Consider the following 72,089-nt stretch of genomic DNA (forward strand, 5'->3'; position numbering starts at 1 on the left):
TCTTAAGTTAACACAGTGGTCAGTGGATTCTTAAAAAGTAATCCACAGTAAGAACAATAGACTGACGTCAAAGAATAGACTATAGAGCTAAACATCGGGGACTTATAAACCACCACCCGGAGTTGGACCAAGTAGTATAAAAGTGAAAATAAGACTTATCAGCGTTCGACTGGCTTTTAATTTCTAACTTTGTCAACTATTTAAAAGATGTGTAAATATTTTCATATCTAATCTATCTTTCTAACTGTCTATCTTTTTTATGTCTTACTTTGCCTTGGTAGGATAAAAAAAACACCACTACTGCCAATACAAAACCATAAATAATGAAATAAATCTTTTTGCCTGCAAGTTAAATATGTTTTATTAATCTCGATATCACTCATTGTATACGTTAGGATATGGTTTAACAAAATAGAGTAGAATTGAATCTTTAGATTTTCAGATATAGTTCTTCTCTTTAGATAATTGTTATATTGACGAATTTATGGATATATAAAGTCAAAACGTTAATTTATAGTTTTTAAATATATACATGCGATTGGCACAAACACACTGCAATAAGACTACCACAGAAATATAGAATGGTAAGAATGAGCGCAAATGACACTTTTATAATTCTTTGACCTCTCTATTTGTTCATTATACTTTTCTATATAACCCATTCTGCTGTCATAGCGCGTGTAAATCGTTTAAGGATGAATCCAACAGCAGAAATTCATTACAAATTTTGAATGGTAGGTACACAGGAATTTAAAGTTTTTATTGTGTCAACTTTTTTTGAAATATAGTACCTGTGCATTCCGTTTCGTGTAAGCCATATGAAATAGGCAAAATAAAAGTCAGCACTAAAACAACAACTAAAGCTATTAGCCTATACACTGTAAAAAATAAGTAAAACGGTTACAAGTTTTTTTTTTTTTTTTTTCTTATTTTTAAGTGTTAAGTTTGGATTAAGAGTTTAGTGCTATGTGTGTCGTGACGAATAAGGCAGCCAATATCAGATGGATATTTTAAGTCATAAACCTATTACAGACTCACAACGTTATTGCAAAATACGATAGTAAACCAACAGACAAATACAGTGTACAATTCACACAAAATAGAAAACTATATTTTATTGAGCCCAATTTTAAACCTGAGGTGATCAGATATGATTCGGAAAGGTAAACAGATCCTGCTTCTTATATGACACCCGTCGTGTTGCTCATGTCAGATCAAACACGATAAAAAAATCTAATTTTGTGTCAAATTCGACGAACAGAACATATGATTGTAGTTGCCACAAATTAAATGTATATGTTTTCGTCGTATTCTGTGAATCATATATTTCGTAACGGTCAACCAATTTGTGATGGTGTCTCTAAGATTTTCAGCGGGACGAAGGTAACACAATAGCAATTCAATTCGTGGAATTGAGTGCATACAAGTGCATGTCCTTACTTCATAATGATTGAATTGTCAAGGATACATGTACCTTCCCATATACTGTCCTTCTATAATAAACCAAAATATTCCGCATATTCGACTTGTATTTACAATTCTAAAATCATCTTCGAATTTAAAGCAGAGAACCAAATTCAGAATTGAGTTTGAAAAAAAGTGCCTGAAAACAAATTTGTGTCCTAACGGTAATATACATTGTTTGTTGCTAAGAGGAACAACATCTAACAAATACGTAACTATATACCAAAGAACGCACACAGGACATCAAATGAATATCGTATTTTAAGCAACTGCAAAAGTATAAGGCACGTAATTAATTAAAACATAACTGATAAATTTCGACATATATTCATGAATTGCTCTATTTATAAGAGAGAAGACGTTATCAAAGTCAAAATATATTTTATTGGCGAAGTGAGATCATGACTTCTGTCGGTTACCAACCCACAAACAAAGGGTCTTTGGGCAACCGTAAATTAGATGCAAATAAAATAGATATATAGAAATAAAGTTCAAAATTCAAATAAAAACTAAAATGAAATGAAATTTTGAAATAATAGGGTGCTGAATTGAACCCTGGCAACAGATGTCCAAAATCAACACGAGAAACTACGTTTGAGGTGGAAATGAAGATTACATGGATTAATGTTCTAAATTAAATAATAATACAGTGATAAATCAAGTTCATCGGTACTGGTGCAGCCTATAAAGTCCGCCACTAAACAAGTTCAAAAACATTCATTTCATAAAGAATGTTTTGGAACTTGTTACCGCCAACCAGTACCATACATTGAGAGTCGATATAACTCTGATTGTAATATTCTGTAATAACCAAAATCTGACCGCAGTAACTACTAGTTAACAGATTCCCGAAGCCAATGACCTACTTCGCCGTTTGAAGGACAATAAACGGATCGATGCAAATTGATAATAGCATAACTGGAAAATAAATAGGTGAAAATTGATAATAGAATAACTTGTTATAAGTTGTAACGTGTATAAGATAACTTTCAATATCTGACAAATAAACTATTCCTTCTCACTGTAGTTTGGTTCAATCACTTATTTGGAATTTTGTTCTTGTATTGCAATCTTGGGAACATTGGAACCAAGCAAATTTGACTAAGGTAACAAATCTTGGGGAAAATCAATATCGCGTATAAGTTAAGTCATATCGTATAGAACGCTTTGTCTGATGTCATATCCATTTTAGTAGATTACTTAACATTGCGGGGTTCTTCGAGAATGAGCATACGATTAGTTTATCTCTTTATTTAAAGTACCTCATAACACTTTGACCTTGCTAACAAATTGTGATACGAAAATGCATAAAAGAACACAACCATAAGCAACTACGAACTTCCGAAGTCATTTTGGTGATTAAAAAACCCACTATCTAAGCACGCTTTTGAAAACATGAAAGATCTTAAATTGACAATCAAACAATAATCAGCTCCAGATTGATAATTTACAATATAGAACAATAATTAAAATTGATATGATAACAGATGAAGATATTTGACTTGCCAACTGTTATGTTGGTTATCTGATATATGGTTAATACTTTTTATATTACCAATGACTGAATTCGACTTTTACCATCAGAAAATATAAAAACTAGAAGATCTGACATGAATGTCAATGAGGCAACTATTCGCATAAATCTTAATGACGTGGGCGTAAACAGCTATAGGATACTATACAGCCTTCAACATTGAACATAGTCCATACAGTATCATAGAAATAAAAGGCCCCGGCAACAATTCAAGCAAGACAAACATGATCATATTTAAGTATAAATCAATTTAAACGTAAAACAAGTATAATAGACTGCGACAAACAACAATTGTGTGAGAACTAAGCCCTCCCGTAACTGGGGACAGTGGTTAACAACACAACATAAAACAAAGTTGGGGTAGGTTTGATTCATCAGATCGACACAAAACACAATAAACAATTAACAAAAGACTAAAGACACCAAGTACCCACCTAAGAGTACTCGCAGTTACTGAAAGCTAGTTCAAAGCCAATTAAAACTAGTAAATGAATCATGTTTCTCAGACAAAAACTTTTCAAACTGAAATGCAGTTAAGACTCCCCCGAAATTTGACTCTAAAAAATAGCCGATGGAATATTTGCCGTCTTTAGGGCGCTCGTCAATACGGCATTAAAACTGGTATCGTGTAACATTTTGTTTTGTTTGTTAAATTTTGTTTTTGTTTTTTGTTTTGTTTTTGTTTTTGTTTTATTGCATATCATGCGTATGGCGTTCGACAACAATTATTATACCAAATCATTTATGACTGCTTACAAAAACGAATATTCTCTAATATACGTATATACATAAAATTCCATGTATAACTGTTCACAGTATTTAACCCAATCTCGTTGTTTCTCTTTCAGATAATAAAATCGTACTAATTAGCAGTTTTATAGTCTGAGATATACGCTACTATTAAATCTAAACCACAAAAGCAATAAAATCAATTTATCACCTAACTTATATGAACTTTTCTTGACCTCTGTAATGATATAAATAAGATTTAAGAAAACTATTAACCCAGACAACTAACTCGCTTAGGTTGTTAATTTATATCTTATAATTCTTATCTCTATATCAACAATTTTCAGACGATAATTACACATCTGGCAATAAAGTTTGTAAACGTAACTTGCAGAATAGTGTATACTTAGGCTATTTCTTCTCTATTCGTTATTAATGTTAATTAAAAGACTATAATTTTTTTTATTTTTTTTTTTAAAAACAACTAAACTAAAATTCTCTAATATAAATTTAAGGAGATGTGGTATGATTGCCAGTGAGACAACTATCCACTAAAGTTCAAATGAAGTAAATGTAAGCAATTATATGCAACCTTACGGCCTTTAACAATGAGAAAAACCCATACCGTATAGTCTGCTATTAGAGGCCCCGACATGAAAAATATAAAACAATTCAATTGAGAAAACTAACGGCCTAATTTATAACAAAACAGTTTACGAAAAACAAATATGACAGACATAAACCAACGATGCCTTTTTCCAAGTATAGAAGTAAAACTATCTTGCCTTGCTGATCAATTTTCTAAAATTTTAGACTAATGGAAACATTGTTATCTGTAAAACTAATATCAATTGAACTTTAAAGTTGATAATGCGCAAGTGGATTGGTAGCTACTAGTACCACTCATATGAAAAATCCAACAAAACTAGTCAAAACAAGCCCCGAAAAAAATACATTAAAGATTCGTTACTTGAACGGCATTCAGACGGCAATAAAATTTTTAGCTTATGTAAATATTTGATAGTTATAGCAATCTTGAAAATCAACATTTGATTGTCTTGTCCATTACATGTAGCAGTTTATTTTTCTGGGCACGATTAAAACGTGCGCAAAAATGCTGTTTGAGTAATGACGGTTTATCCTAGTGCAAGAGCCATATTATTTATACATAATACAGACAGGGAATGAATGATTTGTTGTGATCATGGTACATGTATAATAAGCATAGATCTAAATCAACTGGTCCCCAATTACAAGACTGTAAAATTGCTTTCTTTAACCGAAACAGCTCGTTTCCAACTTATGACCTGAACCCAGCTAGCTCCAAGTCTTATTGGATGAGCTCTCTTGCCTAATTCAAATTGGTTGTTAAATAAATATCTTATATAACAATGCATCAGTTTACTTACTGATATCATTGATATTTACCTCGATGAATTTTTATATAGCTGCGATATACCATTTATTTATATATATATATATATATATATACCTCGCACAAATAGTGCAGAACTAGTTTCTGAAGTTAGTGAAATGGTTCTCTCTTTTATAAAGATGACAGATGAAAATAAATCAAATTTAGGTATACTTGTGGTGAGAATGATATAATTAGAATAATTGTAAAAGTTCCTTCGTGATATGTACACATACTGAAAATGCTTTGAATATAAAATAACTTGCGGGACTATACCTCCTCAGTGTGATTATAACATAAATCAATGTGGAAATGTTTTCTGTTTGTCTTAATTAAGATGAGATATATAGATAAGAAACCGATAAATAAATCAATCTTATTCTATTCTTATTCGTTGTATGTCTTTGATAGTAAAAGCAACCCGGATCAATATAGCATTCGCCATTTAGAATCGTTTTCCTTATTATGCTCGAAATGTTACTACTCAAATCATTGTTAAAGCTAAAAATGTCATGTACTGAATTAGCTACATTAAAATTAAAGAATAAAAGATGTACCTGTTTTATTGATGTATTTATATAAGACATACTGCAATTTCTCTGACTGACATACATATAGATGGTCCTGCTGATGAATGAAATAATCTTGCATAACAAATTTTCAGTTTCTGTTTCAGATGCGTAGCTATTTTGACATTACAGGTGGCTAAAGCAGTTTTCTTTACCCCAATTATAACACCTCTTTCAGCGCCTTTTCTTCTCAGTCATCATCCTTCCAATAAATGTCATTATGAACAAATATAATTAAATAATATACATTTTATACTTCAAATAAATATTAAAATGTGTGCAATGCAATTTGGATAACCGAAAAAACAATCGGTAATAAAGACATTACAACGAAATACGAATGAATATTATTTGAAATAAATATCAATATATATCAGAGACATATTGTATTATATGTCTCTGTATTTATGCAACGCAATTTGGCAGACCGAAAAACAATCGGTTATAAAGACATCACTGTAGCTGTCATTTCAAAAAATATTATCAACTAATTCCTTTTAACGGAGGCTCAACTTTGAAATATAATTTACGGTTTACTGCTGTCAAAAACACGCTAAAGAACAATAAATGGTATCATAATTAATTGCATTTGATGGTGTTAATGTCTCACAAGGCAACCCCATTACTAAATAATAGTTAACATACCTGACAGTGGAACAGTACCATTATAATCTGCATTACAAAATGTAAATTGAATAGAAATACCTGGAATCTAGTTTTCATTATCTAATACCTCGATAAAGATACAAAAATATTAATGTAACTGGAATTAAAAACTATGTGAATCAAACATTTATTATACAATCCAACATAAATTAAAATAAATTCGCTCGTATTATAATTACTTTAGTCAAGGATTTGTATACTATCCATAAATCCTTGCTTTAGTAAATTGTCCACTAATGTATAAATTATCAAATTGAATGTGACCGATTTTAATTAATTAATTAATAATCTGTTGAAATTGAAAAATTAATAAGATAAGTATTTACATTAATTATGCGTACAATAAACTCAACAATCTGAACTTAGATATATTCAGTTACTTCCTAGCAGACCGTGCATTCAGAATAGTGTGAGGAGTGCTATAGCTGTTAAATTTGATATGCCGTGTAATCGAATTAAGACATGCGCGTTACATTGACCTGTGCAAGAACTGTCGCAAGTCTTGCCTTCGTCTGATAACGCGATTTAACGGTCAAGCCCTTCAAATCGAATTATACATGTTATATAATTTCTTTTTACTTTTTCATTCTCAGCAGTAAAATTGTATTGAAGTCATCATTTGATACTGATCGTTGCATCAGATAATTTACACTTGCAGCCATATCACTGAATGCAACTTTTCACAACTTTTCACTTGAGGATGGCTCTAGAAGAAAAGTTACTGCTTACCCTTTTAAACATTTTCGTACTTTTGTTTGGTTTTTTTGCGGAACGTATTGTTCAATCTGAGCTGTTGTGTATATGAGTAGATATAAGAAGATGTGATATGAGTGTCAATTATGAGACAAATCCCCATCCAAGTCACAATTTGTAAAAGTAAACCATTATAGGTCAAAGTACGGTCTAGTTGGTTTTTCCATTTCATTGTGATTTCTTATGATTTTATCTAATTCTTAGATCTTTTTATATAAACTCGTAATATCTTTTAAATAATTAATCACAATGAAGCAAATCATTTCAGATCCAACATTTGGGATTTATATTCAATTTTTCTAGAATGAGCATGCACTTTTTGTCAATGGACATTAAGCACACAATAATCAATCAATTCAGCACTTAAACTTACTTAAATCGAACGTTTAAATTTTTTTTTACCACCGAAACCCTTTTCTTTATAAGTGGGCAAATCTTTATATCTCAAACATAAAGTGTTGAGTGGCGTTGAAATGATTTTGTTTGATTTTTTATATTAGTATGCTATATAGTGTTTTATGTGATCGTCGGCAGTATTCGTCCGTAACACATACTGGCGATCTATTTCAGAAACTACCATAGGCAAAGTATGCAGTTTAGCATCAACACAAAATAAAAGTAGACAGTTGTAATAATAAAGTTTAGCTGTTCTACCCAGGCTTTATTATTGAGGCTATATAAGTTTACCGATGTTTCAATCGCATCAATCGATTCAGGGTACAAATTAAGGCAACAAACTGAGGGAATTCATGAAACACAATATGAGCGAAACCGGATGCGTCGACAGGTTAAATGTTTCTTCTATATAGAAATTAAAAGTTGTGGTATCAAGTACTTGGTCAGGAATATGACAGTTGTCCATTCGTTTGATGTGTTTGAGCTTTTGATTTTTTGCTATTTGATTAGGAACTTTCCGTTTTGAATTTTCTTCGGAGTTCAGTATTTTTGCGATTTTACTTTATGCATACATTATTCGCCATATGAATCCGTCACTATCGGGAAAAAGACTTAATCGGTTAAGTAATATATATGCCAACTATATTTATAGATCGTACACTGCGAAAAACACATAGTTCAGATGCATTTTATATAACCAAAAAAAGTAGGGGACATACAATTGCTAGAGGTACATAAAAGAAAATACCAAGAAATTGAGGTCAAATCAGATAAAACGGATATGTTCACCAAACAACCATATAATGCACAACAAATGGTGTACATATCGCTTATAGTATCTGACAAACGGATTTAATCAGGAAAACTAAACTTTCACCAATGAACCATTAAAATGAGTAAAACGTTAGACATATTAGATGAACCCTGCCAAAATGGATATTTTAGTTGATTTTATTCTCTGATGCATGATATGTTATTATTAATTGTGTATGGCTTTTACCTAGCTTTCAGTAACTGTGAGTACTCTCAAATCGTACTTACGTGTTACGTTGACCTGTTAACACAATTTGTAATGTTTTATTATCCAAATTTACTTATTTTGTGTTATATCTCGTCTCACTATTTTTTAATATATACCACCTTTGACACAAGTGTTTAGTATGCCGGTAAATGTTCACTTCTGTCAAATCTATTCGTTCAGTATATGTTTTCTTGTCTTTGTTCATATGTATTTCGATTAAGTTTAGCCATTCTAACTGATATTGTATAGTGTGTCTTTCTTTGTTGTAATGTTACACTATTATTTCAGATTAGAGTAAAGTTTGACGCCTGTGAAAACATTTAAACGTGCTACATTTGTATGTACCTGTACTAAGTAAAAAAAAAAGAATTTGATGTGCAACAAAAATATTTAAGGTCTTAAATAAGGTGACCCGCCTGCTGTTTTCGTCTGATATGTTTGTTGAATTATCTTTTTTAGCACGTTGGTGCATACTGTCGTTGAAGATAATAGCTTACCATCTTCTATTGTCATCATGAAGGCTCCTTTAAAAATAAAATATAACCGAAATGAGCATTCATCGCATCATTATAATCCAGTTCTCTATATTCCTTTTTTTTATTCCAGATATAAGATAAATATCTTTTTACTGAAAACTATCAAAAACATGACGCGTTTTTCTTTCTCTGAAATTTAAATAAAGATTAAAATAATTACGTTCAAAATACCTCAGACTTAGTTGACTTTTACTGTTTTGGTTTACTTTCAGGTGGTATTGGGTCATTTAGATTCCAACGTATTTAGACATGATTGGTTTAACAATAGTTAACTTTAGTGGAGTGATGATTGTTATTTTATAATTCTTTCATTATTTGTTTTCCAGTTTTTTTTTAAAAGACACTCTGTCTAAATTTGTTATTACAACATCATTTGATGTATTCCATGTACATGATGTATTCTTCCTCTAAATTTTAAAGTGATCTATTATTTATTCAATATCTATTTTTCATATAGCCAACTTTGCCGTACTCTAGTAATAATTTTGGAAAAAAATGTCATTTTAACAGTTATAAACATTAATTTTTCTTATACAATAATATCATTGTTGTGGAAAAGATAAAAATGCAATACAATTACTTATACAAAAATGTTGACAAGGATACTTCTCTTGTAATATCAATAACATTTATGTAACTCGTCGGTGTATAACGTCACCTTATCCAATGATTAATTCGCACAGCATTTTCAATGGTAATTTTAGTATGATTTTTTCTCTTTTTTCTTATTAATTAGTTTATAATATACTAATTTCGTGTTATCATCGTTTATATTTTTAACAATGTTATTTGGATTTTATGTGCAAAAATATTTATAAATAAACTGTTTTATAATAAATGTTTGCAAATATATTATTTCACTAATTAATCATCACCCTTTCAATACTACATCTTTATTGGACAAACCCGATTACCGAATCACAAAAATGTATAAAAATAGTAGCAGTTTAGAAAGTATCTTGAGAAAATTGGAGAAGGATAAAGTCATATATCAAAACCGTTGGTCTCGGAGAATATCATATATCTGGGATTGATAAATCATTGTATCAACTGAAATCAAAAGTCAACAATTGTTTTTAATTATGATATGACGTTTATCCTTCTCCAATTTTCTAGTATACTTCATATCTACAGGTTTATAAGTTATAGTACGTAGTACGTACAACACATATATTGTTCCGGTTATTATATCATAAATATCCTAAGATAACAGTGTTTTTTTCTCTCTCGCTATTCATTAAAGTACTATTTACATAAAACCAAAATTATAATCTGCTGTATTAAAAAACAATAACAGTGTTCTAAGTTGAATGACAAGAATACACCTTCGATTAATGCATGAGTACATTTTATATTAAACAAAGGCGTTGATCAATAAGAATTTAAAAACAAAATAAACATTTTAATCTACTAGCATTAATGTTTTACGCTTAAAATCAACGTGTTGTCAATTATAATAAACTTGAATAAAAAGTTATTTACCTAGGAATTATAGTTGCTTTTAATCGAAATTTTGAGAGTGAAAGCAGGATATATAGCATAACATGCATAAGGTAAGAACAAAAACGCTAATAATAAATATGTTTTAACCATGTTACATTCATATGTTTTACATGCAATGCATATCCCGATATAGAACATTGGTGTATTAAATGTGTTTCTATTATTTCAATTTTAAAGGTATGATTTTGTCTAAGTCCTTATTATTACTGTTCTATTAACGAGCGTGTTTCATATTTAAAAATTAAGTTTTTAAATTACTTCAAATATTGTTTTACTATGTCGTAACAAATAAAAGACATTTAAAATAAAATCATTTATTCTGAAATCTGACTAAACCGCCTTTTGTTTTTGTTGTATTTGATATTGAATGTCTTCTATTAAAGAGACAATATAATGATATACAAGAGATCAGTGACGAGCAACACTGGTTTTTTAAAAATAATTTATAAAAAGAACTTCATATTCAGAAATTGACATCTAAAGTAACATTTGACATAGAATGTTTATTCACTAACTACCAAACAGAAATTTAATGCAAATTATCACTACGTAAGAATCAACAAAACCTTCCAAAACAACGTATCTATGTAAATTCCTTATGTATTTTGTATACCCTCTATTGTTATAACTACCATTGTGAAAATTGTGAATACTTACATATTTCCCATAGAGTGAACAACTATTTGACATATGCACGTATTAAAAGTAACGGTTTTCAATACAGGGTTCTCTTGCAGACGCAAAACAAATTATGTAAAGTGTATTATTTTTATTTGGTGAACATGGTGGCGACCTCACTATTTGATCGCTAATCTGATTCACGCAAAGAATACGAAATATTGCTACTTTTGTTCAGGTTTTGTGTTTATAAAGTATTTTTGCTTTTAAGTGATTTCTTTCACTTAATTAAAACTGCATCCGAAGCAAGTGACAACTGCCAGGGATTTTGTTTATCAAAGAATAGGAACAAGTCGTTCGGATTTTTTTCTTCTTAATATTTCATCAGAGGTTACATATTATGTACAATAATAATGTTTTTTTATTATTTCAGACTAGAATGTGTAGCTATCAAAATGTATTAAGTATAAGTATAATGATAATGGGCTTAATAACCCACAAAGGTCAGTTTAATTCTATTTGTCAATATTAATTCAAGTTTTTTTTCTTTTTGCTTAGAGCAGGGAGCTAACCCGCTAACCTAAATCAATACTATAAACAAAAACAAAAAAAAATCACTGTAAATGTAATATTTAATGTTTACACTTTCATCCTTAAAACCGTTCAATGTAACAGCACATTTGAATTTGAACATTTTTCCTTTGATCTAACTGCCTAATATTTTTAAGAACATGGATATGACTTGATACACGAATATATTAGGCAATGAGGTCATATATAAGTGTCATGTGTTCAAGTCCATCCGCATCAGTTTATCAATGAAATGCAAGCGACTTCATTCATACAACCGAACAACTATCTCAACGTTTTGTACACGTAGAAGTAGTTTTACTAACTATTTCATATAACTTCATATTCTCAACCAAAAAAACATACAGTTAAGACAAATTACCGATAAACAGAATAATGGCATTTTATCTTTTGATACAGACTTTATCAGCTCGAAAATCAGCTCGCCCTAGCGGGCTCGCTTCATATTCTTCCTGATAAAGTCAGTATCAAAAACAAAAATGCCATTTTTTTTTATATATTAGATGTGATGTACAATGTTGAAATGATATATCTTATTGAACATGTACAACACCAATGTAACATATGATTTGAAGTAAACAAAATGCTTTTTAGAAATATAAAATTCAGTGACAAATCTGTAAAACTAAGGTAAAAAATTTCGTTTTATTTCTTAGTATCTTATTCACGACCTTCTATACAAATTTAATATGTTTTTAATATCTAGGTGTCTCTTTGCCTGATATAACATTTTCAGCTGTAGAACTGACGATACAGTCCCAACCTGGGTATCATTTTATATGTGCAACAGATTTTCAATTTCATGGGTGCACAGTGGAGTTTCTTTTAAATGGAAGAACTTTTGACGATATGAGATTTGCTGATAATACGTGCTACAATAATGATGGACAATGCTTGCCTTATGTATGTTCTTGTTCAGATACTTGCAAACAGTTTGAATGGAATCTGACATCTATATCCCGTTTAGGTAATAAAACGTTTGGATGTAGCGCAAGAATTGAAGAGGACCAATTCGTTTTCAAAGCAAACATATCGTTAATGTTAACATTTGGTGGTAAGTAATAAAAAAATAAATACGACCATTTATCAAACTTGCTGCATTTCAAAATGAGAGTTTCTCAATTATAAAAAAACATAATAAAAACATAAATGGTCTAAGTAATGACATGTTGCGATTACTTTACCATATATGGTCATTTATATTATTTATTTATCACATTGAGACGCTGACTAAAGCAGATTTTTGTTGTATAAAAATAATGATTTTAACACTCAATGAGACTATATATATCATCACATATGAGGTAAATGTAAAAAACAAATTTAAATTAGTGTATTAATATATATTTTTTTTTTATTTTTAAAGACACCCGTTCATGCTCTAAAGCCAAACTATTCAAACCATCAATTGTGTACAATATTCAAATAAAACATTTGAATATTGTCTTTTAAAGTTCACAATATATGTATTCGTTTATACTTTTAAAGTTATCACAAGTACACAGAAAAATGTTGCTGTTATAAGTGGGAACATTCCAGATCATGACAGTTCAACGTCAACAGAGAGAAGATATTTAACAACTTCAAGATCGGGAGGTATTGTACAAAGTTAAATTAATAATTGGGTTAAAATTTCCGGCAAAATAAATGTCGGATTACATATACAGTTGTCCGCCATAAGTATTCGTAGAAACAAAATGGCCGCCAGTCGCTGTAAATCTATTAAACAACTAACAAAACAAAAGATTCTTACCTTAATACTTTGTAATGTTTCCTGTACTCCTCTTTACTAGTAAAATCCTCCTAGGAATGCTGTTATACAACGATTTCAGGTTATATTAGTTACAGTTTAATTGTCTAATATGTCACGAATTTCACGTTCTAAATTTTGCTATTATTTATGTTCTGAGTTCGTTTTTGCAGTTTCCTTTTTGATACCCATCAACAATTCTCAATATTATTGAGGTCAGGACTCTGTGCTGGCCAGTTCATGCTTTTTAACCTCGTTTCCATACGAACATTTTGAACTGATAGGCCTCGATGGACGGGGGCATTGCCATCTTGAAAAACGTAGTCATTATCTAGAAAATGACGAGCAACCACTGGCCACACGTTATTGTCAATAATGTCAGTGTATGTTAAGGCATTTATGTTCCCTTCAACAACAGTTATACATGTAGTTCAGACGCCATGGTAAGTAATACATCCCCTGATCATTAAATTATGCTTGTGCTGAGACGGAGGGCACATACAATCCGTCAACTACTCTTCGCCAACCTTTCTCCAGACACTGAAACGAGAATCCTACCCAATGACTACTTTGCACTCATCGCTGAAAATTACTTTATTCCAGTGTGCATTAACAGATTTGTGTAAATTTCTTCTGCAGTATGCCACTCGTTTTTTTTGTTGACCTGACGATTACGATTTTGTTCTTTACTGACTGCTTGTGGAACCCCCCATAATATAATTTACTTTCAACAGTTCTTTTGGAGAAAGGGCGATCAATGCTTTCATAAAAAATATAAGTAATTTCATTTAAAGATTTATGGAGATATGTTTGTACACAACGGGAAAGTTTTCTCATGTCCCGGTCATGAAAAGATGTTGGTCTGCCGGATCTCCGAATGTTTTCTGTATCACCGCGATGTTCATACCTCTTAAAAAAACCGTAAACGGTACTCTGTGTGATGCCCGTCATTTGACAAACAAAAAGTGAAAACACAAAAATACCGAACTCCGTTGAAAATTCAAAACGAAAAGTCCCTTATCAAATGGCCATATCAAAAGCTCAAACACATCAAACGAATGGATAACAACAGTCATATTCCTGACTAGGTAATTTCACTTTCTTATAACATTCAATGCAGCGAAACGACTTTTCTGATCAGATGTCAGTTCTTTTCCCTTGCGACCCATTTTGATTACATTAGCTATAACGTAGCTGCAAATATGACGTCATAACGCACGTGTCACATAACAAGCACATGTGTTTCTACTGAACCACCTATACATAGATTCATTGTGCCTTTTAGAATAATTGTTTTGTAAATATTACACCCCCATTGAAACTTGGTATCGTCCGGGTAGATTCTTAAAAAGAAAGACCTATCGTTCTGAAACAAATAACTCGATATAAGTTTATAAGATCGAAATAGTGCCAATTGTATACGGGATGCATTGGTAAAGAACAGAGGAAACATGTTTATCAAAATAAGGATATGTGGTATGATTGCCAATTAGAAAACTCTCCACCAGAAACGCAACGACGAAGAATTTCGAAACTAGAGGTCAACATACAGCCTTCCTCAATGAGCAAGTATGTGTATATGTGTAATGAATTAATATCCGTTTTAGTATATGTATGATCAAATTCACAATTACAGCTTGGATTTCAAATTTCTAGTACATGAATACTTTAAAATGAGTCATTGGATTATGTTATAGATAATGCACATTTTAAGGTTTCTCTTGTCGTATAACACACCTCGGGGTGTCAGGATTGTCCAAAGAAAGACCTCCCTACGCTCGGTCTTTCATTTGACCAATCCTGACACCCCTCGGTGTGTTATACTTCAAGAAAAACCTTAAAATATGCATTATCTGACTTATATACCGTCTATAGATATTATTTTCTGCACAGTTTTGCATTATTTACATCCTATTTTACCGACAACACGAAAGTGGGATATTCTTTTCTGATGTGGTCAAGTTTTAATATGCCCTAAGGCTAATTTATAATGTGTAATAAAACTCACCAATTAAACTAGATATATAAACGTTAGAAATCATTGTCCAGTTTGAATAGAAATATATCTGTAACGGCATGAAGCAAGACACAAATGAATTGTTACGGTGTATGAAAAATACAAAAGTCACTTTGTAAGTAAATTATTGTATCAACTTTATTTATACAACAGAGATTTTTTTTTTGGGTCTATTTTCATGACATTTTTATCGCGGAAAAGCAGATGTTTTTCAACAAGTTTGTAAACGAACAATTCAGAGTAATTGTTTTCTCTCTTTTGTTTGGCAATACAACTATTTTTTTTTATAAAACTCAGAATTAGGAATACATATTATATCCCCTCCCCATTTTAAAGTACATGACTGTTATTCTATAGAAAATAAGAATGTTGGATCATTTGATTAGATAGAGTAAAAGGCATATAAAGATGTAAAAAACAACTGGCATGAATAGAGCACGAAATCGTGATACATGTACATGTAACTCGAAAAACGAATATCTATAGGTCAAAGTATGATTTCCAATACAATGTGAATAAATACGATTTTCAAAAACCTACACATACTGTGTTAAATATGGCTTGATTTAAAGTGTTATGGAAATGTTTGCATTATTAAATTCATCTCACATAATGTCCATTTATTGTATAGATAAATTAACAAAACTTCACATTATTTGTTTTGGAAGTTAAAATGTGCGTCAGCGACGATTTTTGGTATTTCAGTCTAATAAACGGAATAAAGGATTGTTTCTGCCTTTAACCTAAGAAATATGGAAAATTAAAAAGTAAACCCTCAATTGGCAACACCACACGATAGCTATCAAACGATTTTAATGTTCAAGTAAATTAAAGTTTGCTTTTTAACCAGGAAAATAATGACCTTATATAGGTCATTATGTTATATCTTGAAGCAAATTTAATTGAAACTTGGTATCGTCCGGGTTGATTCTTCAAAAGAATGACCTATCGTTCTGAAAGAAAATAACTCCTTGTAGGTATATAATTACATTTAATCTTAAATTTCATGTAAACAAAAACAAAAGTGTCGGAAAGGGAAAATGTGTGGATTTTGAAAACGGTTGTTAATAGACAAAAATAGCACAACAGGATATACCAGCTGTTTCATTCACTATTTGTATTGTTTTTAACAATAATTGTGTTGAGAACAGCGTTTTTCTTCCATGGTTCTGTTTGTATGAAAGAGATGTATGAATAATCAGCATATGACTGAATAACGCTTGTGCGTGTGCGTTGATCTCGTATAAAAGGAGAGAGGAGACCGAAAATAATGATAACATAATGGCAGCATAAAAAAAACGACAACACAACAAACAGCACTACCAAACACTGGTTTAAAAACTAAAGACTTAGCAACAAGAATCCAATGTGGTTAGCTAGACAGATGAATAGATGGGTATTTTCAACATTATTGTTATCCTATATATATATATTGTGCAATATAATTTGAATCATCAAACTTTAGTGTATGTGTTGTTTGTATGTTTAAGAAGTTACTGGTGTGTCATTTTAATAATATGAAATCACAAGAATCCGTTTCATTACTCAATGTGTATATGACAATAACATTTCAGATCACGAAACTCTCCTTTTACCAACGTTTGTTGGTACGATGTTTACAGCTATTATGTTAATAGTTGTTACCATATGTTGCCTCGTTTTATACAGGAGAAAATGTAAGTATCAATACCTTTTTATTGTACTTCAGTAACATAATTATTATGACATTCTGAAAAAAAAAAGAATAAACAAATTTAAAAAAAAGAAGAGTCTGTTTCCCTGCACTAGAAGATATGTGTTTTTTTATTTGTTTATCACACTGATATAGAATAATAACTTACAAACATTATTTGCATTCAGGTTTGTTATAATTATCTGGATAGCTGAGTTCTTAGAAAAGGCATTTTAAATCTTATATCACTACACAAAAGAATAAATATAAATTATCAGTTCAGAAGTCAGTGCTTTGTTATCGACACGGTTTTTAACATATACTGATTTCAAATTCATCAATGAAGTTACTTTTAAGAAACTAAGGTTATTACTCCCTCAGGCAAATGTGACCTTAGATTAATTTTGATATTCTGTTTAGCTAGCTTTTGGTTTTATTGCTTCTAATATTGTATCCTATTTACACTTTGCTTGTGCTTTCATATTTTTCAATAGTTCAATGCCTTCTTTGAAAATGCTGTCATATGATTCATAGAGACTTTTCAATTAGTAGTGAACATTCTTATTAAAATGGTTTCTTCAAGTGAAATACTTCATGAGCTTTTAATATCAGTTAACATCTTTTCCAATACATAGGCAATCTTCATGTGAACACAGTTTGGTTTGCGTGTAACCAAAAATAAGTGATTTTTCATTTACAGCAAAATCTAATATTTCTCGAGAAGTAAAGCCAAAAACTGCAGACACAAATGTATACACAGTCCCTACAGAAAATATAGAAAAAACAAATGATACAATGGAAATTACACCGAACAATTGTGACCAAAAACTATTGTCAGGTATGTTATTTTTTGTTTGTTTAATTTTACCACTTTAGTAATATTTAGATAAATCAGACAAACTCTGTGCTCATAACACCAGTTCATCCTTTCGTATTGATTTACACATTATGCTGTGATTACAGGAACATTGAAACAGAATAGCAAGGACTCCTATGATGGCCAAAGACATAAAAATGTTTCCGCAACATCAATTTCTGGTTCACAAACTTTTCCTGGTAAGTTAGACAACATTGAGAAATAAATCGAAGGTGTTGGTATGTTTGTCGTGCAACATGTAGAATATAGCCCACTTGTAACTACAGATTAAGAATAATACGTTATGATTAAACCCAATGTGGTATGCAAAGAAGCCGGCATAGTGTTTCCAAAAACTGTGGATTCATTATTATTCGTAGAATCTCCATTTTTGTGGGTTTCGTGGGTAAATGTGAACCACAAACTCCAATGTTCCACGAATTACAAATTTTCTAAAGGCTTTGATGTGTTTGAGCTTTTGATTTTGCAATTCGATTAGGGACGTTCCGTTTTGAATTTTCCTCGAAGTTCAGTATTTTTGTGATTTTACTTTTTGCATGCACAGATTGGCAAATCCTCGAAATCAAATATCCACGAAAATGTAATTTTCCTCTATCCACGAAAACTGATACTGACGAAAATATATGAATCCACAGTAAATGGTTGTTACAAATGTAATTGATATACTATCTAAAACATAAAGTAAATATATATTACTTAACCATGATTAATTACTTGGTAAAATAAATTTGCTATTTGATAAATTAAGAAATTAACAGGACTTAATTCAAACCTCCTGAAGCAACATGAGCAAGATTGACTACCGAAGATTGAATTTGCTATTCTTTTGATGTCCCTGTCAGTCGTAAAGATTCAAATGTTTCTACGCGATTATTATACATCATTAGTTTTAAAATATTGGGTTTAAGCATTCCTGATGAAGATAAATTTCAATGACGAAGGTCAACATTAATTTGTTTTCCATTAATAGAAAGATTTAAAGAGTTGGATCAACGGCCTACTAAGAAGAAAGGGTTAGCTAAACAAGTGACTGAAACAAACGTAGGTTGGTACATTTCCCATACTTAAAATATTTACAATTTGATATATTACAGATATATACAAATAAAGGTTCACACACGTTCATTTTTATCTATAAAGAAGTCACTCCTTACTATCCTACTACCTGTCGATACATTTAATTTTGGCATTGCACAAGTCATGTCTTCTTTGACTGTTCATGACTTTGAAATACTTAATCCCTGGGATGTGTTTTAGTTGATTTTAGTCTCCGATGCACGATTTTTTTATTATTAATTGTTTTGGCTTTTAACTAGCTGTCAGTAACTGCAAGTACTCTCAAATCGTACTTTCTTGTTAATTTGACCTGTTGATACTATTTGTAATGATTTTTTGTTATTCAATGTTAACATGGATCTTGTCTATATACCAGCTTTGATTATTTTGAATTACTACAAATTTTCACTTCTTCGTACTATGAACATCAAAATTATTTCCTTTCTCCTTAAATACTGTTCTTGGACCTGTACAGGAAGTTTTATCTAGCACTAATTGTATAGTTTTATTGTTGATATTCACCCCATATGTACCAAGTGTTAGATTAGTTTTATTGATATAAAGAAATTTCTTGGTATTCCTAAACGGAAGATTTTATACACACAGAAGAAGAAGTATACCTAACAACAAAATTATTTTCATTTATCTGTGTATAATATGACGCAGGTTTTTTTTCAAAAGTGATGATTTTCTAATAATTGTTTAAAATTTCACAGTGGTATCATACTTTAACTTTTTTTAAACCTATTTATTTACTTTTGACCTTAATTATTTATCACTTATAATTTTTATTAACTATGTATTTACATTCAGGTATCACAGATCAAATTTATTCGTTCATTGTGTGTTAATTTGAGTTTTTTGATTGAGTTAAGCCTTCCAATTGATATTTTATAGTGTGTATTTCTATGTTGTGATGTTAAACTATTGTTTCAGAAAAAGGGAGAAGGTTTGGTACCATTAAAACGTTTAATCCCGCTGCAAATGTTTGCACCTGTCCTAAGTCAGGAATCTGATGTACAGTAGTTGTCGTCTGTTTATGTAGTCCATACGTGTTTCTCGTTTCTCGTTTTTATATAGATTAGACCGTTGGCTTTCCCGTTTGAATGGTTTTACACTAGCAATTTTTGGAGCCCTTTATAGCTTGCTGTTCGGTGTGAGCCAAGGTTCCTTGTTGAAGGCCGTACCTTGACCTATAATGGTTTACTTTTATAAATTGTTACTTGGATGGAGAGTTTTCTCATTGGCACTCATACCACATCTTCCTATATCTATCATATATACCAGGATTGATAATGTGTATGCCAGACGCGCGTTTCTTCAACAAAAGCATCATCAAAAATGTTCGAATAAAAAAAAGTTAAAACGGCCAAATAAAGAATAAATTTGAGGAGTTTTGAGAACCCATTTTATATCAATGGTCGTTTTAAAGGTTTTTAAACAACTACACCACTTTTTGTTATGCCTAATTAAAAGTAATATCATATCTTTCCATGAAAACATGAAGTGAATTAAATCTTTGATACCTTTTTTGTTGGAAGGTTATTCTGTAAAGTTGTGCACGGATTCCAATATCAAATAAATTGAAGGCAAAATCTTCAAAATATTTGTCATGTAGTTTAACAATTGTTTGTTGAATTGGGTGTATTGTTAAAAAAAAAACAGTTGATAGTCCAAGGGATGTTGTGAATTATAAAGATTTCACTATAATTTAATATTGAAAATTGCGATGTTAAAGGTTGTACTACAATAAAAACCAGTATTCAAATATTTTGATAGCATTTTGTATGCAATTTTTCTCATTTTGCAATATCTGATCCTATATTTTTTTCCAATGACCAGTAATCGCAATAATAAATGGGTGACAGAATGCAGTTGACATCACAAAATTTCTTGTCAAGTTGTTCATGTTGTGCAGGTTTATTTTCATATACATGTATATTGAATTGATATTATGTTACCTAATTGCCCACACGTCGGTGTTAAGTTGTCATTTCATAGGTTTGCTTCCTCAAAGTTGGTTCATATTTTTCCAATTGTCGTCTATTGGCGATTTTGAAAATCAAACTGTTAAGTAGTAACCCAGCGTGTGTTCTTTCTTGTGACATTTGCATATCTCAAGTATTACGTTATGCGTATTACATTATATGGAAACCAACTAACAGGTGTATGCTTCTGACGCCAAATATATTCTCCACCAACAATATGAATAAAAATGACTTAAATTGTCACTTCAAAAGTTTTACAGGGAACATCCCAAATACGTTGACCGATAGCGTGTGTCTCTCAAAAAACATTTGTTCAGTTTAGATCTTAAGATGTAAGATCAGTTGTCTGCTCTGTAAATGTACATAACATATTCTATTCCGTATTGCGACATTTTGACTGAGCACGGATTGACATTGTGAATCATACAAGCCTTACATGTAACGTTTAACTTTCTGACTCATCTTTTCCCGCTATTCCCATAACATACATTTCTATTAATCTTCATTTGATGATCAATAAATCACTGTTGCTTATAATATAAAGTTAAACTTGATGCTTTTTGGATTTGGTGCAATTTAAACCTTTTCTTACTTCGTCTTTTGTTTACAAAATGTTAACCTCTGTATATGACTATGGTTGTTTGTTCTATAGAATAATGACGAATACATAAAAAAAAATAATCAACTTTGAAATAGTTGTATTGCAGATTGAAGCGTTAACATAAAAATACCTGAACAACTTATGGAGTTTGGCTGATTAGCGAAGCGCAATCCCGAAATGTGCGTCGGACGCATCAAATGTATACAATTTCATTTGTATTTAGATATAAGAAGATGTGGTATGAGTGCCAATGAGACAACTCTCCACCCAAGTCAAAATTTATAAAAGTACATTATAGGTCACAGTACGGTCTTCAACACGGAGCCTTGGCTCACACCGAACAGTAAGCTATAAAGGGCCCCAAAAAATTACTGGTGTAAAACCATTCAAACGGGAAAACCAACGGTCTAATCTATATAAAAAACGAGAAACGAGAAACACTTATGAACCACATCAACAAACGACAACTACTGAACATCAGATTCCTGACTTAGGATAGGTGCAAACAAATGCAGCGGGTTTAAACGTTTTAATGGTACCAAACCTTCACCCTTTTTCTAAAACAATAGTGTAACATCACAACATAGAAAGACACACTATAAAATATCAACTGAAATAGCTTAACTCAATCAAAGGACATATTAACACCATTGAACATACACTGAACAAATAAATTTGACCTATGACACAATGTAAATACAAAATAAATAAACTAAGGGAAGAATAATAAAAGTAACATGTTATATCGATAAGAAATGTTAAACAATTAAAGAAAAACAATATGCTCGAACAAAAATACCATCCATTTGCAATAACTTTAAACACAGGAAAATGAAAATAATTTTGTTGTTAGGTATACATGTACAGTACCAATAGAGAAAGGAAATATTTTTACAAAATAAATAATTTTGATGTTCATAGTACGAAGTGAAAATTTATAGTTATACCAAACACTTATCAAAGCTGGTGTATAGACCAGATATAACCCTGAATAACATTCAATAACAAATAAGCAATACAATTAGTATCAACAGGTCAAATAAACAAGAAAATACGATTTGAGAGTACTCGCAGTTACTGACAGCTAGTTAAAAGCCAAAACAATTAATAATAAAAAATCATGCATCAGAGACTAAAATCAACTAAAACACATCCCAGGGATTTAGTATTTTAACGTCATGGACAGTCAACGAAGACATGACTAGTGCAATGCCAAAAATAAATGTATCGACAGACAGTAGGATAGTTAGGAGTTTAACCTCTTTATAGATCTAAACGAACGTGGGTGTGTCTTTATACATCCCACTTGAAAAAAAATACAAATTTAGTTATGTTTTAATTTGCTGATGACAAAATCGATATTAGTGCCAATGTAAACTATATTCAAAGATCAAATTACAACATTGGTAAGATAACCTTTACTAATAAGCCTGTTTAAAGGTTCGATGAGCTTACACGGATCACATAGTTATTTCCGCGCTTTAAGTACAATATTACCGTAAAATTTAGGATGTGAAATACCGTTTTTAATCAGTTTTCTACAAGTACAGCCAAATTTACTAATCAAATCTTTGTATCTATGAAAGAACTTAGCAAAAGTTTTACGTAATTTATGGTAACGAAATCCTTGATTTAATAATTTACCAGTGATGCATTGATTACGTTCGTTAAAATCTATGACATCACTACACACACGGGCATAACGAACGAGTTGGGATATATATAAACCGTATGATGGAACCAAAGGAACATCGCCGTCTTAAAAAGGAAAATTAACAAGAGGGAATGAAAAATCGTCTCTTTTGTCGTAAATTTTCGTTTGGAGTTTTCCTTTAGAGATTGAAATGTCCAAATCCAGAAAAGAACAACTACTGCTGTTTATGTTAGATTTAGTTAAAGTAAGTTCTATTGGGTAAATTTCGGTAGTATATTTAGAGAACTCTAGATTATTTAACGAAATATATCATCTAGATAACGGAAGGTATTGTTGAATGTATCAACCAAATGTAACAATGACGTGTCATTTGCCTTATTGACAGTTCGAAGAAAACCTCTCCTCCGGTCTTTTAAAAGAATTATTTATTTGTTGCATCCTATAGATATACATACTAACATAATGAATAATTAATAGTTGCTTTTATACACATTTGTGTATGTCGATGCAATTAAAGCCTTTAAGACTGTTGGGTTTTTTTTCAAATGACCATAACGATATTGACTATATCAACATAATTTAAACTAATGGCGTTATAAAACAGAATAAGCAACTTCAACTTATTTGCATCACCGATACTATCCTCGATTATGAATTCCTCGAGGGGAGGGTATATATTTTTAAGTGGTATCTGCTTCAGCAAGCCATAACAACTTACCATGTCATTGTTGTTATTACAGAAAAATTGAAAAATAGTAGCAAGGATAACCATAATGCATTAAGAGATAAAAACGTTTCTTCCACATCATTTTCTTTTATTCAAACATTTCCAGGAAAGGCTAAAATCCACGTTTCTTAAATATATATGGAATATTTTTGATTTTTTTCGTACATCATTTGAATATAGTACACTATGACCCATAGAAAACATTATATATAATAATACAATACAAGTTAGGTATGTAATGAAGCGAAGATGATAAATAAGATAAAGCTGTATCCAGTTAAATGATTGTTTTTATAATATCTTGTCTTAAAATAAGGGAAATTCAATTTATTATCCCGCATCAAGTTATTTAATAAGTGACTTAAATTTGCTTTGATGCATTTGGCTATTCTTTTGAATTTCTTTTTTGGTCATTAAGCTAAAAATTGTTCTACGTATACAATAGATTCTCTCATTTGTGGTTGTTACATTGACGTGTCTGTTCCTAATAGATTGAAGAGACTTGCACAACAGTAAACTACATTCGCATTAATTTGATTAAACATCCCTGTGAAAAATAGAGCTTTAGACGCACCAAATTTACAATATGTTAATTTCATTGACGATGAACAAAATAAACTTGTTTTATTTTGATAGGAAGAATGACAGAATCCAATCAACGGCCTACCAAAAAGAGTAAGTCTGCTACATTAATGATTGGAGCAAAAAGAAAGTTGGTACCTTTCACTTCATGTAAATGCTAACAATTTAACATACTAGACATATCTATTGACTTGTAATACAAAGGTCGTAGTTAAGTTTGTCGATTAACCATTCGCCATGTTGACTGAAAGTAGGACTGCATCTTTATGTAAATCAATGCCTTTTATGAAATAGAAACTTTCTAGAGAGGTTTTTTTGTTTGAGATAATTTTGTGAATAACCACACTGATTACCATACCAAATACATCGAAGACAATAACATCAAACTTAACTTTTAGATCAACAATATATGGCTGAATTGTATTGATTGATTTTTAGCAAGACGGGTATATATTCTAAAAGTGTTGCTCTTATCATTGTATAATTTCAATGGGAAAGGTTATATAAAAATAAATATTATGATGATTTTGAGATCAATTGATATGCCATTATTCTTCTTAATGCATTAGTGTTGTATATTTGTCCTGGTATGTGATTTTGACGCTAAAATATCTTCCACCAATGACATGCATGATATGAATAAACATTGATTATAATCGTCAAAACATATGTTTGACATTCAATATTACAAATAAGTTGACCAATGTTTTTCGGTCGCCTGTCTTTAGATACGAGAACAAGTGTCTGATCTGTAAGTTTACAGATTGTATTTTGGTTCCGGATTGTGACACGTTGACTTCATAAGGTTGACATCTTGAATGATGAAAACATGTTTGATTTTTCGACGCATCCGATCTCGATCCGTTTGGATATCAGGCTATTCACTCATATTTTTATATATCTTGACTAACATTTCTATAATCATTTTGCATACTCGAAATTTAATGAACGATACATCACTGTTGCTTAAAATATGAAATTTAGCTATAAGCTTTCTGGACTAAGGGCAATTTAAAGCTTCTTGCTCTGTCATCTTGTGTCTAGATTTTTTGTTGACAAATTTATGTCAGTACAATGACTATTGGTTGTTTGTTAATGGATTAATGTCTCATTGAGGAGTACCAACCATCTTCTTTAATCAATCTTAATAAAGTTAAAACTGTAGCGTAAAGAGGAAAGTGAAATCATATTGTATTTTTTCAAAGCAGAAGCATTGTTTATATTTAGTAATAGTTGATGTTTTGAAAATGAACTGAAAATTACCAAAACAACTATTTAAAGGAATAATAGCAACATACCTTTGTTATGAAACTTCGGGTTTTACAAAGTATGTGTTTGTTGCTGCTGACTTGGCATACGTTCTACTAAAATACATTTTGTTATGGCCATGTACGAAAAATTTCCTCAATCATACAAATTTCTATCAAATAACTGAAATTAATCAGCTTTGGAAATTAAACTACCCGTTGTTTTGATAGTTGTGGCTCAAATAATATATAGAGATTTCCTCCAATCTGATTATAATGCTGGATTCAGCGTCATTCATCTGCAACTTTCTTGGGGTCATTGAAGCCCTCTGTTCACCATGCGGTAAAACCTCAAGTGCATGGGCAAAGTCACTACATGGCCCTGTTTTGTTCAGTTCATACGTTTTGCGTGTATTTAATTTATTACTAGCAATTTATCATGAACACCCACTGAGCTTTCATGCAATGTCTTTACATGTAAAAATAAGAAGATGTGTTATGATTGCCAATGAGACAACATTCAACAAGAGACCAAATGATACACAAATTAACAACTATAGGTCACTGTATGGTCTTCAATCATGAGTAAACCAAAACAATTCAAACGAGAAAATTAACCTCTTGATTCATTTACAGAATAATTAACGAAAAACAAATATTATATACCGCAACATGTATATCTTAACATCTGCATTGTCTTTGATCATGTTGATAGTCTTATGAAAGTGAAAAATCCATTCAATACGGATTATTTTTATTTAATTGCATAGCTTTAAGATTTCTTTTCCAAATTAAATTAAATCTTGTTGAAAACGTAATTTTTCTAAATCTTATCTTATCATATCCTTGTATTTTCATAGTTTTTGAAAGAAAAAAAGGGAACAATACTATTATCCACCAAATTTTCAATTTATTATTTATATCAAAGACAAGGACACGGAACTGTTATTGCTTTTTTAGTTGAATGTGACGTTATTTGCATACTATCAATATAACAGCTTGTTAATTTGAAAAATGGAAGCGAACATCCTTAATTTTAAGTACTCAATGGACAATTGATTTGGAAATCTCATAAACGCACAACTTAAATATGCGATAACCGAGAACAAGCATTACTCCACATTACTAGGATCTATTCTCAGAACAATCATGTCCAGACTGCTGAGTAATTATTAATATTCTAACAGTTTGGGATATACTTACCTTATGAGGGTCAAGAGAACACAATCATTTATAAGAAAGGATGATATCTGGTTAATGCATTTTAGACTTATTTTGATCAGAACATCATCTAAAAAGTATGAAACTGAAAACAATATGTCTTGTTAAGAGTTTAAGTTATTTTTCAGATTTTTTTCTGATTGATTATTCATTATTGTGCAGATCCTTTCCTTTGCAGTCACTCAGTTTTTGTTATGTACTTTTTCAGAGAAATCAGTACAGGTATAAAATAGCTACTGAACAGTCTGAACATTGACTGTACAAATATCAATTAGCTGCAAGTACTAACATACAGTAATTCAATTAGTATTAATCATACAAAATAATCAAATAAAAGTAGCATAATAGTTTACCATATTTTTGTACAGATGTTGTTTATGAACATTGTTTTGTATTTACATAGCACAGAGACAAAGGCCGTCTTCTGAAAAGTATATTAGGACAAAAGCTGACCAAAAGTTTGGTATGTTTTTCAGTATTAATTTGTATGATATAGATTTAAAACATAGGTAAATTATTCACTGATTCATAAACACAATTTCAGAAATATTTCAGAAACATACACAAGAATTAAAAAAACAATAGTGAACCTTCAGGTTTGTTGGATCGCTATCGATCTAGAAAGAGTAACTACGTAATCGATACATTATCTTTCTTTCGGGCATGGTCATTGCCGTAAATGTTGATAAATTTATAAACCAGGAATTTATTTTTTTTCAAAGCAGTACATACTAAGTGTTCACAATAGTGACTTACAATTTATTACCATTATTCAGCATATTTCTACTATATAACCAAATGTTCGCAAATCATTACAGCAGGAGAAAAAATACCAACACTAAATATTAGGTTGAAAAAAAACGAAACTTTCTTTTTTTTTAAAAACTAAATATGTACTAACCAAAATAATGTAATTAAATATAAGACATCATTACTTTGTTGTCAAACGAATGCACTCTTTCTGATAGTTTTCATTATTGTATCTTGTACATTCAAATAATGAACGTTCAATAATGGTACCTATTATAAGATAAATAAGAAGATCTGAAGGAGAAATCAAAACCATGCTTGAATCAAGATGGACAGACTACATGATAGTAAAAACAGTTTGAGAAAAATATAAAAAAAGAAAACGACCAACTTAATACTTAAAATCGATCAAAACTGTGTAAAACTGTTTTCATATCATTTCGTTCTAAATTTCTTTATAACACCCATTTTTCATTTTCGTTTTTTATTTAAATTATACACATTAATGACTTTTTATGTTCTTAATATATCTCGTATATACTGATGCTGTCAACTCACTCGAAAACTCATATTTTATTGACTGTTCACATTTCAAATATCGTAGTAAACATAAAATAAAGAATGCAACTGAAACCAGATGATTGTCTTCATATTTCAATCTATTGTAAGAACTGACACAAATGAACAACTTTAAAATAAAATCTGTGACAACTTTGATGATTTCAAATTTCAAATTGTTAACTTCCCATAAGCAAGTATATACCCTTTGCTCCATCGTGCAGTGGTAACATATCATAAGTATTACGTTACGCTCGTGCATTGTCTCACTATACGAACTTTATTGACACAAGTCTGCTGCATAAACAAATATTGTCGAAACAGAGTTATCTGGAAGAGCGACTGAAATCGACACATCATAAGTTTTTTGGTCATTATCAAGAATTGGTTGACTGACACATGTATGATGTGTGTGTGTCTCAACTCATTAACGACATGTTTTGGCATTATAATATCTTTAGATGCAAGAATACTGACACCAGGGAAATTTATCGCGCCATTTCTATTTTCTCTTTTTGCGCGATAAGATTTGAAACAGTCGACAGATCTATATCACATATTAATCAAAAATGTTAACTCATGACAGTAAAATTAAAAAAAAAGACATCGTAAGAAATTATAATTATTGGTATTTATATCTAAACAACATTCCTGACAGTTAGGTAAATGACACCAGTCAATCGTTTTATAATGACAACCACATTGTATCTGTTACACAGATTAATATGTCCAAACAATTGATGATTTGACCGTAATCCTTGCAGCTGCTTATGTACTTGGTTATTCAACTCTCCTCTGTATATTGTGTATTGTCTTACAAGCAAACATAAATGTAGTTGTTTCATTACACTTTATACAATTGAAATAGCTTACAATCTACATGTGCATAAATGAACCAACAATAACTGTTCACTTTGGTCATTGCAAATAGGTTTTCTGATAAATTTTCGGCATTTGATTTACGATACATGTACACTTGTACCGTTAAATATCAGTTACTAGTATCATCATTTTACAGTGCTTATATAAACTGCGAATTCAAAACGACACGAATCAAAATTAAATTAATAGATTGCGAAATATAAACATTTTCAGGTTTACAGTATTCGTCTGATCTTTTATTGCGATTCTAATTCGCGAATGTTCATGCAATTGCCTCAATTTTTGTTATGAATTTGATTTGAACTTTTCAATGAATTAGTGAAATCTGACAATCTGTTACTATTGTTGCACATAACTAATCTTCGAAGTAAGAGCAAAATAATGCCATAATTTTACACTTTAAAGTTTTAAATTCATCTTGAAATTATAATGAAACAAAAAAATATTTTAAACACAATCGAATCCAGAAAATTGAACAGCCAGAATATATTATGAAAATAATAATAATTGTATTCATCATTTTCACATTGCTTGACAGTGTCATTCTATGACGGAAACACAGACGATATTAAACTAGAGTTGCCAGAACTATGTAATAACCAAGGTAGGGCTATTGTGATTTGAGCTGCTAAGGTTAAGGAATAGATACAAGAACAAACAGATATGGCATAATAGTTCTTTTAACGTATTCAATTCACCAACTTGAAAAAACTAAATCAAAGAAACAAAGTTTGTATTGCCTTTTGTTATGTTATCTTAAATGTCAACCAGGCTGTCATATACGACACACAGACGTCTGATGTACAAAATTATAAGGCTGCTTGCTATCTTTGATATTTTTTTTCTTTTCTCTAGGTTACAAAAATGTTACAGGTTATAATGTAATGCGCAGTATTGCACATGTGTTTCGTTCGTTTCTGTGTTATGTTGGCTTAACTATGAATCCTTTATACTTTGGTATTTCAAACATTTGACTTCGAAAACTAGTGAAAAGGAATAGTTATGATATCTTTAAATCTTCAATTAGACATTGAAGTAATTTACTACGCGCTAACTATGCGTTTTAAACGTCAGTATCACTGTTGTAATTGATATATTCATCCTTATTATTCTTATTATTATCATAACGGGAAAAGGAAGTTTTTAGGCAATATTTTTTAAAGAATTATATTAACAGATAATAACCAGTTAAAAAGACTATGCATGATTCCAGAGGGCTTGTCTTCTCAACTTGATTCTCGAGGTATGCATTATTTATATCAAAATAGAAGAACACATTAAGTAATTCAATTCTTTATTCAATGATGCAGCATGCAATCAAAACGGGCTAACCAATATAAACCAAAGAGATGTGGTATGATTGCCAATGAAAACATATACATTCGAACAGAGGTTCGTTCTTGGGAATGAGTAAAACTTCAAATAGCAATTACATAAAATGCAATACTTTACACTTTTGAGATATGAGCAAATGCAAACTAGAGGAAATTTAAAGTCTTGCATAGCCTTTTTTGCTTGTTTTCTTCGAGCGTCGCTTATGAGTCTTTCTTGTACCAAACGCGCGTCTGGCATTACAATTTTTAATTCTATTACGTATTTACTTACAATAAATAGTAGTCTTCTGTTACCCTTTTCTTACATCGGACTCGGACTTCTTTTAAACTGAATTGTACTGTGCGTATTGATGTTTGTTTGTTTGTTTATTCCACATTGGCTACAGGTATACGGGAGGACTAAGATCTCACAAAACATATTTAACTCGCCGCATGTTTGCGCCTGTCTTAAGTCAGGAACCTCTGGCCGCTTTGTCTTGTAAGTTTTTTTTTATATTTTGGTTGATTTATGTCTCAGATTTTAGTTGACGTCCATTTTCGCTGAACAAGTATACATTATTGTTTATGGGCCAGCTGAAGCCCGCCTCCGGGTGCAGGATTATATCGCTATGTTTAAGACCCATTGGTGGTCTTGTGCTGTTTTCTGCTATTTGGTCGGGTTGTTTTCTCTCTGACGCATTCCCCGTTTCCATTCTCAATTTTATTGTTAGAAGACATGTTCATTTGCTTAATGTAATCTTCATTCATAATATTCTTACCAATCATACTTACATTACGAATGTGCTCAAAAATTAATGAGTGTTATATTGATAATTCTCCCCTTTAGCGTTTTGCTTGATATATGTCTGATTTAGATATCTATTTTTTGATATTCATCTCCACGATGGTAAGTATGTAAAGTTAAAAAAATTAACATGAATTCGTAGTTCCTGGAAGAAATGGTGTTTGTGATTATCAGATTGTTAGTGAAGTCTTTAGTCTAAATCTGTAGAATATGTACCGACATGGTTATAAAAGATAAATAATTACACCATCAATAACACAATTCTTTATAAGTATTTGTGTAATGGTTAGAAAATACATAAAAAAAAACACCATTACAAACTTAATCCCAATTTTTTATTGTATTTTTTAGAAATTTACCTGTGACGTCACTTTTTGTGGCGTTCATACATTCGTGTAACGCACAGTTCATTATTGTATTGTGCTGTATTTGTGTTCTGTCGTAAATTAATTTTAGGTGTTCGTTGTTATTCTGTGGTTTACATATTGAAATGTACTTTTGTATTTCTCTATCCTCAGTGATCTTGCACTTATTTGTACTGTATTCATGTTACGTAATGTTGTCATTTTAGGGTATTTTTAACATTGCCATATAAGCGGGAGGTTTGGCTAGCCATAAAACCAGGTTCAACCCATCATATTTTCCTAAAATGTCCTATAACAATATTGATTTTGTATTTACATTGTGTCATAGATCAAATGTATTCGTTCAGTGTATAAAATTGAGAATGGAAATGGGGAATGTGTCAAAGAGACAACAACCCGACCATAGGACAGACAACAGCAGAAGGTCACCAATAGGTCTTCAATGCAGCGAGAAATTCCCGCACCCGCAGGCGTCATTCAGCTGGCCCCTAAACAAATATATATACTAGTTCAGTGATAATGAACGCCATACTAAACTCCAAATTGTACACAAGAAACTAAAATTAAAAATAATACAAGACTAACAAAGGCTAGAGGCTCCTGACTTGGGACAGGCGCAAAAATGCGGCGGGGTTAAACATGTTTATGAGATCTCAACCCTCCCCCTATACCTCTAGCCAATGTAGAAAATTAAACGCATAACAATACGCACATTAAAATTCAGTTCAAGAGAAGTCCGAGTCTGATGTCAGAAGATGTAACCAAAGAAAATAAACAAAATGACAATAATACATAAATAACAACAGACTACTAGCAGTTAACTGACATGCCAGCTCCAGACTTCAATTAAACTGATTGAAAGATTATGTCTTCATCATATGAATATCAGGCACAATACTGTTCACTTTTGTTAATATGTCTTTTGATTGAGTTAAGCTGTTTCAATTGATATTTTATAGTGTGTCTTTCTATGTTCTGATGTTACACTATTGTTTTAGGTAAGGGTGAAGGTTGGTACCTATTAAAACGTTTAAAGGAGACGTGACACGAATTTTTTTTTTTTTTTTTTTTTATTAAATTAATAAATATTAGTTTTAAAACATGTTTTGTACAATTTTGCTGGTCAAAACCTGATTAATCGGCATTTTTTAGATCAAAGAATCCAGCGCTTGTCATAATAAATGATTTTTAATTAGATAACGATCACGTGATCGTGCTTACGTCAGTGGTTACAAGCTGGGAAAATGTCTCTAACGGGACGATGTCGATACACTATGGACGGTATTGACAGCACTTTCCCCGATTACTGACAAACTACAAAGACAATTGACCTCATCAATTTGAGCCATTGTGTGTGGAAAATAACCAAGAAAAGGATATTTATTCTTCATGCGAAAAGTCCAACAACGACGATTTTTCAGACAATTCCGATCGGATTGTTACCATACATATGGGTTTGTCTGATGAATAAATTTAATAAATCGCTTTCCTCATTTCTTTTTATTTAAATAAAACTACTTTTAATCATGATTGAAAATATAAATTTTATAATTATTGATGATCAAATTGTTCTTTTGTTCTCTCTGTTACGGTAATGTTATAATTATGTGTGCGCCAGAATTGTTTTGGTTACGTAGAGACTTTAAATAGGTATAAACAATCACCAAAAGTTATGCTTATAATATTTTTTGTTGGAAACCATACATCACGCCAAGGATTTGTATAGTGACAAATCCTTTATCACACTTTTGCTGCATTAGGATATTCAACTAACAATTTTATTACTTTCCCCCCTTTTATGTAAACAATGCAATTCAATATTTTAATTACGTCCCACCTTATGCATAAAATTAAACAATACAAAACATTTATTGGAGGCTGTTGTTAAATAGTTAAATTTTGACACCTATAGCATACTTGACCAGGTGAAAGATAAGAAGGCACCTGTATTGGGATTTAGTCACGTTTTATGTTATTGACCTTTTAAAACCATACGCTTTAAAGAAAAAATACTATAGTCTTATGTTGAAATAATTAATATAGTTATATCACACTTCTAAAGTATTCAATTCCATCCAAACCCTTATAAATCTAAATTCAAATTTAAGGAATTACACAAAGTAAATTCAAATTCACATATAGGTCCTTTGCGGTGTTTTTAGAGACCGCTCTTCCAAATATCATTTAGCAATCAATTTGTTTATTGCGTCCAGGAAAATATTCACAACATATAATGTTCTTTTTCTAAATATTTCTTCAAAAAGGTGTCATTTGTAAAAAATGTTAAATTTTCAATCGGACTGAGCATGAAAATGTTTACATGTAACATACCTCAGTCTTCGAGAACATGAGTTATGTATTAGTTGATGTAGATCAGTGGTTTTCTGTCAAATGTTTTCTGCGGAAATTATTTTGTTATAAATAACGTAGTTTTCTCGTTAAAATTGTTTCACATTTTCATGTTGAGAACTTTTATAGCCGAATATACGATATAGGGTTTTCTCATTGTTGGAGGCCGTACGGTTATACCAAATAATTGGTTCAAATGACACTTTCTTCATTTATTTTTAAGTTTCCATTTTAAAAAGACATGTTTTTCATCATCTGAATCTGTTCGATGTTCAATATAAGAATGTAAAAGTCTTATATGATTCACATTCTCGTATCATTTTCTTGTTTGCTTTTTATGCTTTTGCCTAATAATTTCTTATGAAGTTATAGACTTGCAAGCATACAGGAATATTACTCTTCCATCTCAAGAAGTCAATTAAAAAAATGCATCTGTTATAAACCTTTTTATATCTGCATATTCTTAAAAGCAATAAAAATAAGATTTATATACAGGTTGTCTATAATTAGTTATCAACACTGGTTAGGGTAATTAATATTGGTGGTGCATAGGGTATTGTATGGTCGTACTACAGGTATTCATTAAACATCAGGTAGTTGTACCTGTATTACTGTAACATTGATATATTCCAATCTCACCTGTGCCCTCAGCAAAACCAACATCCATGATGTTCACAAAGAGCTTATGAAGTAATATTGCGTAATAACTATATCTTATCAATGCCCCATGTGGCGTGACACCTGAAGCTTGCAACTTCAAACGAGACCTAAAATTGCGAAACTCAATTACCTGTACCGTACAACTGTGACCTATGATGAACTCATGGCATGGCACCCGAGACCCCATTCCTTATGAAAGTGGGCGGAAAGAATTTTTGTTTGGGCTTGTAAAAAATGTCCCATCTTTACACCTTCTAAGTCCACGTGTCATTCGAAAAACAGAAAATATCATGTCAATATTCTTTCTAATTATATTGTTGAATCAATAGGTATCACATTTATTCATTGTTTATCACTGTCATGCGTTTTGTGTGATAATAATCGAAACTAAATTTGCGCTGTACCCATATGTCTATATGAATGAAAGGAACCACTGACGTAGTAGCCTCGTTCTGAGTGACTTCCGGGATGGAAATATGCATATTTGACAGGTCGATAAATCGTTGCATTAACACCTCATTAAAATACATATTTTTCCAAATATTTGACACTTATATTGCTATCGATGTATTTTTGGGGAAAGTTAAGTATAAATAAACATTTTGAAACACAAATTGAAAATCGTGTCATGTCTCCTTTAAACCCGCTGCATTTGTTTGCACCTGTTCTAAGTCAGGAACTTGATCTTCAGTAGTTGTCGTTTGTTGATGTGGATCATAAGTGATTATCGTTTCTCGTTTTTTATATAGATTAGACCGTTGGTTTTCCCGTTTGAATGGTTTTACACTAGTCATTTTTAGGGCCCTTTATAGCTTGCTGTTCGGTGTGAGCTAAGGCTCCGTGTTGAGGCCGTACTTTGACCTATAATGGTTTTTCTTTTACAAATTGTGACATGGATGGAGAGTTGTTTCATAGGCACTCATGCCACATCTTTTCATATCTATATAACAAGTCAGGAATAATGCAGTTGTTATCACATAGTCCGTTTCTATGTGTGTTGGCGTTTGTTTTTGTAGCAGTTCAGTGTTTCTGTTTTATTTTCCTTTTATAGTTGATATGTTCCCCTCAGTTTTGGTTTGTGGCCCGTACTTATTTCAGTTAAATCGATAGATGACTATTAAACAGCGGAATACTATTTTTACCTTTTTTAACATGATTTATTTATTAGTTGTAATTAGCTTTGAACTAGCTTTCGGTAACTATGAGTACTCGCATTTCGGTGCGTTGTGTCTATTGGTTTTATGTTTGTTGTTTTTATGCCTTGTGCCTATCTATGATTTCAGCCAATTGCAACTAATTTTTAAAGTTTGTTCTTATGTTGTGCTGTTTCAACACTTTTTCAGGTTAAGGGACGGTTGGACGCACCGACATATGTTTAATCCCGACATCACTAGTAAATGACTTTTAGTCTTAAACGCTCACAACGATTTAATATCCTCTTAAAAATGTCTGAAACAAGAAACGATCAGTCTTGTAAAGAGTTTAAATATATTTTCTTATATACTCCTGATGTAAATTTAGTACTATTCAGACGTTTTGCTTGCAATCAATATAGTACTGTTCAGTATATTTTCAATTTATTCAGTATGCTGTTGTTCTTAACCGGTTAATAAAAGCTACTGAACAATTTGAAGACCAGATCTTCGGATAAGTCAGAAAATTGACCGAAGGATTTAAAATTGCCTTATCATATATTGTTTGGTATCTAAAGAATTGTTAAGATCAAAATTACGGCGTCAAATCGTTTGTAGTTTCTGTGGTTGTCGTTTGTTAATGTTAGTCATATTTGCTTTTCTATATTTTTTTTAAACAAATTGGGTCGTAACTTTTCTCATTTGGATTGTTTCGTATTTTTCACGTCAAGGTCTTTTATAGCCGACTATACGGTATGGAGTTTTCTAATTGTTAAATGCTGTACGGTGGCAAATAATTACTTATATCCAATTTATTTTTGTTATGAATTTGATTTGAACTTTTCAATGAATTATTGAGATCTGACAATCGGTTACTATTGTTGCACAAAACTAATCTTCGAAGTGAGAGCAAAATAATGCCATAATTTTACACTATAAAGTTTTAAATTCATCTTGAAATTATAATGAAACAAACAAAGGTTTTTAACACAATCGAATCCAGAAAATTGAACAGCCAGAATATATTATGAAAAAAATAATAATTGTATTTATCATTTTCACATTGCTTGACAGTGTCATTCTATGACGGAAACACAGACGATATTAAACTAGAGTTGCCAGAACTATGTAATAACCAAGGTAGGGCTATTGTGATTTGAGCTGCTAAGGTTAAGGAATAGATACAAGAACAAAAAGATATAGCATAATAGTTCTTTTAACGTATTCAATTCACCAACTTGAAAAAACTAACGCAAAGAAACAAAGTTTGTATTGCCTTTTGTTATTTTTTCTTAAATGTCAACCAGGCTGTCATATACGACACACAGACGTCTGATGTACAAAATTATAAGGCTGCTTGCTATCTTTGATATTTTTTCTTTTCTCTAGGTTACAAAAATGTTACAGGTTATAATGTAATGCGCAGTATTGCACATGTGTTTCGTTCGTTTCTGTGTTATGTTGGCTTAACTATGAATCCTTTATACTTTGGTATTTCAAACATTTGACTTCGAAAACTAGTGAAAAGGAATAGTTATGATATCTTTAAATCTTCAATTAGACATTGAAGTAATTTACTACGCGCTAACTATGCGTTTTATATGTCAGTATCACTGTTGTATTTGATATATTCATCCTTATTATCCTTATTATTATCATAACGGGAAAGGGAAGTTTTTAGGCAATATTTTTTAAAGAATTATATTAACAGATAATAACCAGTTAAAAAGACTATGCATGATTCCAGAGGGCTTGTCTTTTCAACTTGATTCTCGAGGTATGCATTATTTATATCAAAATAGAAGAACACATTAAGTAATTCAATTCTTTATTCAATGATGCAGCATGCAATCAAAACGGGCTAACCAATATAAAACAAAGAGATGTGGTATGATTGAATGATGAAAACATATACATTCGAACAGAGGTTCGTTCTTGGGAATGAGTAAAACTTCAAATAGCAATTACATAAAATGCAATACTTTACACTTTTGGGATATGAGCAAATGCAAACTAGAGGAAATTTAAAGTCTTGCATAGCCATTTTTGCTTGCTTTCTTCGAGCGTCGCTTATGAGTCTTTCTTATACCAAACGCGCGTCTGGCATTACAATTTTTAATTCTATTACGTATTCACTTACAATAAATAGTAGTTTTCTGTTACCCATTCTTACATCGGACTCGGACTTCTTTTAAACTGAATTGTACTGTGCATATTGCTGTTTGTTTGTTTGTTTATTCCACATTGGCTACAGGTATACGGGAGGACTAAGATCTCACAAAACATATTTAACTCGCCGCATGTTTGCGCCTGTCCTAAGTCAGGAACCTCTGGCCTCTATGTCTTGTAATTTTTTTTTTATTTTGGTTGATTTATGTCTCAGATTTTAGTTGACGTCCATTTTCGCTGAACAAGTATACATTATTGTTTATGGGCCAGCTAAAGCCCGCCTCCGGGTGCAGGATTATATCGCTATGTTTAAGACCCATTGGTGGTCTTGTGCTGTTTTCTGCTATTTGGTCGGGTTGTTTTCTCTCTGACGCATTCCCCGTTTCCATTCTCAATTTTATTGTTAGAAGACATGTTCGTTTGCTTAATGTAATCTTCATTCATAATATTCTTACCAATCATACTTACATTACGAATGTGCTGAAAAATTAATGAGTATTATATTGATAATTCTCCCCTTTAGCGTTTTGCTTTATATATGTCTGATTTAGATATCTTTTTTTATTATATTCATCTCCACGATGGTAAGTATGTAAAGTTAAAAAAATAAACATGAATTCGTAGTTCCTGGAAGAAATGGTGTTTGTGATTATCAGACTGTTAGTGAAGTCTTTAATCTAAATCTGTAGAATATGTACCGACATGGTTATAAAAGATAAATAATTATACCATCAATAACACAATTCTTTATTAGTATTTGTGTAATGGTTAGAAAATACATAAAAAAACACCATTACAAACTTAATCCCAATTTTTTATTGTATTTTTTAGAAATTTACCTGTGACGTCACTTTTTGTGGCGTTCATACATTCGTGTGACTCACAGTTCATTATTCTATTGTGCTGTATTTGTGTTCTGTCGTAAATTAATTTTAGGTGTTCGTTGTTATTCTGTGGTTTACATATTGAAATGTACTATTATATTATTTATTTTTGTATTTCTCTATCCTGAGTGATCTTGCACTTATTTGTACTGTATTCCTGTCACGTAATGTTGTCATTTTAGGGTATTTTTAACATTGCCATATAAACGGGAGGTTTGGCTAGCCATAAAACCAGGTTAAACCCATCATATTTTCTTAATATGTCCTATAACAATATTGATTTTGTATTTACATTGTGTCATAGATCAAATGTATTCGTTCAGTGTATGTTCACTTTTGTTAATATGTCTTTTGATTGAGTTAAGCTGTTTCAATTGATATTTTATAGTGTGTCTTTCTATGTTGTGATGTTACACTATTGTTTCATGTAAGGGTGAAGGTTGGTACCTATTAAAACGTTTTAAGGAGACGTGACACGATTTTTTTTTTTTTTTTTTTTTTTTTATTAAATTAATAAATATTAGTTTTCAAACATGTTTTGTACAATTTTGCAGGTCAAAACCTGATTAATCGGCATTGTTTAGATCAAAGAATCCAGCGCTTGTCATAATGAATGATTTTTAATTAGATAACGATCACGTGATCGTGCTTACGTCAGTGGTTACAAGCTGGGAAAATGTCTCTCATGGGACGATGTCGATACACTATGGACGTTATTGACAGCACTTTCCCCAATTACTGACAAACTACAAAGACAATTGACCTCATCAATTTGAGCCATTGTGTGTGGAAAATAACTAAGAAAAGGATATTAAATCTTCATGCGAAAAGTACAACAACGACGATTTTTCAGACAATTCCGATCGGATTGTTACCATACATATGGGTTTGTCTGATGAATAAATTAAATAAATCGCTTTCCTCATTTCTTTTTATTTAAATAAAACTACTTTTAATCATGATTGAAAATATAAATTTTATAATTATTGATGATCAAATTGTTCTTTTGTTCTCTCTGTTACGGTAATGTTATGATTATGTGTGCGCCAGAATTGTTTTGGTTACGTAGAGACTTTAAATAGGCATAAACTATCACCAAAAGTTATGCTTATAATATTTTTTGTTGGAAACCATACATCACGCCAAGGATTTGTATAGTGACAAATCCTTTATCACACTTTTTCTGCATTAGGAGATTCAACTAACAATTTTATTACTTTCCCCCCTTTTATGTAAACAATGCAATTCAATATTTTAATTACGTTCCACCTTATGCATAAAATTAAATAATACAAAACATTTATTGGAGGCTGTTGTTTTAGTAATCTAATTTTGACACCTATAGCATACTTGACCAGGTGAAAGGTAAGAAGGCACCTGTATTGGGATTTAGTAACGAGTTATGTTATTTACCTTTTAAAACCATACATTTTAAAGAAAAAATACTTTAGTCTTATGTTGAAATAATTAATATAGTTATATTACACTTCTAAAGTATGCAATTCCATCCAAACCCTTATAAATCTAAATTCAAATTTAAGGAATTACACAAAGTAAATTCAAATTCACATATAGGTCCTTTGCGGTGTTTTTAGAGACCGCTTTCCCAAATATCATTTAGCAATCAATTTGTTTATTGCGTCCAGGAAAATATTCACAACACATAATGTTCTTTCTCAAAATATTTCTTCAAAAAGGTGTCATTTGTAAAAAAAATGTTAAATTTTCAATCGGACTGAGCATGAAAATGTTTACATGTAACATCCTTCAGTCTTCGAGAACATGAGTTATGTATTAGTTGATGTAGATCAGTGGTTTTCTGTCAAATGTTTTCTGCGGAAATTATTTTGTTATAAATAACGTAGTTTTCTCGTTAAAATTGTTTCACATTTTCATGTTGAGAACTTTTATAGCCGAATATACGATATAGGGTTTTCTCATTGTTGGAGGCCGTACGGTTATACCAAATAATTGGTTCAAATGACACTTTCTTCATTTATTTTTAAGTTTCCATTTTAAAAAGACATGTTTTTCATCATCCGAATCTGTCCGATGTTCAATATAAGAATGTAAAAGTCTTATATGATTCACATTCTCGTATCATTTTCTTGTTTGCTTTTTATGCTTTTGCCTAATAATTTCTTATGAAGTTATAGACTTGCAAGCATTCAGGAATATTACTCTTCTATCTCAAGAAGTCAATTAAAAAAATGCATCTGTTATAAACCTTTTTATATCTGCATATTCTTAAAAGCAATAAAAATAAGATCTATATACAGGTTGTCTATAATTAGTTATCAACACTGGTTAGGGTAATTAATATTGGTGGTGCATAGGGTATTGTATGGTCGTACTACAGGTATTCATTAAACATCAGGTAGTTGTACCTGTATTACTGTAACATTGATATATTCCAATCTCACCTGTGCCCTCAGCAAAACCAACATCCAGGATGTTCACAAAGAGCTTATGAAGTAATATTGCGTAATAACTATATCTTATCAATCCCCCATGTGGCGTGACACCTGAAGCTTGCAACTTCAAACGAGACCTGAAATTGCGAAACTCAATCACCTGTACCGTACAACTGTGACCTATGATGAACTCATGGCATGGCACACGAGACCCCATTCCTTATGAAAGTGGGCGGGAAGAAGTTTAGTTTGGGCTTTTAAAACATGTCCCATCTTTACACCTTCTAAGTCCACGTGTCATTCGAAAAACAGAAAATATCATGTCAATATTCTTTTTAATTATAATGTTGAATCCATAGGTATCACATATATTCATTGTTTATCACTGTCATGCGTTTTGTTTGATAATAATCGAAACTAAATTTGCGCTGTACCCATATGTCTATATGAATGAAAGGAACCACTGACGTAGTAGCCTCGTTCTGAGTGACTTCCGGGATGGAAATATGCATATTTGACAGGTCGACAAATCGTTGCATTAAAACTTCATTAAAATACATATTTTACCAAATATTTGACACTTATATTGCTATCGATGTATTTTTGGGGAAAGTTAAGTATACATAAACATTTTGAAACAAAATTGAAAATCGTGTCATGTCTCCTTTAAACCCGCTGCATTTGTTTGCAACTGTTCTAAGTCAGGAACTTAATCTTCAGTAGTTGTCGTTTGTTGATGTGGTTCATAAGTGTTTCTCGTTTCTCGTTTCTTATATAGATTAGACCGTTTATTTTTCCCGTTTGAATGGTTTTACACTAGTCATTTTTGGGGCCCTTTATAGCTTGCTGTTCGGTGTGAGCTAAGGCTCCGTGTTGAAGACCGTACTTTGACCTATAATGGTTTTTCTTTTACAAATTGTGACATGGATGGAGAGTTGTCTCATAGGCACTCATACCACATCTTTTCATATCTATATAACAAGTCAGGAATAATGCAGTTGTTATCACATAGTCCGTTTCTATGTGAGTTGGCGTTTGTTTTTGTAGCAGTTCAGTGTTTCTGTTGTTCCTTTTATTTTCCTTTTATAGTTGATATGTTCCCCTCAGTTTTGGTTTGTGGCCCGTACTTATTTCAGTTAAATCGATTGATGACTATTAAACAGCGGTATACATTTTTTGCCTTTTTTAACATGATTTATTTATTAGTTGTAATTAGCTTTGAACAACTAGCTTTCGGTAACTATGAGTACTCGCATTTCGGTGCCTTGTTTTTATTGGTTTTATGTTTGTTGTTTTTATGCCATGTACCTATCTATGATTGCAGCCAATTGCAAATCATTTTTAAAGTTTGTTCTTATGGTGTGCTGTTTCAACACTTTTTCAGGTTAAGGGGCGGTTGGACGCACCGACATATGTTTAATCCCGACATCACTAGTAAATGACTTTTAGTCTTAAACGCTCACAACGATTTAATATCCTCTTAAAAATGTCTGAAACAAGAAACGATCAGTCTTGTGAAGAGTTTAAATATATTTTCTTATATACTCCTGATGTAAATTTAGTACTATTCAGACGTTTTGCTTGCAATCAATATAGTACTGTTCAGTATATTTTCAATTTATTCAGTATGCTGTTGTTCTTAACCGGTTAATAAAAGCTACTGAACAATTTGAAGACCAGATCTTCGGATAAGTCAGAAAATTGACCGAAGGATTTAAAATTGCCTTATCATATATTGTTTGGTATCTAAAGAATTGTTAAGATCAAAATTACGGCGTCAAATTGTTTGTAGTTTCTGTGGTTGTCGTTTGTTAATGTTAGTCATATTTGCTTTTCTATATTTTTTTTTAACAAATTGGGTCGTAACTTTTCTCATTTGGATTGTTTCGTATTTTTCACGTCAAGGTCTTTTATAGCCGACTATACGGTATGGAGTTTTCTAATTGTTAAATGCTGTACGGTGGCAAATAATTACTTATATCCAATTTATTTCAACCCTGGAGAATGGTTGTTTCATTGGCAATTACACCACATTTCCGTATTTTTTTACTTGTGCAGAAAATTTAACTCACACCTGGAAATAAAACAGGACAATATATTTCATATTCTGTATTCTGACATTGAAATATACACAAAAAAAATGGGGGAACAATTAATACATTATAGGAGATAAGGAGATGAGGACCACATCTTATTGACCAATTTAAATTTGTTACTGCCTCCTCTATCCAGAACAAGCATGGTCACATATCCTCAAACACAAGTTTTGTAAGTTGGAGGTTGTGAACCTCCTGACAACAACGTTATGATGTAGTCTGACGGCAATTTTGATTAAGATAGATCCATTCTATGGACAAAGAAAAACATTAAGCAATCCAAAGTTTTTTGGAAAAGATGATTTGACACAATTAGTGTAATGAGGATACGGGCCAAATAATCGCAAAAATACAATGCGTTCAGCTGTTTTCTTTGTGTATATGAAAACAAAAAAGACCAAAAGACAAACAACGGTATACAAAATACGATAAAGAAACAGCTAATAACTATGCAATACGAACTTTGATAAAAACCGGGACTGTTCTCATGTTTTTCGAAATGGAAAACAGATCCTGCTCCGCATCTAGCAAGGATCGTGTTGCTCGTGTAAATACAAACTTGGTGATAAGTCTGACTCTGTAATGCCGCATTTGAGGAAAAGAAGACAGCATATCTGTGACGCCAATTTGAAAAGAGTTGAAATATCGGTGTAATGTAATTTTGTAACACATGTAGAGCTAGTACTTGATTATAGCGGGATATTCAAATATAATCAAAATAGTATGCAGATTTGAATAAATGTTGTCAGGATGCATTTCATTACTTAAAAAATGCAAAGCCAAATTAATGGAAATCGTTGATTTCTTGCATTTATATACACAAAACTTATTCCGTACACTACATTTTCAGGTAGACGAGAGACTATGCGTTCTGTGTCAACTGGCGTTTCTTCACACGAAGCTTTGATCAACTCGTCAGGTCCTGAAAACAATTAAGTTACTTTAAGTAAAGATGTGTTTCAAGATTATTTTGTTTCAAATTTGAACTAAAAAAAAATACAGAAAAAAATTGAATTATATGAATAAATAAATATTTTCATGTACCTTTTTGAAATAGTTTCACATTTTCTTCGCATTTATTATATTTTGTTTGATTTTGTTTACACTTAAACAGAATGTTTCTTATACACATGATATAGCTTAGATAAAGGCAACAGTAGTATACAGCTTCAAAAAGTCATAAATTGATTTAGAGAAAACAATTTCGTGTTACAAACTAAAACTGAGGAAAACACATCAACTATAAGAGGAAAACAACTGAACAACAGAAACACTGAACTGCAACAAAAACAAACGCCAACATACATAGAAACGGACTATTTGATAACAACTGCCATATTCCTGACTTGGTACAGGACATTTTTAGAAAAAATGGTGGGTTGAACCTCGTCTTATGGCTAGCCAAACCTCCCACTTATATGGCAATGTTAAAAAACACCGCTAAAATACAGTACAAGCAACACAGGAACACTCAGCACAGAGAAACACATAAATAAATAAGATAATAGTACATATGAAACATGTAAACGGCAGAATAATAACCAACATATACCATGACTTAACGACAGCACATGACACTACGGACTGCACGTCACATGAATGGATCAATGCCACAAAAACTGACATGTTTTTGTGACGAACATAGTATCAAAGGTAATCTTGCAATTCGTATAATTATATGGGAAGAGATCAAAAAATGTACAATTCTTTTCACAATACTAGTCCAAATAATTATTATGACTATGACGGTCTTGAAAGGCTATTTTGAATTAATGCTGTGACGACGTCATTACTGTTTGGACTAACACAATACCTTATCTATGGAAAACGAAAATTAGCTCTCGACAATACTGGCAAATAAGATTTGTGTGAAATGTACCGAAAATACAGAATTCAAACCACAACCGACAAGACATAACACCATTTCCAACCGTACTTTTAAAAAGAAACATTATAACTATATACATGACACGTTGTATAGTAATGCGAATTCACACTCGGCAAAATAGTTATATTCGGGAATCGGTCACGTTCAGTACCTAGCAGATAGACGACGAAGATGGTTAACCACAATCTTAGATGTGGCAAGAATGTCGTTGGTTAGTTTAGACACAGACACATCGTATAGATCATTCAATTCGTGATGGTGTCCATAAAATTTACGGAATGTCATTTTTAATCTTTCCTCCTCATAACTCTGTCGGAGCAGTATCTGCGTAAAAGGTCACTCTCCTGTATATGAAGTCCGTATAGTGTGAACATGCACGAGAATTATTATAACCAAAAACAAGAAGTTTATATCTACGATTCCCATTTTTATAGAAAAAACTTTGTTTAATGAGTTGTTGAGGTCGATCTTTCAATTGAGCATTGGAAATAGTAGTGTAAAGCGTTGAAAAATCAAAGGTCTTAATGTTGCTGCAAAATTGCAGAGATTGTGATCAAAAATTTAACAGTAGATTTTTAGAATTTTTGAGAATCCACATCTGATTGATACCGCTGGTTGAATATATCTCAGGTCGATATTTTTGAAGGTCATATTTTACTGTAGAAAGAATAGTAGTCAGCACATCTTGATGATCCAGCGATGTATCGTTCTTATGTGAAGTTTTGGTATCCAATATAATGACGGTAGATTTTCTTCGGGGTTTTTTTTATGTAAATACCAAAAGAAAAAAGGACATATTTGTGATTTTGTAAAATTCCATCCTTTGTGAATGATGTTGCAGGATGAAGGATTGCCAGTTTTGCTGTTTATACCTCTTTTGTGAGACATTGCAAATAATGGTTTTTACATACAAGACAATATTATTGGAGGCTTTATCTGCTGGAACAACGACATATTTGTCATGTAAAGAGGATAAAGCATCCACAACGTCCGGGTTCTTGAATGGATTAGAAACCCTTGTGTTTATAGCACATCGTAGTTTCTAAAAAATTGAAAACAACACGTTTAATAATGTCATGCGTCTGAAGCGCTTTTCTGGATTTACCTTCATCAGGAACGCTCAAAGCCAAACATTTGAAATCCGAGGGATGTATAAGTACCGAAAATGCGCTTTCGAATGCGTGATCGAATAGCTTTGATCCATTCACACAAAGTGACCAGTTCTGTCTCGTCTGGTTCGCGCTTTATTCATTTTCTTGCATAGTTTTCAACTGCATCCATCAGTAACCTGAAGTTCTTTTTCCATTTGATGGGCTAGGGAATTCAATATTTTAGTCCCTTGGCTAACAACTCTCTTAGGTTCATTGGTTGCGATGCCAAGGTCGCCAGTAAAAACATGACCAGCTGGACTATAATTGTATTTTTGACGATGTAAATCTTTGTGGTTAAAGGCCTCTAAAACCCTCTTGTGGTTGAAAATCTTGGATGCAATATACTTGGTGTATGTATATGAAATTACAGTTATATCTTTATTTTTGTAGTAATCAGGTATAGTTTTTTGTACAGATTTCTGCCGGAAAATATTGCTAATATTGATAGCATCTAAACTTTTATTGGCGAATTCTATCTAATCCATTGGGAATGACTGTTTCCAACTCTCTAATCCAAAAGTCTTGTCTTGGTAGACGAAATGATGTGATTCGTTCTTAAATTGAGTCTTTGTCGAGTTTCCCCGACATACATCAGTCCTTAAAGAGCATATTATCTACTCGGGTTGATTAATGTCAAAGCAAAATTTAACAACTATATCTTTACCTAGATATTGCGAACTTAAACAAGAATTTATTTATATGACAACGATGATGGTCATTACTTTCCAAGTGTCAACTTTCCATTTCGCAACAAGTACTTACCCCTTGCCCAATCGTGATACGTATACATATCTGAATAAATATATTGGGCTCGTGCATGGGCAAACTAGTCGGACTGCATGAATGAATCAAAAACTGACTGCTCTAGCAGAGTGACGAGGAAAAATGTAACAAAAACTACAGAAGAAAAATTTGACGGTAATTATCAGATTTAAGAAAATTTGTAAATTTTTCGATTCTCTTTTTTCTGATTTTGAGACATTTTAGTGTGTATTGCATTTATGGGAGGGGTGGATGTAAAGCATAATTTGTATCTTAAGGAAATTTATGAAATTTGAATGTCGAAGAACCTCCGTTGCCTCTTTGTTAGGATGATAAATGCAGTTGCTCGTTTTCCTAACATGTTTTTAATTTGTATAACGCCAGATAAATAACATGCTATATTATCATTTTGATAGATTAGACAATTGTGCTCATTTTATTATTCAATATATCATTCAGCTTAAAAAACACAACGCTTCTGCTTCTTTTTCATTTACACAAACATAAATGTCCTGCAAAACTCATCATAGATACCAGAATTAAAACTTTATACGCCAGACGCACGTTTGTCTACAACAGACTCATCAGTGACGCTCGAAAAAAAAACGGAAAAGGCGTATTGGGAATAACTTTGGCATTAGTAGGAATAGATCTTCCAAAGTTGGGAGAAATTGAACTGGATCAAATCGTTTCTTAATAAATATTGATTATTTTTCGTATCAAGCTTGCATTGATTAAAAATATACAAGCTTTAAACGAATTATAAAATAAATGATGTCATTTTTTGGGTTGTTTTCGTATATTTGTAAGCAAAACTGTTTTTAACGTTTTTATGAATTCAAACCGGTCAATTTCGATAAAGGGAATAGTCTTAATTTTTAAGATATATAAAAATTAAAAGTTTCAGCATTTTTTGCAGGAATTAAACTAGACTTAACGGTACCAATTCAGTGGACCAAATACGTTTTTTTGGCAAATAATGTCTCTTTGAAAACCGTATACAAACTTTGCAGAGCCGTAAAATCAACTTTTTCTGTATTACAAAGCTCGTAGACTACAGAACCCTATACATGTACTCATTACTACAGCGTCAGAAATGCTGATAAACGCCTACCTAAAGTATCAAATCGAATACCCACACGACAGTGATATGTGCTGCGTATAGTTGCACAATAAAATTCATATTATGTCGACAAATATAATCCTTAACAATAAATTCTACTGAAATCAAACTATATCAAATGCAGCATCAAAGTACTTCACGGCGAGATAAAAATTTTACTGCGGATTACAAGAGCGCAATTATGTGTTTACATTTTACCGGAGAGTTTTTTACCCTAAGATTGTACTCAGAAGAGAATCTTGTATGGCTTATGATTGGATGATACAGGATTTAAATTACTTTCAATCGAAAGATTATCCAATAATTTTTTAAAATAAAAAAAATCTAATTCATATTTTACAAAGAATAAGAAATATATTTAGTTTGCATGTAGGAGCCATATCATTAAAAATTTGAACTTTTCATTAACCCAAAATATAGACGTTGGTTTTCAACGGCATTTTGGGTCAACTTTTGCCGCTTGACCATTTATATTTTATTGGTCGTTATGGAACTCTGACATTCAAAGTAACAGAAACTGCTACCTATTTTTTTCTAGTTTGTGTAGTCTTTGAGAAATAAAATATGATACACCACTGGTACCCTATAGAAAATGCATTACGAATAGGTGCGCTCTTGTAACCTATAGGACGATGGACATTTATCTGAAACGCAATTAATTTTTCCATTTCATTTATTTACATAAGGGATATAAATATATGAATGACTTTTCAGATCTACACAGTATGGTTCTTTTCCACTTTTAAACAGACAAGACTGTTCCTATTGAGATCGTATCCATGAACAAAAACAAATGTACTCCTTCTTATCTTTCGACTGGTATTATGGGGAGCGCAAACATAAAATACGACAGTAAATTTTGATTTGCCTTTCATTCCATGGTGTAAATAATTTAGTGTTCCTTATGTCTACCCCCTTCTACAGCTTATAATAAATTGCTGTTGATAATAATGTGTTTTAGGATATTAACTAGAGCAAGAAAATATCATTGTTGATGGTGTTTTATAACGATGTTTTTATCTTTCTATCTCTTCATAATCTTCCTCGTTACATGCAGTCCATTAATTCCAAGTTCATCCTGGTCTACTTTTTCATCAGAATAATGACGGTTTTGTGTACTTTACAGTATCTCTAAATATTGGTTATTTGTTCGTTCGTATACATGGTCATCTTCTTGTGTCTCTGGAGCTGAATAATATCTGAAATTCAAGATTAAAAGAAACGTGGCGTACAACTTACTATTAATATTAAATCGTAAGACCGGTTTTAAAACAAAAAATACAAAATATTCTTACAGTTATGAACTGCCCAAATTACTAAATAAAAATAGTACTTTAGATAAACTGCTGTGGATCTTTCTATATTTACTGTTATTAGAGTACAAGTGGAATGACCGTACTAAACTGCAGGTTTTGAAAGCAAGAAACTATACGTTGAACATTGAACATCGTTGAATTTCAACACTCATATATTGAGTTTCAAATATCGAATTTTGAATCATATATTCAGCTGATATTTCAGATATAGAATTGTGAATGGCGAGTTCCTTAGGTCTTTTGTCGAATAATCGTTGGAAGTTTGCAGATATCTTCAAATTTCACAAATTGTACAGTGATACTCTATATAGATTTCTATGATTGTATGCGCTGAAAATTTTAACAAATACTTGCATAGGAAAAGTTGTTGATCGCTCGAGTGGCTCAACACCTGGAAAAACAATTTGATATATTCATATCAATTGAACCGATTGAACTGTTTTTATCAAATACATTATTAAAACAAATGTAGTGAGCAAGCTCATAAACAACCCCCACTCTAAAAAAATAGAAATTAGAAAAGCTTATAATGACTCAATGGCATAGGATTTTTGTTTCTTTTCTATAATGATTAAACAGCAAATGATTTCAATATAAACACGGATGTTATCATATGTTATTATTTATCCACATCAGTACAATATTATCGAGTCCAGTTTTAATACCTTTTAAGACCTTGGAAATACGTTTTGTCTGCTGGGAAGAGATGACATCAATCAGGTAACTGACACCTTACCACATATCTTTCCGAGCCAGGCACAAACCTTTTATTTTTGGTTCATAAAGCCGGATGAAATGCATAAGAAAATTTGACAGGCTGCGTAGTTTCAATTGGTGAATCAAATGCATAAATAAGCCATCCAAGCAGTTGTAGTAAACGTAGGAATTAAATGTAATACAATTCAACATTACACGCCTTTACTTCTTAATTCGGATCCAACATTTCAAATTAAGATTGAAATGAGAGAAAACAACACACAGGACCAAACATATTTGTTACTTAAATGCAGTTAGAATCATCAAAAAGTGCCTTAATGGGATGGCTACACTCAGTGATACTTAAAAGAACTTTCAACCTTTTTATAATTACAAATTTTGTACACAAAATTGACAATCAAAACATATCTTTTCAATTTCAAGTAACGTTTCAATGAATAACAGGATAAACGGTGTCTCGATTTCTAAATGTCAATATATGTGAGATTATGCAGTTACAGAAAAACAAGTTTAAGAAAGAAGTCTATGTTATTGATATTTTACTTTAATTTCATGATACCGTTGAAACAATTAAATACAAAATTCTGTAATCATTTGAAGTAAACTACTTACTTTTATACAGTCTTCCACTTAGAATAGCTACTGTCATCGTTGTTGCAACTAGAAGACCCAAAAGACCGACAAACCAAAAATCCAAAATCGAAAGTCAAAGGACACTGTCAGATCTATAGATATTCAAATATAAAATATAATAGGTGAACCATGATTCTTGTTTCGATTTTTGAGGTCAGTTCGATATAAATAACTATTTTCCGATATGTAATACTACGTTTATATTTAAATAGATATATTAGCCGTGGGTTGACGTGATTTCAATATCGATTGTTGGATTCATGTTTATAAGATTTTTTAAAATGAAATATTAACACTATAAAATTTAATACCAGAGACAGTTCCATTTGTTTTACGATATCACCGCGAATGTTTCATTTGTAATTTTGAAAAGTCGGCATGTAAACAGGGAAATATTACTCAAGTCAATTTCAGTGAATTCAGATTCAATTGTATCTCCCATGAACTGATTTTTACCTGAATTTAACATGAAAATCACACGATTTTTTTTCACGTGAATTTTCAAAAAGCAGTAATTCAAATAACATCTTACTTTTAGATATAAAGGAAATCATGAACAATACCATTTTTTGGTGAAATTCACTTGAAATTCATTTGAAAAATTTCACATGAGATCCATGTTTATCTGAATTCACGAGAAAATGGTCACGTGAATTTTGAGGTGAATATCACATGAATTTTGTCACGTGAGATCCATGTTAAATTCACGTGAGATCAATTTGACGGTGTTGTAGATTATTAAGAGCTACATTGGTCTAGAGAAACTGGACATAAATACTTTGATGTTTTATTTTACGTTAAATTTTGTTACTATCAGTTACCTTGTTTATGGAAGTATGTATTCTAATTTGTTATTTTAGTTAAAATAACAAAGGTCCATAAACTAAATGGAAGACATTTTTAATCCAGAACATGTATAAATCATGTATATGGGAAAATTAATACTTGTCAGGAAAACGAAACAAATGTTGTAGAGGAACATGCCTTCTGTTCCGGCTATGTTTGACACTTTCGACTCATAATTTTGATTGCTTCTTCGGCATCACCTTACATACTTTAATTGATGAGGAAATGTTAGGTTTCATGATAAATTGTTTAGTTATAATTAGCTCTGAACTAGTTTTCAGTTAATGCGAATACTTTTTTTTCAGAAGTTTTTATTAGTTTTGTTGTGCAACGTAACGGTCTTAAGTTAAGCCAATTGCAACTGATTTAGACAGTTTGTTCTTATGTTGTGCTGTTATATTACTGTCCCAGGTTAGTGGAGGATAGTATTCTCACAAACATGTTAACACAACCACATTATATGTGTGCCTGTCTCAGTCCTGAGCTTGTGGTTATCGATGGATCACGTCTGTAATATTTGTTTTTCGTCGATTTGTTGTTATAATTTAGACCGTTGTTTTTTTTCGTTTGAATCGTTTTACATTTCTCATGTCGGGGCCTTGTATAGCCGTCTAAACGGTTTTGATTTTTTTCATTGTTGAAGGCTAGCATTAACTTCACATACAGTCGTGGTACTTGTGCTTAAACTCTGTGAACACATAAAATAACAAATGAATAGGTTATGTCGTATGCCATATCCTTAATGATAAGACTCTATTTATATTATTATTTAAAAGATAAGTCCTGATAAAAATTTACATCTGCAATACCATCGAAACCATTCGCAGTTTGACATTTTTTGAAACAGTCTATTGTTGACAACTTTTTGGTTGTTTGTGTTGTTGAGGATCACATCTCTTTTTATTGATGTAGCGTATTCGTATATGTATGCTTCATTCACACAGTACCTTACATTTCGTTTTTATTTTCTTATTTTGACATGATTAATATACAAATAAGGAGATGTGGTATGATTGACAATTTCGAATATTTATAGTACAATCTCGGTGTTGTCATGATTTCAAAACTTTTCAATCTATGTGACATGGATCTTCCGTTAAGAAAATTTTGTTAATTGGAGTTATTGACAAACAATCGCAGTTGATTAATTGTAGCATGTTCATTCGTTCCCGTTTCCGCAAAAAAAGTATATTCATCTTTCAATGTTAACGGCCTTCTTTTCCGCACTTATTTACAAAAGTACTAGTATTTCCTAAAAATCGCTGGACGTTTTCAAAAATGTTTGCCTCATCTGTAAGCCAGAGTAATGTTGTGTTGTACATTTACATGCATGTTGAAAAAAAGCATATTTCTATTTAAATATTAGCACCTCAAAAATGCATGATTCACGAGATTTATATGATACGTAGGAATATGACCATTTGGTAATATTTCAGGAAAGATTTAACGACTTACAATTTCATTTTTCACCAATTTATGTGGATTGTATCATACACACATACTAAGGATATTATAAAATGCATACATCTAATGTAACGGTGACATGCAGCTGTTTCCATCTTGCCCTTTATTCGTTGAATGATAGTTGTACCATTGGCTCCTTATTTTTATGTTGTCTAAGTTGTATGACGGATTAGACTGTTTTTTTTTTAATGCATTTACATTTTGTCTAGAGGCGGGAAATGTAGAACTTGACAAACTTTCAATTGTTGTAGCTAAAATGTATAGACACCAGGTATACTGTTATATTAGGTCCCGGGGAATGGAGATATCTGCTGAATACTGTTAGTTACATAGTTTGCTAGTGACCTAATACGATGTAAATGGGGTCAGTAAATTCCATATGGGATGAGATCGTTTATCATCAATTTCTTCATCTGTTGATTGGGCAAAACGGTACAGATTTGTCTTCACCGCCGTGTTCTTTTGTATAAAGGGACATAACTCCACTACTAAATAAAGGCAACAGTAGTATACCGGTGTTCAAAAGTCATAAATCGATTGCGAGAAAAAAATACGGGTTACACTACTAACCTTGTATTATTGTATGAAAATACACCCCACCTTACCCCATATAAAATATACATGGTCTCCACCCGATCTCTTTTAACCAATCATATTCTTAGAAACGTAAAGGAGGTTCCAAAACAATTGTATTATACAACGCCTATTTTTTTTAAGTTCCGTTGTAAAAGTACTTTTTGCGCCAGTGTCAAACATTACAACTTTAACGGAGATTTCAAAGTTAATTAATTTGTTAATGTATTAATAACTGTCAACAAGACTTAACTGATTACGGATAAATTCATCAATTTCAACATTTCCACAATAAATGTTTACAACTTATAATAAATCATTTTGTGTATAGTTACCAATCACAACAATAGGCCGCGCAATTGCCTTTAAAGCACTTCTGTTTCACTTTCTTAACTAGAGCTACTACATATGGACAAATTAAAATTATACTTTTCATTTTTGAAGTTATTTTTTAACTAATTTTACTGTTTTGCTGCATTTTAAAAATCTGGCATCAATAACTACAAATTACTTATCTACGTCTGTATTTGTCATGAATTCCTTTTAATTGTGAATATTTGTTGGAGGTATATCATCTGACTAAAATCGATAACGTTTGGAACGAATTGACGATATGTAGCGGGGTTGTTTTTCTGTCTGATAGATTTACCTTACAAAAAAGGCGGATACTTTAAAGTTTAAAAGGACTTAATACCAGTATAATTTCGTTTAACGGGGGCATGGCTAATTAGTTTGACGTTGCTTAACCAGATCTCAAAACAGCTAAAATGACCACAAGGGAATCTATTTGACTGGTTTTAAAATGATATGAAATGGATTAAAATAAATTGAAAAACTGTTTTAATTTTTGTCAATCTTCCTTAAATGTTCAGTAATCTATTTTAAATAAGGTTTACATCTTTTTTGCTGATCAATCTAAATTCTGGTTACTAGTGAGGGGCTGAACACTTCTATGCAAGCAATGGAGATCTTATTTCTGTGTCATTTGGTCTCTTGTGAAGAGTTGTCGCATTGGCAATCAGACCACATCTCCTTTTTTATATTAAATAACGACACTGACAATCTGCACAGTTTGAAAACAATTCCTTGCATCATAGCAAATTACTGAACTCAGATGGTAGATATTGACAATCTGATTTGAGCAGGTCTACATGCCTAGTTAACAAGCCATTTTTTTATACAACCGCAAACTTTTTGAGGCTGTATAATGGTATGACGTTGTCGTCGGCATTGTCGTCCGAAGACATTTGGTTGCCAGACAATAACTACAGTATGAGTGTATAGATCTATATTTAATTGTACTTCAAGGTTTCATGCTACAAAAGGCAGGTCTGCATTGATTTTAGAGGGTTATTGTCCTAACCGTTTAGGAATTAGAAGCCAAAGAGGGGGTGAAAAACCAAGTATTTTCTGGTTTCCAGATAATAAGTTTAATCTCTATAAATTGTACAACAACATTATATACCAACATAGGAGAGTTGAGATTTATTTTGGGTAATGGCCCTGAACGCTTAGGAAAAGGGCCAAAACCAATTCCTTTCAAATACTTTGTACAAATTGCCTATTTCTTGACCAATTTAAATGCAAAATTCAAAGTCTTGAATTCTTGGATATTATATTTTGGATTATGGGCCCTGTTTTTCAATTGGTCTACATTGATATCCAAAAGGTCCAAAAGGTTGCAACAGAAATTGAATGCATGTGGTTCTTTGATATGCTTACTCGAACCGTGTATTTATTTTTTTTGATCATTTTTGGCCCAGTTTTCAAGTTGGTCCAAATCAGGGTCCAAGCAACATTCATGTATATAGATTTTAACTTTCAGCCCCTTTTGAAAATTGGTCAACATTAAGGTCCAAAGGGTCCAAATTTCTTTGATATGCTGAATCTTATCAAGTATTTAGATTTTGGGTGTGGTGCCAAGTTTTCAGATTGTGTTCCAAAATTAAACTATTTTTTTTTTTAAATAGATATATTGGGTCCTCTAATATTCTAAATTTAACCGTGTGTTTAGATTTTTGATTTTGGGCTCAGTTTTTAAATTTGAGATCCAAAAGGTTCCAAATGAAACTTTGTTTGATTTTGTTCAGAATAAAATTCTTGGGGTTCTTTGATAAGCTGAATCGAACCATATATTCAACTAAATTTTGAAATACGGATCGAAGGTATAAAAAATCTAAAGGCAATGAAAATTAATAATTCATCCAAATTTTGGCTCTCGTTTTAACAGCAAGAAAATACGGAAATTAACCTATTGATAAAATCTCAATGGGAAACGATTTGCATTTGAAATGGCTTACTTGCATTTCTGTTAAGCACATTGTGTATACAACAAATTATCCAGTCACACCAGTAGGAATGTTTATATTTTAATCCAAAAGATATTGAATAATTACTTCCGTTTATGTTCATGTATATCAGATGTCTTAAATATTTAATTTATATCATGTAAGATAATATGTTTACGCCAAAACAAATTACTGAGCAGTTAAGTGGGTTTTTTTACCTGTAATATTACCCTTCGCAATACGATTTAAGTAAATTCACCTTGAGAAATTGAAATGTTATATACTGTGTTGTGAAAAGAGGAATGATACAAATTATTCATGATTAAATATTGGTTTTCACAAACAGTCATTAATATTTTAGATAATTATATTCCGAGTATTGATAAAAGTTATATACGAAACACGATTCTGAATTAGGGCTACTTATATTTATAATATGATATGGGTTTAGTCATTTTTTTTATGGCGGTCTCAGACTTTTTTGATTCAAATGCACAATTTCAACAAACATTATATATGGATTGCTTATCATTTTCCAGACAATGACAGGTGAAGTTATGAACGTCTTAAAAAAATTTCGAATATCGAACTTATAGTACATATATATACTTTTGAAAATCTGTTTTCTACATGTTCAAGTATCTTTAGTGGAACCCTTGTCAAATGATGGTCAACTTAAGATGACGGTTGTCATCCTACCATCTAGTTCAAGCTCAGGATGTTCGCTCCTCTTTTTAAATATAACAAGCTTTTTAAAAGACTGTTATAAATTGATAGTATAAAATAAACGGAAAGTAATCAAATGACATGTCCGTGTCCTTGTTTTTGAAATAAAATCAATTGAAAATGTAATGTTAAATGATTCTCTCTTGATTGTTCAATACTGGCACCTTTTTTTTTCTTTCAAAAACTATGAAAAAAGAACAAGGTTTTATAAGATTTTAAACAATGGCTTATTATACTGTATGTTTTAAAATTATGAAAAGAAAAGAAGGTGTTTACGGTTTGAAATTTCACTACAAGAATATAACTAAAGTATTTCGAATATACGACATAAACAAGAGTAAGCAAGAAGTCACTCTATTATATCTTTTATTTTTAAATTGTTGCATGATTTTTTTAAAAGAATACATCAGGAGACTACAGTTTGCGATTGTTCTTTTTATGAACGGTTTTCAATGTATTACATGTGAGAAAACTATCTCAAAATTGATTGATACCTTGTTTTACTTGTATTGAAAAAGACCCTTATTTTACAGGCTTTAGTTATACTCTATTTTATTTTATAACATAAATAACTGGTCCCAATGAGTATGTTACTCAATGCCAAGCAAAGCAAGCCAAATTAAAACAAACAATTTGAAGAAAAAACAGGGAGACCCTTGGATGCCTACATTAGTCAAAGAGACAAACAACAGTACACAAAACACAACATAGAAAACTCAAGACGAACCCTATCAAACATGTAGGGTGATCTCCGGCGCTCTGCATGGGTAATCAGACTCTTCGCCCCATGTGACACCCGTCGTGTAATTCATGTAATTACAAATCCAGTGATAAGTCTAATTCGGTAGGTTACATTCGGAGAAAGGGGACTGGATCGAAGAAACGACAATTGGAACATATCCTGCGTCATCTGTGAATCATCTGTAGTTATTTCCATTGTGCTGTGTTGTGTTTGTAGTTTTAAAAATGATGCTTTTTCTATTGTATAATGGCCTTCTTGGACATTTTGATGATTTTTAATATTCAATATTATGTTTTAGCGAAGTTCATGCAGCCAACAATTGAAGACATTTTATTATGCTAACTGTTTTCATAATAATAAAATAGGCAGTCAGCCATCTCATCCATATATACAGTGATACTCTATGCTTCTTCATGTTTGGACTGGGTTATTCTCTTTGGTATTGTGTTCAACCTTTGTATCTTTAATCCGTTTTGGGGACATAGGACATTGGGTTTCTGTGAACTTCTATAATGCAGTGTCAGTCTTTTCTAAGTATGAAATTAAAGAATACGTCAACTTTGGTAAACGAATTAAAATGGAATTTATTTATGAGCCTTAACTTTTATTAAAACATTAATTTCTAGGAAGTACTGCAACCAATTATCATTGATATAGTCATAATTATGAATTGACTGTTTTCAAAACTTTGAATTTTTGAAATACTAACGATACCTTAGCTGTATTTAGCAACACCTTTCTGAATTTTGGGTCCTCAATGATGTTCAGCTTCGAACTTTATTTGGCTTTTTATGTTTGTTTTTTTTTCTTTCTTCGAGCGTCACTGATGAGTCTTTTGTAGACGAATCGCCCCACTGGCGTACAAAGTTTTAGTCTTGGTATAGATATGCCAAGTTTATTTTTACCACTTGCTTAATGACACTGCTTGTGGTATTTCCTCCCCGTGGGAATAACCAGCCTAGTAGTCATCACTTCTGTGTTGATATGAATTATCTTTTACATGTATATGGGCATTATCATTAATTTACTGTTAACAAAACTTAGAATTTTTCGAAACACTAAGGATTTTCTACCAAAGTCATAAATTACCAAAGCTGTATTTGGCAAAACCTTACGGAATTTAGAGTCCTAGATGCTGCAACTTCGTACTCTATTTGTCCTTTTCTAACTTTTTTGATTTGAGCATCACATTTATCTGTTACGGACAAATACGCGTCGGGCGTACTGAATTGCAATCTATGATGAGTTTGTTATATTAATAAATAAAAAACGTATGTGACTTGTCACTATTGCACTGACGATTAATAAACAATTGAATAATATCCTTAAGAAAAACTGGATGAAGATGAAATTAAGCGTCTTCATTACATATAAAAGCGTAACAGTTATTATCTTACTATGTTTCTTATATCTTAATACAACAATAGCTTACGCAACACAGAGAGACCATGCATAGTTTTATATCCCATAGTTTAGATAACTTATATAATATAACAGTGTGTTTACTGTCTCAGTAGCCACCTTTCGTGATTTCACATACAGATTGGATTCAGCGTCCCTATTACATATATGTGTATTACACTGTCATTATCTAAACATACATACATATATAAGAATAATAATTATGATCTACAATAATCTAACAATCTCAGTATAAACCTTTCATAAAATGGCAATAGAGGATATTTTTTTGTCTTTATGACTTACATTAAGATCACTATTATTCACTATCAGTAATTTTGCAATAGCAGTATCACATGTATATTGAAGCCTTTACACGGGGATTCATTTTCATAGTTTACAAGTTAATGTTTGTGTTAAGGTTTGTTTAAAGGGAAGGACTTATGAAAAGTCAATGGTATTAGGTATGCAGTTGTACTAGCATTGGCACATCTGATTTCCATGGAGATGTTTAGCTCTGTACCTTCAGTCATGGGTCATTGACTTTGAAAATTGCATGACTTACATTGTACATGTTAAAATATTGCTATTTTAGTTTCAACGTTTGAATTATCCACAAAATATCAAATCAACAAATATCCCTTATTTTAGTTCAATTTTGTCATGTTAGTAGTGCTGGGTGGTTTAAACAAAATACGCTATGGACCTAACTTGAAATTCAAAATGGCGGCCTTTTCTAAGATGGCTGCCATAAGATATTCAAATTAACAAAATTCACTTATAGATAATTACAAAGTGTATCATATATTTATTGCATAAATTAGATAACAAAATGATAACAAATAGCTTGAAGCAGATAATATTGAAAACATTTATTACGTGTGGACAGCATTCCATGCATGTATAGCCAAGACAATTGTTCATCCACCTTTATATAATAGTCCGCATTGACCGATGTTTAAGGAAGATATCAAATCTGTCATAACGATTCGATATGCCGTGAATACGATCCAGCAATGTGTTAATTTTTTTCCAAGATATGTATCAATTATCGCTTTTGATCAATCGTTTTGCTTAAAAAATCGGAACAACAGATCTGAGCCAACATACTCTAGTAGAATAAGAAACCATAGTATTTAATACATGTATAAATAACATTCATTGAATAGGCTCTCAGGCATCACGAATTAGACATTTCAATGATATAACAATAGGTGTATTTCTCATTCTTATGCAAAGATTCTGACATAATTTTTACTTATGAACGAGACCCTGGTGAGAACTATGTAACATTTATAAAAATGGAGTAACAAGAGGGAAATTGACAGTCCACTATACCACAACTTGTCTGTAACATTAGAGATTGAACTGGAGATTTTATTGTGAGATCATCAATTTAATGTTCCTTCTAGGTGTATAAAGATTCTGTTACACTGCTTTTTCATTTGTTCTTTGCATTTTCCATCAAAATTATATGAGAGTTGCAAATGTATTTTGTAAACTGGTAAATAAAGAACAAGCCTCTGATTAGAATTCCACACTTGTAAAGGAGAAGGTGGGGAATTTAGAATGACTATCAATATCGCACAACTAAAGCATTTGTCATTTTAGTGATATTTTTTAACATTGCCTTATGAGCAGGAGGTTTGGCTAGCCATAACACCAGGTTTAACCCATCATTTTTCTTAAAATGTCCTCTACCAAGTCAGGAATATGGCGATTGTTATCAAATAGTCCGACATATAAAACGCAATATATACCACGGACTATATCCATTTTGTTACATCTTGTGATCCGTTTATTTGGTAATCGCCAATGGCAGTCAGCAGGGTGTAAGAACATCCGTTGTTCGACCTGTTAGTCAAATGCGTTTTGTTTAAATATACTTTTTCACTTTTTTGGTCTTTTGGAAAATGTTGTTTGTGCTGTATTTAGACCACTCTACCAAGACATTTGTTTTGCATGCACACGTATAAAAATTACGGTTTTTATCCAACGCAATCATAGGTTTGAACGTTGTTTTCAATTTAGACTTATTTTCTACCAAAGTCATAAATTACCAAAGCTGTATTTGGCAAAACCTTGCGGAAGTTAGAGTCTTAGATGCTGCAACTTCGCACTCTATTTGTCCGTTTCTAACTTTTTTGATTTGAGCATCACATTTATCTGTTACGGACAAGTTCGTGTCGGGCGTACAGAATTGCAATCTATGATGAGTTTGTTATATTAATAAATAAAAAACGTATGTGACTTGTCACTATTACACTGACGATTAATAAACAATTGAATAATATCCTTAAGAAAAACTGGATGAAGATGAAATTAAGCGTCTTCATTACATATAAAAGCGTAACAGTTATTATCTTACTATGTTTCTTATATCTTAATACAACAATAGCTTACGCAACACAGAGAGACCATGCATAGTTTTATATCCCATAGTTTAGATAACTTATATAATATAACAGTGTGTTTACTGTCTCAGTAGCCACCTTTCGTGATTTCACCATACATACATATATAAGAATAATAATTACGATCTACAATAATCTAACAATCTCAGTATAAACCTTTCATAAAATGGCAATAGAGGATTTTTTTTTGTCTTTATGACTTACATTAAGATCACTATTATTCACTATCAGTAATTTTGCAATAGCATTATAACATGTATATTGAAGCCTTTACACGGGGATTCATTGTCTTTATTACATGAATAAGGATCAGAATTTTGACATAACAATTATTTTTCAATCTTAATGTTTACTCCCGATGATTCGGTAAACAGAGACGATTCATTGTCTTTATTGTATACATGAGAATAACTTTATGTCTCGCCTTGACGGAGTCAAAAAGCGAGACCTGGGTATGCTGTTTTCGGCGTCGGCGTCGGCGGTAGCGTCATCAATATATCAGTTTGTGAGTAGGTCTAGTTTATGGTGAACCACTAGTGGTAGGTCAATGATATTTGTTCTGCAGTTGTATTAGCATTGGCACATCTCATTACCATGGAGATGATCCCCCCTCAGTCATGGTCTATTGACTTTCAAACGTTTGCTTAGTTTTCATGTATAAGTTTGTGATTAGGTCAGTTTAAGGGAAACCATTAATGGTAGGTCAGTGATAAATGGTATGCAATTGTATAAGCATTAGCACCCCTTATTTCCATGGAGAATATTTGGTCATTACCCCTCAGTCACAGTCTATTGACTCTGAAACTTTTGCTTAGATTATATGTATTAGTGTGCAATTAGGTCAGTTTTAGATGAACCACTAATGTTAAGTCATTGATATTTGGTATGCAAATGTATTGGCATTTACAAGTTTTATTTCTTTAAAGATTATATAACACCATCCATTCATTATGGTTCATTGACTTTGAATCTTTTTTCATAGTTCACAAGTTAATGTTTGTGTTAAGGTTTGTTTAAAGGGAAGGACTTATGAAAAGTCAATGGTATTAGGTATGCAGTTGTACTAGCATTGGCACATCTGATTTCCATGGAGATGTTTAGCTCTGTACCTTCAGTCATATACAAAAAGTATATTTAAACAAAACGCATTTGACTAACAGGTCGAGCAACGGATGGTTTTTTAACCCTGCTGACTGCCATTGGCGATTGCCAAATAAACGGATCACAAGATGTAACAAAATGGATCTTTGTTATTAATTTAATACCAAACAGAAAACAATAAACTTGCGGAAAAGATGGTATACCGCAAACATGAGGTGCAAAAATTTGTACACCATATCCGGATTTCGACAATAAATGTCTCTTCAGTGATGTTAGGAATCGAAACGGTATTTGGAAGGCCATATAATTTACCTCAATTTAGGATAGACTCTTGAATTTTGAAGAGTCGAAATAGGATGAACGGATCATATAAACCCGAAGGCAAATATAATACAAGCCCAAACGAAAAAATATAAATAAGATGTGTAAGAACATCCGTTGTTCGACCTGTTAGTCAAATGCGTTTTGTTTGAATATACTTTTTCACTTTTTTGGTCTTTTGAAAAATGTTGTTTGTTCTGTATTTAGACCACTCTACGGACTATATATATATATACGATATATAAAACCCTAAACGATGACATTTACCATACGATGAACGAATGATGTACGAACGCTGACCGAACGTTGTACGAACGCTATACGAATGATGTACGAACGATGCCCGAACTCTATACGAACGATTCCCGAACGCTGTACGTACGATTCCCGAATTAAGAAAGTATTAAATTTTACGTTACAAAGACTGTAGCTAGCTCAACACCCAATTGTTATATTATATACTTCAGGAAGGTTACGCTATGTGTATGCGATAATCACTAACAACGCAAACTTCTAAAAAAAAAAGGCTTGAAAAAGGAGAGTTAATGTTGAAATTCAATCAGACGAACGAAACTTTAGAAAATCATACGCAATATTGCACCATTTTTTTTCAATGATGAGTTTTTCTCTGTCCATTTGTTTCTTCTTAATTATGCAATATTCGTATGTTGTCTCTCCTTTATCTGTTTATATTTATATATATATATATATATATATATATATATATATAGATATTGTTACCATGTGTTAAGAATAGCTTATATCAAATCGACACATCTTATAAATACTCTATTTACAAGACAACTATTGAACAAATAGTTCCTATTAACAATTTCAGCCCTTCAAAACTTGTTATCCATCTTGTGATTTTGAGATATATCTCGGAAAGTGTTTAGAACGCCTAAAACTTATAAATTGATATATCATAATGGTTGCCATCATGATTTGGTCGACCGTCATGGAATGTCTGTCAAAGACTAGCATGAAAATTGTTAATTTGTCGTTCCTCCAATGTCTTCCACATTTATGAGATTATGACATCGTCGAATGTGACTTTTAACCGAATCTTTGCTAGCAATTTTTACACAAATAGTGGTAAAGGGGTGTGAGAAGATGTATTTAACATTGAAACAGAAGGCCATGGCTTACATTTTCTAATCATAAACTTCTCCATTGAGCACGTTCAACTAGCAAATTTGAAAAGCATGTATATGTATATGTATTACATGATAAGATATTTATGGATTGTCTATATTATTATAATTTCCTTGAGAAAAGATTTGCATCTCATAAGAAAGTTTGTAGTTCAAAGCTTTAAATCATAACGTTTTAGCAATTTCTGTCAAATTTCATTGGTGGCACTATGCGGACACAATCTTTATGCATATGCACATGGTTGCCTATGTTGAACTCAGTTTCTATCGTTCAGTGTACAGTATTTTCCTGTGTATGCAAAACACATAAAAGTTCCTCATAGTGCTTCCAAGTTCAATAAGTGAACTCCAAGGTCTTTAAAAATACAGAGCAGACATAACATATTGGTGGTGAAGTTGGACCATGACTTTCAGTGTACAAACCAATTCGTTTTAGGCGACACACCTTCTGGTAATGGTGAATAAGCTTGTAAATTTTTTATCATTTGACAAAAACTGGTTTAAAGCTAGAGAGCGAAAACGATGCGTGATAGACGGACAAACTATTTACTATAGGTAGTCCGCCGATTAATCGGAGAGGCTTTAATTATGATGACAATGGTTGTGTCTACGAATATCAGCAGACTCGAAATTATCAACCACATTAACTGAAATTCAGTGACTTACATATTCTTTTTAATCAAACTCGATGCTCATGGATTTATGAGGTCTTTCATTCGAGGAGTGCACGCTATGACGAAACAGTAAACGTGTACAACTGAAACGATTCTTAGCTTTAGTTTCACAAACTGACTGTTATCGTCAATGAGACAATATGTATCTTCTAATAATTTGTCTCACATGGTTCCTTTCTCTTAAGCGAATAAAACACACAACTAATAACAAAAGCTGTAACTAAAGAGGCACATATAATGCTTTATTCCAGCGTATACCTTCAAAATTATTAACAAATACAGTTTAAAAACATCGAAAACATATATTGGTGAAGATGTGCGATTTATTTCAGGTAGGCAGTATTATTGAGAGCCTTTTCCTCATTTCATAACGTACATTTTGATATTGATGATGGCGTGTTACAAAGCTTAGAGATTTTCACAAATGGGATTAAATTTTTAGTATACGAAGTCAGATTAATTTTTCCGTAATTAAGTACACTCCGAAAAGCCTTTTGTGATGCGGCTTCCCGAGGTAAAAAAAATGTTCACACAATACGTTCTTTGAAATGTTAGTTCTTTGCATACCTTTAATATGTAACATGTCCAATATCACTGCACAGATATATTTTGTTAATTCAATCATCTTGAGTTCCTCCAATCCACAATCGTATTCATTAATCGTGTTAAAACAATATACAATTATAGCCTTTGTATGAGGTCGATACAAGGATATATTGACCTGAAAGAAGTATATTGACTGAGGACGAAGTCCGAAGTCGATATACTTCTTTGGGTCGATATATCCTGTATTGACCTCATCAATAGGCTATAATTGTTATATTATTAATTTCCGACCATATTTGTATGAAGATCCTGATTTGATTTTTTGATTTTGTTTGAATTTTATAGATATCATATTGTCTCCTAGACAATAACAACATATGAGTTGTTATTTCATTTACTTTCTTTTTTTACATCTTATGTATATGAAGATTTTTTTTCTTCAAATAATCAATCATAGATATTGTTTTATAAAACTTTTAACAATATCATGAAATTCATTACATGACGTCACAAAGTATATCGGTTTTTAGATTTTCTAAAAATATCCGTGCAATATGTTTTTTGCTGTGCAATATGCTTTTTGTTATCCGCCGTATTCTCTCTACCTTCGAAAATATAGTTTAACATGTGACTATTTCTGAACGAATCAAATTAGTTAAAAAATACGAATTAATAATATTAACAATATTGTTTACACTGTAACATTGATTTAATTTCAAATAAACATATCGTAGATACCAGGATTGATATTTTGTATGGAAAACTCATTAATGACACTCGAAACAAAACGTTCAAAAGACCAAAAGGAAGTACGAATTTGAAGAGCACTTAGAACCCAGAAGATTTCCAAGACACATAGCCAATAACAAGAAAATGTAGCTATGGATAAATGTTTGTTCATAATTATGAAACATGTATACACAAATATAATTTAGTAATCACATAAAATAATAATAGTTATTTTTTTCCACAATCACGCATACTTCCATTTTAAATTTGTTAGATCCCATTTACACTTCTTCAAACCGAAATCCTCATGCTACTTTTATCAATGTTGTCTATGCCGGAGTAGAATGATAAGTTGTAATAAGATAGCCACCAAGAACTACATCATTACTTGAGACACTGTCACGTCGTGATACTGTAATAAAAAAAATAAGTGTCAGTCACTGTGGTACTATTTATATCATTTATATGTAAAAGATTTTTTTTTAATTCATAATGTAGTTTGTCGTGTATTGTGTATGCGTAATTATTTGAAAACGGATGTCAATCAAGGACTAACAGCGGATATCATATTAACAGCCTGTGATGTTTTTCATATTGTTTTGTTTTCTTTTGCCAACACGTCATTTCTGTCTCTGTTTACGGAATTACTTTACTCAGAACTGACGTGAAAATCAGGCATACTTTCACTCTATTTATATAAGAAATGATCATGTATACATTCCTCTAATCAAGCTGCTAATGGACATCAAAATGTGCTCGAATATGTTGTCTTCCTTGGACAAGCAACCTTGGAAGTTTAGATTCACTTTTGGTAGACAAAAATGTAAAATCAGAAGATCCATCGGGCTTCAAATTGAGTATGATGAGTAAACTTTCTTTTAAACTCACATCTGATTTACACCACTAAGGTACCAATATTGTATTTCATCGATTTCATGTTTTTGCTTGACATTTAAGAGGCAGTTGGTATTCCAAATATGCACAGCTACTTTTAACCTTTTTGACGAATTTGCTCTGTTATTATTGACGCTGAATATATACCAACAATAAAACGTATTTGAAATATGTACAATGCTTTTCGACAAGAGGAAACAAAACAGTCAACTTTGGTTTCTTTAGCGTCAGCTATATTGATGGGAGAACATACTAACTTACATAAAATACAGTCAATGTGCATAGGTTTTAGTTAAGCAGTTTACAATGGTAAACCCCGACGAAATATCCTCTTGTTCCTTGAGGTTGACGCTGATGGACAATTTAAAAAAAAAAACTGTTGAACAAATGTCTTGATATGAAATTTCCTATATTCGACTATTAACGTGTTTAACTTGACACGAAGAGATGGTATCTACCGAAAAATTTAAAAAATTAAACACCATCACCAAAAAAAGCTTGAACAGGCATATCAAATTCTATCTAATATCGAGCGGAACCAGCTGTACAGCAAAAACGAGACACTCTTACATGGATTGTAACCTCAGGTACATCAGAGTGATATGAATGGTCTACTTTGCTACAGATTTTAATTTTTAGACTGCAATTACATTCTTTATCAGCCGTGATATTCCATGTTAATATACCGTTTGCAATTGTTGCATTTACAGAAAGTACTTAATACGCTGTTCGTTACAATATTTTTCATTTTATTCTCGGGGAATAATTTCATATTCGGTGAAAATATTTCCATAGTATATGGGGAAACAATTTACAAGAATAAAACATTCTTGGTATTACTGTTAAAACACATAGTGTTTGGAAGGAAGGAGGTGCTGCAAAAAAAAGGTCCATATGTGGCTTCAGAATAGTTTTGCAATGTTCGTAATACCTCAAACCTATATACAACCTCTTTTATTCTCAGGTTTTTTACAAAAATTTTGTTTTCGATCCCTCCCCTAATCGCCTACACTTTAATTTGAATATAATTTGTCAAGGGAGCTATCTTCATAATGGTCAATCGCTCTTGTAAACAAAATTGGAATGAACGATTTGTGGTTATTAACACTTAGTAATACATATTTTTCAAATGATTTTAATTTTAATTTTAAGACTGGAATAACAATATTTATTTTTTTCCTGTAACTATTTTAACTAGCTTTCAGTAACCGCGAGTTATAGTAAGAATGAAGCTTTATTTCTATTTTTCTTTGGTAGATGGTTTGTATTTTTATGTTTCACTGAGTCAAGCCCTTCAAAACTGATTTTTATGGTTCGTCTTACATATCTTATGTTTTTTTGCTTGACAGGGTAGGAGGTGGATTGAGTGATAAACAAGTTTAACCTCTCTTCCTTCTTAATGAACCTTTTTCAAATGAGGAGCCTGTTATTCAATAGTTGAGAATTGCTCTTGTCTCTCATTTTTCTTACTCATGTTTCTCTGTAAGAATTAATCAGGCCGGTGGTTTTCCCGTTTGATTTTTTAACACATTTTTTCAAGACGTAGCCTTTATGAAACTCGTTTGCTCATTGTTGAAGGCCAAACGGTGAATAGTAGGTGCGTGCATCATATTCCTTTGGTCTCTGATGGATGATTGACCCTTTGAAATTTTTTTATGTTTGTTTTCCAAAAAATATTTGTCGGGCGTAACGTACCTAGTTTAATGTTATGATTGCGTTTGTACATCGATTCAACGTTCTGTAAATGTAATCCATTTAAAAAACAGTTTAGCTTACCTCCTTTAGAGAATTTAGAATCTAGTGGAAATAGCCTTGAACATGAATGATTCTTTCTGAAGCTTATCTTCACATTTTGATTTTATTTCTATCAAAGATGTTTTAAAGTTGTTCCCTTTAATGTCTTTTTGTTTATTTGATTTACTTACCCGACTGGCTAATAGTTGCATCTTGCAACGATGGACCTGTAAAAAGTATTTGTGAAAATATCCTTTTTTGTTAGAGATAAATTGTTTTCTTCCTACTTAGAAGCTACCACACAAGGCTGTTGTATAGTATATTCGCGGCAACAGAAGTTAACCGATGTTCAAATTTCATAAATCTATTGAGGGAAATTAATAAATGTAAGTAAATAAGGTGTGATTTCTTCAATAGACACATAGTTCAAGGTTACATTTTTTTATATAGTTATGCTTGTATTGTATTTGCTGCCTTTTCCCTGTGATGATTTTGATTTATTTAGTATGGTTGCACAAAATACATCTGCAATTTCCATTTGCATGATGCTTTGTCAGTGACTCTATATTGGATTGCATTTAGAATTACAACACAATTATTCATTCTAGGATAAGTGTTGTAGTTAAATCTGTAGTACCAGCGTGTACTTATGGCTATAACGGGTGTCGTTGATTTTCTTCCCGATAACTTTCATTGATTCATTTGTTAAGTCTTATTTTTTTCCTTTCTTTAAATGGAATTAAAACTCATATTGATACTAAGGATTTTCTATAGTTGATAGAAAAGACTAGTGTCAACTATTAGCATAAGTCCTCGATAGTTACCTTGCATATTTGATGGTGAAATTTGACGGCAACATTTCACGATTATAACAATCAGTATCACAATTACCAAAAGTGCAATAATAGGAACACTTATTGCAATAATTAAAACTGAAAAATAATGCATAGTATTTAAATTAATGAAAGTGCAGCATATTATTAAAAAGAATTTTTTATCGTTTCAATTTAAATTGAAGTTCCAATGTCGATAGAAGATCTAAATTCCAATTTAACATGTACAGTTTAACGCTTTGAAAGTGATTCGACCTATAATATACTTCTGTCATATTCCATATAATCATTAAGAAGAAGTCCTTCTAAGAATCACACAAATAGTGGTACACTGATAATCTCAGATTATGATAACAATTTGTATTACTCTTCTCATATGTAAGCATGCGAAGACTAAGGTTACTGAGCTTTGACATTTCCACAGAAACTAGACTTGAATTTTATTTTATAATTATTAGAAAACATCCCTTTTTAAGTGACATTTCAATAACAATATAAATCCATAATAACATATAGTATTTATTAAATTGACGATACATAAAGAAGGATAACACATTAGTTAACAAAAATAATGGACAAATATTTTCAAGCAATTATTTGACATATCTTTGAGTATGACATAGTTTGACTCTTTGAAATTTATTGACAATTTTGACATTTTACAGCATGATACACTACTGGACGAAAAAACAACTGCCCATACCAGTAACAGTCAATGTACGACTGCCTTAGTCTGTGGAAGACTAGAGATGACTGTCAAACCAACTGATAACAACTGTTAGGGTTGTGACAGTTGCCTTATATCGTTGTAACAGTTAATTTATGTCTGTCCTAAGACTTTTATGGGTTGTGAAAAAACAAACAAATGCTATAAACAGTCGTTTAAGGACAGTGGCAGTGGTTTACGGCGTTGTCACAGTCAAATACTATTTATTACAGTTTTTCCAAAGGTTGTGGCAGTTGTATAATGTTTGTCCCAACCTTATAATAGTTGGGACTGTTGAAATTTGTTTGTGTCAACTTTTCAGACGTTGATTCAGTCAAAAAATGTTTGCTTCAACGTTTTTAGAGTTGGGACAGTTGTAAAATGTTTGTTACAACTTTTTAAAGGTTGTTACAGTCATTAAATGTTTATTACAAATTTTAAAAGGTTGCCGCAGTCGTTCAATGTTTAAAACAAACATTTCATAGGTTGTTACAGTCGGTAAATGTTTTATACAAATATTTTAGCGTCACGGTTGCAGCTGTTAAAAAAGGTGTTCACGTCTCACCCTCTGAAGATTTGATATAGTTGTGAAATTACACATATTTTATATTATTGTCATATATTGTGCGGTTGTTGTTGGTTTTTTATTTATTTATTTATTTATTTTGCGATCATTGTTTGTCTTTTGTCGTTTTCCGTTTTCCGTGTATTGCCATGGCATTGTCCGTTCACTTTTGACTTGTGCGTTTGACTTTCCATTAGGTATCTTTATTTTTTATTCTGTTTATTCAGAGTCGTTCATAACTTGTTTTACATACCAGAAGCCTTCTTTTAAAAATAGAGTTTTAATATTATTGCAGAAGATGCTAATGAATTCATTCAAATTTATATTTGAAATAATTTTGATTAATTATGTGTTAGTGAAAATGTTACGTCGGTGTACCTGAAGAAGATATATGTCTCTGCCTGAAGTAAATTTAAAGAATATGACTAAGTTACCTATATTACACAGCATAATAAAACAGGTTTAATTTGAATTACTATCCATGAGGAACATTTTCCGATGATAATTAATCAAATCTGTCAAGTTTTATTAAAAACGGAAAACAATTCTTCACCGTAAACGATGTACCCTCTTTATATTTTGTTGCATTCTTGTCGGCAGACTGGACCGGCCGGTCGGCAAACTATATTTTACAAAATATTGTAGAAGGGAAACTACAGTACAATATAAGCTGAGCTGGAAATTGCAATCGGTGAGTAGAAATGAACAATATTTTAAGCATGTCTATCAGAATAATCATGGATCCATGGATCCAAGATTTTGAAGGAAAAACGTGCACATTTGTTCTTCCTACAGGTATGAATCGACGTTCCATATCACCGCACTCGTGCATAGTAGCATGTTCCAAGGCAAAGTTAGCATTTAGGCTTTTAAAAAGTTTATGCATCATCGAAATTCATGTATGACACCATTCCCCCTTCCCCTTTATCATGTTTATGTCGTTTAATCCCTCATTTACTTCAAATACATCACCCCAGTGGTGACAAGGGAATAGAAAAAAAGGTGAATCTTGATCTTCATTCGTGTGTAGGAACCCCCCTTTTTGGACGATCAATGCATTTGAATGGGGACATATAGTTGGAACACCTCCCCCCCCCTTAATCCTAGATTTGGAACCCCCCTTTTAAAAATGGCTCGATGCGCCCCTGTTCATCGTCTTACTGTTTAACCCTAACATGTGGGGCATTGGTTTGGTTGTGCGGGATGGCCGATTACAGGACCTAT

General features: G+C 31.6%; 2 long non-coding RNA genes across 2 annotated transcripts; both read left to right on the top strand.

Annotated features, from left to right (window-relative positions):
• Nucleotides 1-18,199: 18,199 nt before the first annotated feature.
• On the top strand, nucleotides 18,200-24,812 carry LOC127707396 (uncharacterized). The gene is made up of 3 exons (XR_007984847.1): nucleotides 18,200-18,289; nucleotides 19,081-19,155; nucleotides 24,773-24,812. It is a non-coding gene; the product is annotated as an uncharacterized LOC127707396 (long non-coding RNA).
• A 5,059-nt stretch (nucleotides 24,813-29,871) lies between these two features.
• On the top strand, nucleotides 29,872-44,558 carry LOC127707402 (uncharacterized). Its single transcript, XR_007984849.1, has 3 exons — nucleotides 29,872-29,980; nucleotides 30,554-30,619; nucleotides 44,415-44,558. It is a non-coding gene; the product is annotated as an uncharacterized LOC127707402 (long non-coding RNA).
• The last annotated feature ends 27,531 nt before the right edge of the window (nucleotides 44,559-72,089 follow it).

This window comes from Mytilus californianus, unplaced genomic scaffold (genome assembly GCF_021869535.1).
Source record: "Mytilus californianus isolate M0D057914Y unplaced genomic scaffold, xbMytCali1.0.p SCAF_69, whole genome shotgun sequence".
Classification (NCBI taxonomy): Eukaryota; Metazoa; Mollusca; class Bivalvia; order Mytilida; family Mytilidae; genus Mytilus; species Mytilus californianus.